The sequence below is a fragment of the Brassica napus genome, chromosome C3 (genome assembly GCF_020379485.1).
Source record: "Brassica napus cultivar Da-Ae chromosome C3, Da-Ae, whole genome shotgun sequence".
Classification (NCBI taxonomy): Eukaryota; Viridiplantae; Streptophyta; class Magnoliopsida; order Brassicales; family Brassicaceae; genus Brassica; species Brassica napus.
Genome location: NC_063446.1, coordinates 29,950,721 through 30,020,401, shown reverse-complemented (window position 1 = coordinate 30,020,401; position 69,681 = coordinate 29,950,721). Strand labels below are relative to the sequence as shown.

Here is a 69,681-nt window from a genome sequence, read left to right as displayed (position 1 = left end):
TTCGTTTCACCTCCCTCTCTATCTCCTTATTTTATAAACTACTTCGTCTTCCAGTCAAAACCGAAGAGCTCCTCTTTTTTTTTTTGTGATCAACTTTCCAGGGTACGACCGAAGAACTCCTCTCAATAAGCTGAATCCATGGCGGTGAACCCAACAGGAAAACATGTCTCCATCTCACCAGGGCTATACGGTTCCGAGCTACGCCTCCGACTGTTACATTTCTTGAAGTGAGGAACAAAATACGAGAACTAAAGGTTGCAAACAGAAAGGAAATTCGAAGCAAACATCAAATAATTAGCAAGAAGAGAGGAACAAATGTATCGACAGCACTGGCGGTGAGTATTCATGGAGGGATTAGTCGTACCAGAGAGATGTGGAACGATATACTAAAAATAGGTCCAAGTCCAACCAAAAATCAAGGTAAACCTGTGTGGAATCAAACGAAAGGGTCAATAAACTGCGATATTTATATTAACAGTCGTTGGCTTGGATTACAGGTATATCCAGTGATGTGTTGTTAAGCTTCCAAAACATTACAAAACTCTTATATTTAGGATGTAATCCGACGTTTGTAATTCAAGAATATTGATATCACTTTGTATGTCGAAACTGATAAAGACCATGTGCTAAATCCGTTGCTTTCTGTTCATTTACATTTTTAGTTCATAATCTCAATGCCTTTGATTATTGCGTATTTTGGATCAATATATAGAAATTCATATTCGATATCTAGATTCACATTTTAAGTTCCATTTTGGTCAATGTGCTTTCTGAGTTTCTTATAATTGTAAAACAAATCATCGAGTATTGATTTAAGGAGACTATTGAGTTTATATACCATTTGTGTTAGTTATTTTTGTGTATAAGGAGTTTTTAATATATCATCTCTTCTGTTACTTGAAACTTAAAGGTGGTCTTCTTCGTCTTGAAGTTCAGACACTAAGCCAACAGAGTAAAGAAAGGACTGAAGCAAGGTACCAGAAGAGCAAGGATTGCAAAAAAAAAAAGTTAACGCCTTGCTTCAGTTAAGAGTTTCATACAAATAATAGTTTATGATCTTTTCTGATTCCATTTTATTCTCTAAAAGGCCACTGCACATGCACATGTTAAGAGTTTATATACCATTTGTGTTAGTTATTTTTGTGTATAATGAGTTTTTAATATATCATCTCTTCTGTTACTTGAAACTTAAAGGTGGTCTTCTTCGTCTTGAAGTTCAGACACTAAGCCAACAGAGTAAATAAAGGACTTAAGCAAGGTACCAGAAGAGCAAGGATTGCAAAAAAAAAAAAAGTCAACGCCTTACTTCAATTAAGAGTTTCATACAAATAATAGTTTAGGATCTTTTCTGATTCCATTTTATTTTCTAAAAAGCCACTGCACATGTACATGTAGAAAAGGTAACTCCACAAAATGGTTACTTTAGCTAATCAAACATTGTAATCCATTTGCAGGCTTTCCTCCCAACAATTGACTGTCGTATACAAGCTGTAATCTCACATTATTTATTTTCCTTCGTCAAGCAATCTCGCATTGTTTATGACAAAAAAATTGTGAAGATTTTTTGGCATCACTGTTGAAGACAAGGAGGGAATAAAGCAATTGCATGGCATAACTCATGGGGTCTCAATACCAGATTGGTAATTGTTTAATCTTAGTGTGATTTATTTTGTTTTGACGTTTTTGGTAATGTTATTTTCTCTAATATCAAAATTGGGTTCATGTAACATAGATTAGAGTTATGTTTATGAATCATGGAGATGACAAAGACTTAGCATTTCCTCCAAAAGTTGCAAATCAAGTAGTTGATCCCAAGGTAAAGCTGTGTGGAATCAAACGAAAGGGTCAATAAGCTGCGATATTTATATTAACAGTCGTTGGCTTGGATTACAGGTATATCCAGTGATGTGTTGTTAAGCTTCCAAAACATTACAAAACTCTTATATTTAGGATGTAATCCGACGTTTGTAATTCAAGAATATTGATATCACTTTGTATGTCGAAACTGATAAAGACCATGTGCTAAATCCGCTGCTTTCTGTTCATTTGCATTTTTAGTTCATCCCAATGCCTTTGATTATTGCGTATTTTGGATCAATATATAGAAATTCATATTCGATATCTAATTCACATTTTAAGTTCCATTTTGGTCAATGTGCTTTCTGAGTTTCTTATAATTGTAAAACAAATCATCGAGCTTTGATTTAAGGAGACTATTGAGTTTATATACCATTTGTGTTAGTTATTTTTGTGTATAATGAGTTTTTAATATATCATCTCTTCTGTTACTTGAAACTTAAAGGTGGTCTTCTTCGTCTTGAAGTTCAGACACTAAGCCAACAGAGTAAAGAAAGGACTGAAGCAAGGTACCAGAAGAGCAAGGATTGCAAAAAAAAAAAGTTAACACCTTGCTTCAGTTAAGAGTTTCATACAAATAATAGTTTGGGATCTTTTCTGATTCCATTTTATTCCCTAAAAAGCCACTGCACATGCACATGTTAAGAGTTTATATACCATTTGTGTTAGTTATTTTTGTGTATAATGAGTTTTTAATATATCATCTCTTATGTTACTTAAAACTTAAAGGTGGTCTTCCTCGTCTTGAAGTTCAGGCACTAAGCCAACAGAGTAAATAAAGGACTGAAGCAAGGTACCAGAAGAGCAAGGATTGCCAAAAAAAAAGTCAACGTCTTGCTTCAGTTAAGAGTTTCATACAAATAATAGTTTAGGATCTTTTCTGATTCCATTTTATTCTCGAAAAAGCCACTGCACATGTACATGTAGAAAAGGTAACTCCACAAAATGGTTACTTTAGCTAATCAAACATTGTAATCCATTTGCAGGCTTTCCTCCCAACAATTGGCTGTCGTATACAAGCTGTAATCTCACATTATTTATTTTTCTTCGTCAAGCAATCTCGCATTGTTTATGACAAAAAAATTGTGAAGATTTTTTGGCATCACCGTTGAAGACAAGGAGGGCATAAAGCAATTGCATGGCATAACTCATGGGGTCTCAATACCAGATTGGTAATTGTTTAATCTTAGTGTGATTTATTTTGTTTTGACGTTTTTGGTAATGTTATTTTCTCTAATATCAACATTGGGTTCATGTAACATAGATTAGAGTTACGTTTATGAATCATGGAGATGACAAAAACTTAGCATTTCCTCCAAAAGTTGCAAATCAAGTAGTTGATCCCAAGGTAAAGCTGTGTGGAATCAAACGAAAGGGTCAATAAACTGCGATATTTATACTAACAGTCGTTGGCTTGGATTACAGGTATATCCAGTGATGTGTTGTTAAGCTTCCAAAACATTACAAAACTCTTATATTTAGGATGTAATCCGACGTTTGTAATTCAAGAATATTGATATCACTTTGTATGTCGAAACTGATAAAGACCATGTGCTAAATCCGCTGCTTTCTGTTCATTTGCATTTTTAGTTCATCCCAATGCCTTTGATTATTGCGTATTTTGGATCAATATATAGAAATTCATATTCGATATCTAGATTCACATTTTAAATTCCATTTTGGTCAATGTGCTTTCTGAGTTTCTTATAATTGTAAAACAAATCATCGAGCTTTGATTTAAGGAGACTATTAAGTTTATATACCATTTGTGTTAGTTATTTTTGTGTATAAGGAGTTTTTAATATATCATCTCTTCTGTTACTTGAAACTTAAAGGTGGTCTTCTTCGTCTTGAAGTTCAGAGACTAAGCCAACAGAGTAAAGAAAGGACTGAAGCAAGGTACCAGAAGAGCAAGGATTGCAAAAAAAAAAAGTTAACGCCTTGCTTCAGTTAAGAGTTTCATACAAATAATAGTTTAGGATCTTTTCTGATTCCATTTTATTCTCTAAAAAGCCACTGCACATGCACATGTTAAGAGTTTATATACCATTTGTGTTAGTTATTTTTGTGTATAATGAGTTTTTAATATATCATCACTTATGTTACTTAAAACTTAAAGGTGGTCTTCTTCGTCTTGAAGTTCAGGCACTAAGCCAACAGAGTAAATAAAGGACTGAAGCAAGGTACTAGAAGAGCAAGGATTGCAAAAAAAAAAGTCAACGTCTTGCTTCAGTTAAGAGTTTCATACAAATAATAGTTTAGGATCTTTTCTGATTCCATTTTATTCTCGAAAAAGCCACTGCACATGTACATGTAGAAAAGGTAACTCCACAAAATGGTTACTTTAGCTAATCAAACATTGTAATCCATTTGCAGGCTTTCCTCCCAACAATTGGCTGTCGTATACAAGTTGTAATCTCACATTATTTCTTTTTCTTCGTCAAGCAATCTCGCATTGTTTATGACAAAAAAATTGTGAAGATTTTTTGGCATCACCGTTGAAGACAAGGAGGGCATAAAGCAATTGCATGGCATAACTCATGGGGTCTCAATACCAGATTGGTAATTGTTTAATCTTAGTGTGATTTATTTTGCTTTGACGTTTTTGGTAATGTTATTTTCTCTAATATCAAAATTGGGTTCATGTAACATAGATTAGAGTTATGTTTATGAATCATGGAGATGACAAAGACTTAGCATTTCCTCCAAAAGTTGCAAATCAAGTAGTTGATCCCAATTTCCTTTAAAGATATTGTCTCGGAAGCATTTTTGATGTGTGTGAAACTATTGAATCCACCTTGCTTGGGACTTGAAACCATGCTAAAATAGGGTTTTACGACAACTTTTATTGCCATTGGAAGTATTCAGATCGGGGAACTAGAAGGTGTTCCAATGGGAGTTGAAAATGGTCCAAGAGATTTGGCTAAAAATTAGGCCAGCCGTATCTCATAGTATGTGTGTAGGCTAACAGTTTCTTAGATTCTTGGGAACAGCTGAGATGGATTTCATGAGAGAAGACTTCACTACAAAATCAAGGACTTTCTGGAAAAAGAGAAAGATCGAAGAAACCACTCAAAGGTAAAACTAGGTGGATTTTGTCGAAGCTTTGAGCTAAAGAGAAATTATTTTTTTCTGACTTGAGCCAAAAAATCACATTGGAAGAGCTTCTTGACGAGGAAGAAATTATTCAAGAATGCTAAGGAAGAGCCGACTCATACATTTATATTTGTTCTGATTTTTTTTTCGATACATCATTCACATTTCTTAGAAAAAGTTTCTGACTAGACTTTGGAGTATTGATGTTTTCAGTCTTATGTGATAAATCTCGAGTGTAGAAACTATTGTGGTATGTTGTTGAAGAACCTCGGGATGATGTTGATACCAAACGTACTTCAATTAATATATAGTATTCTAAATTCAGTGCCCATTATATTTATTTGTTGAATGTTTATGGAAATACTTTAACGGTTGTTCTTTTAGGATTACATTCACCTCTTCTGAGATATTCACATATGGATTTGATGTTATTTTAAAGACTTTGGTGGAGGATGATAATTGATAAGGTCCTTTTTCTCATTTTTTTATTTGGATCTGATATATTATATTTATCATTATTTTTCTCCTTTCTTAGGTTTAATTTCACATTAGAGCTGATGGATTTGGCCATTAACTTTTTCCGAAACTGAGTCGTCCTCATAGTGTGTTTCTGGCAGGCTAATTTGTCAAGGTCTCTACCATACGTGAAAACGGAGGATCTAGACTACATACTCCTCTTTCTACAACCTGAACTAAGAAAAAATTTTCTTTTTGTCTGATATATTAATAGTCTACTAGGTGATTTTGCATCATGTGTAGAAATAGAAGTTTCAATATTTAAAAATAAAATTTTATTAATTTTAAGGTTTATTATTTAATTACAATTTAATTTTAAATCTTAATTTAAATATATGCAAAAATTAAGTTAAGATAAATACTTTTTATTCAAATTTATATGTAATAATACATATGTTTTGTTCAAATAATAATAGATATGAATATATTTTAAATTATAATCTTGAAAAGGTTTTTATTTATTTCTTTTGGTTAAAATATATTAAATCAAATTCTATAAAATTAAAAGAAAGTGTTGTTAGATATATAATTATTCAAATAAAAAACTAAATAATATTTTAAAATTTGTAGATATTAAAAAGAAACTAATGGTATTGAGATTATAAAATTACAATTTTAAAAAACTTGCATAAAATTTTGAATAATTTGTAGTAAAAATTACATAATATATAAAAAAATTAAAAAAAATTAAAATTATAATAATATTTTTGTTCCTACTATTGTATTATTTATTGTTATATTAATGATGATTTATGAGTTATTAACATATTTTAAAAAACTTACCAAAAATATTAAACAACATTAAATATAAATATACATGCCACAACTAAATTTAAAGCATGTCATCATAGTTAAAATAATGTGTCAGCATTTTTTTTTTCCGAAATCAATATAGTAATGACACATAGCAAATCACTTCTCAAATAATGTTTTGGAGATTTAATCCGTAAAATGTGCTATTTAAAGGCTACCGGTTTTCTCAGTAAATCATCCCAAGACTCTCTTCATTTCATCTGGATATTAGAGAAGAAACATACCAAATACTGAAATCGATGTTGCAAAATACTAATATTATTTAGGATATTTTGTTCTAAATTTCTTTCTCGCATGGCAAAGAAAATAATGACATGATTCTTACAACTCACCTCATGACCATTGTATCTTCAATCATTGGATTTCAATTGTTCCTAATTCCAACACTTTCGGAAGAAAGATAAAAACAAATCGATATAGATACTAATTATATAAAATGAAAATCCAAGGATCAATGCAAAAGAGAACCTAATTTTCAATAGCGTAAGTAAAAATTTATTGTTAGTAAAAAAATGAAAATTCAATTTTTCCAAAGTTTAAATTAGTTGCCAATTTAACAGTTGTTTTCATATGAACCTCAATCAAAAATATAAGAATAATAATAAATTTTGAGTTCTAATTCTCTTAAATTTGATTGACAGAAATAGTTTAAATTTTTAATATTTATCTGAGGATTTTTATTTTTATAATCAGTACCTTCATATATGTATACACTCAAATAAAAATGCCAAAAACATAAATTAAATTAAAAATTGTAAAACAACTCGGGCGTAGTCCGGGAAAAGCCCTAGTCAATATAAAGATGGTTTGTAAATGAGATTTTATAGTATGAAGAAGTTGAAATAACTACAAAAGAAAATGAAATAACTTTCTTGGTTTCTTTCATTCAGCTATAATTACTCAGCAAAATTACTCAGTTAGCCAACAACGTAACAAGATTGCAACGTGCGGGTTCATCGTCGGATGAGCTTTTAATCATATAATAAATGCCATTCGGTTTCTGGTAACCATTCGTTATCTTCAACTAAAACCTTAAGAAAGTCCCATGAGAATTGCAGGTCATATAACAAAATGTCAAAAGCCAAAGAGAACTCTTGATGAGATCAAACCCGATAATTTGAACAGAATATAACCAATATGTAACACCCGGGCATTCACCTAGTGACAAATAACATGGGAAACGGGCATAGACGACTTCTTTTCTGGCAACATTTATCCAATATCTTATAGATCTAACAATTTATTCTTCCACCTGAAAACCGCAGCTTCCCACGTGTCATCTCTAACAAATTTTCTTTACTGTCAGTCACACACACAGAAAAGCTATACGGGGTCCACAAATATCTTTCTTCGAGGTTATATAACAACACGCACGCATAACAGATTTGTAGAGTAGACTAGAGTGAGACTAGAGTGAGAGAGAAGAAACTTACAAAAATGGATCTAGAGAATAGCCAGATAGCAGAGAACAACCGGATGAGCGGGATAAGGAATCTTCAGACGAACCACCGTAAGTATCTTCTCCCCTTATATGTTACACTGATTAGATCAAAGTTTTATCTACGCCGTGAACCGTTGAGTCATTGCATATAATTTCTACGTTTGATTCTTCTCTCTCCCCATCTCCTCCTCTGTTTTTCATCGGACTTTTGTTCTCCTCCTCTGTTTCGTTCACTGGTTTTCTTCCCATATCGATCTTACTCGTTAGACGTGCTTTTACTTTCCTCCTCTTCTCTTTCAACGTGACGCTACACGTATCTGACGCGACGGTGTGAAGATTAGTCAGAGGAAGATGGTGGTTACTTACTCAGCTCGATCTTAGTGTGTGCTTTTCTCTTTCCTCTTTTTGTGTGACGCGATCGTCTTAAGATTCAGAATGGTGGTTTAGACGGATCGAGGAAGATGGAAGCTAGTAACGGGAGGGAGAATAATCTGGAGAGATAAGAGTCCATATGGAGGCACCACCATTTAAATTCAGTGCATTTCATCATCTTCATCAACGCGTGCGTCGTCGGAGAATAGCGATATTCAAACTATTATTCTGACTCGTTAACATAATATTCACATGACGAATCTTATGAAACTATTATTGTATATCGTAATTTGTTTTTGTTGCAGCGCACGTTGGGAATATCATCCGGCGCTCTGAGGACAACTGGCTCAGTGGTAGCGATGTTTACAGGATTCTCAGTCAGAGGCATCGTTTGATCATAAAGCAAAGATGAGTAATCTTAATAATGTAAATTGTAGTAAATGTCAAATGAGATTGTTTGGTGACTGGAGTATTATGTGGGCACTATCATTTCTTTATTTAGCTAGTGTATGGGAGCCTCTCTTTAGTGCAAGGGAGCCTCATTTAGTGCATGAGAGCCTCTTTGTTTTTGGCTCCCCATTTGATGTATATATAGGCACTCTTGATACATGAAACAATCAAGCAATTCAATTCCTCCTTTCTCATTATCTTTCAAGAAAGTCTCTCATTATTTTCTATGTTCTTCATTTAATTTCTCTTATCTTTCTTAATTCTCATAAACTCTCATGGTATCAGAGCAACAAGCTCTTGAACCCTAAGTCTTCCGCAATCTTTCAATCTTCCACTCTGTTTCTATTTACTTAAGAAAAAAAAAATTGTTCTTCTCATTGTGCTTGAACTGTTCTTAATGGATTCTAGAGGAAATTCAAAGATGGTTGTGATTCCAGTTACTCTCAAGGGAGCTAACTACTTACTTTGGGCAAGGTTAACTAAGATAGCTCTTGGAGGCAGAGGTCTCTGGAAAATTGTTAAAGAAGGCAGAGGCCTTAAGAAGAAGACTATCCTAGGAGAGGATGGTAAGGAGATAGTGGTGGCTGAAGCTGGTGATAAGACAAGAGTTCAAGAAGATCTCATGGTGTTATCTATCATCCACAACAGTCTTGAACCCTCAATCTTGGAAGCTTACTCCTACTGTGAAACTTCTAAAGATTTGTGGGATACACTTCAAAAGGTGTTTGGAAATGTCTCCAACATCAGTAGAGTGTTTGAAGTCAAGAGGGCTATCAACAACTTGTGTCAAGAGGATACTGAGTTTGATAGACACTTTGGAAAGTTTAGGTCTTTGTGGGCTGAACTAGAGATGTTGAGGCCAAGTACTTTGGATCCTGAAGTACTGAACCAGAGAAGAGAGCAAGATAAGGTCTTTGCGCTTCTCTTCACTCTCAACCCTGGGTATAATGACTTGATCAAACACATCCTACGAGGACAGGAGCTCCCATCTCTAGATGAAGTGTGCTCTCAGATCCAAAAGGAGCAAGGATCAGTTGGGCTCTTTGGGAGAAAGGGAGAGCTCATCATGGTAAATCAAGCTGAAGGGGTAGAGACTAAACCAGAAGGCGTAGCTAACAAGGGGTACTACAAACCAGAAGATAAGAAGATTTGGGTGTGTGATCACTGTAAGAAGAAGGGTCATGGCAAAGACAAATGTTGGATCCTCCATCCACACCTTAAACCTCAGAAATTCCGGACTCCATATGCAGATGCAAGGGCAAACTTCTCTGGTGAAGTAGGAGAGTCATCTACTCCTAAGCGCACTAATGGTGCTAGTGAAGGAAAGACAATGTCTTTCAGCGGCTGCTCAGCTGTGAGAACTACACAAGATGAATCTATCAAGAAGTCAGACCTAGAGGCTCTCATCAAAGCTCTAAAAGAGTCTGGTAACACACTTGGTATTTCCCTTAGTGCATCATATAAACCGCCTAGAGTTCTGGTTACTTCTCTACATGCATCTCATTCATCTAGTGGTATTAAGCCTTTAGTCATAGACTCAGGAGCTTCTCACCACATGATTAGTGATGCTAGGTTGATTAGTAATGTAGAACCGGTATTAGGTAATGTAATGATTGCAAATGGAGACAAAATACCAATTAAAGGTGTAGGAACTCTTAAGCTATTTGAAAAACATACAAAAGCATTTTACATGCCATCTTTTGCATCAAATTTATTATCTGTCAAAAGAGCTACCACTGATTTAAATTGTAATGTGATTTTCAGTCCTAATGAGGTTGTTTTTCAGGATATTGGGACTCTTAAGTTGATTGGAAAAGGTGTTACAAAGGATGACTTGTACCTACTTGAAGACACCAAGACTGTTTCAAATTTATCTTCAGCTTTCAGTTCAATTCCTGCTTTAGATAAAAGTGTTTTATGGCATGCTAGGCTAGGTCATCTCCATTCTCGTGCACTAAACCTACTACTTCCTGATATTTCCTTTAAAAATGATGACTGTGAAGCATGTATCCTAGGCAAACATTGCAAGAATGTGTTTCCTAAGTCATCTACTTTCTATGAAAACTGCTTTGATCTTATACACTCTGATGTTTGGACTGCACCATGCATATCTAGGGAGAATCATAGATATTTTGTCACTTTTATTGATCAAAAATCAAAATATACTTGGCTAACTATGATTCAAACTAAAGATAGAGTGCTAGATGCTTTTATTAATTTCCAGAACCACATAACTAACCAATTTAATGTTAAGATCAAAGTATTCAGGTCAGATAATGGGGGGGGGGGGGGGGGGGGGGGAGGCAAGCCAAGAATGGGATCATACACCAAACCAGTTGTCCATACACACCACAACAAAATGGTGTAGCGGAGAGGAAGAACAGACACCTCATGGAAGTGGCAAGATCTATGATGTTCCAGACTAATGTACCTAAGCAGTTCTGGAGTGATGCAGTCATGACAGCATCTGCCTCATCAACAGAACACCAACAAGGGTGTTAGATGATCTCACGCCATATGAGGTACTAAACAATAGAAAACCATCTATTGATCACTTTCGTGTGTTTGGTTGCTTGTGTTATGTTTTGCAGCCAATGGAGCAAAGAAATAAGCTTGACGCTAGAAGTACTAAGGCTGTGTTCCTTGGTTACTCTTCAACCCAAAAAGGCTACAAGTGCTATGACCCAGACATGAGAAGGGTATTGGTCTCGAGAGATGTAAAGTTTGTGGAATCAAGGGGATATTATGAAGAGAAAAGTTGGGATAAGCTCAAGGACATCTCTCAATCATCTTCTGATAGGGCAAACAATCTGAGGCGTATAATGGAGAGTCTTGGCATCAATATGGCTCAACCATTAGAGACTGGAACTGATCAAGAGGATACACAGGTTCCAAGGACTGTGATTGAAGTGGTTGATCACACTGGAGACAATCCCCATCCTGATCCTGATGGGGGGAGACAAGATGATACACATACTGGTCAGGATCATGATCAGGATGAGAGACAACAAGAAGAGATAGTGGAGGAGCCGCACACCGAGGTCACTGAGGTACATTCAGGTGGAGATGAACATGAGCAGCATGTTACTGAAGAAGTCCAGTAACTTAGGAGAAGTACAAGGGAGAGAAAGCCTGCCTCAAACTGGATCAACAAAAAATTTTACTTCAACAGCCAAGCAGTAGCTCATCCTATACAAGCAGTATGTTCTCTTGCTCATTATCCCACAGAGCATCAAGCTTTCATCGCCAACATAGATCAAGAGTACATTCCAAGGTCTTATGAAGAAGCAATTGTAGATGATGAATGGAGAGCATCCGTCGAAGATGAGGTCAATGCCATGATCAGAAATGACACTTGGTATGAAACTGAACTCCCCAAAGGCAAGAGAGCAGTGACAAGCCGCATGATACACACTATCAAGTACTTAGCAAATGGAAAACCAGAAAGAAAGAAGACAAGGCTAGTAGCAAGGGGATATACTCAGGTGTATGGAGAGGATTATTTGGATAATTTTGCACCAGTAGCCAAGCTTCACACCATAAGGATCATTCTCTCATTGGCTGTCAACCTAGAGTGGGACTTATGGCAGATGGATGTGAAGAATGCCTTTCTTCAAGGAGAATTGGAGGATGAAGTCTACATGAGACCACCACCAGGGCTTGAAAACCTTGTCAAACCAGGGAATGTGCTGAGGCTAAAGAAAGCAATCTATGGGTTAAAACAATCACCAAGAGCATGGTACCACAAGCTGAGTACAACTCTTAATGGAAGAGGATTCATCAAGTCTGAAGCTGATCACACTCTATTCACCCTCACATCTCAGCGTGGGATTGTAGTCATATTGATCTATGTGGATGACATTATCATTACCGGAAGTGATAAGGAAGGTATCATCTTAACTAAAGCTTTTCTTAAATCCTCTTTTGATATTAAATATTTGGGTGAGCTAAAGTACTTTCTAGGGATTGAGATATGCCGATCTAAAGAGGGGTTATTCCTATCTCAAAGAAAGTACACACTTGATTTGTTGAGTGAGGCAGATGATCTTGGAGAAAAGAAAGCAAAGACCCCACCGGAAGATGGTTACAAAGTGTTGCGACAGGGGGAGTTTGAAAATAAGCCCTTTGGAGATGAGAAGCAGTACAGAAGAATGGTGGGAAAGCTCATCTACCTCACAATTACAAGACCTGATATTTGCTTTGCTGTGAACCAAGTAAGCCAATAGATGCAGGCGCCAAAGATTCACCATTGGAACATGGTGGAAAGCATATTAAGGTACCTAAGAGAGGCACCAGGCCAAGGAGTTTGGATGGGATGCAACAAGAGTACTAAAATAGTGGGATATTGTGATGCTGATTGGGCAGGAGATAGAGTTGATAGGAGATCAACCACTGGATATTGCACATTTATTGGTGGCAACCTTGTGACTTGGAAGAGCAAGAAGCAAAAAGTAGTGTCATGTTCAAGTGCTGAAGCAGAATGAGCTATGAGAAATCTCACAAGTGAACTGATATGGATCAAGGGGCTGCTTAAAGATCTGGGGATTGAGACTACAACACCAATCACTATGCACTGTGATAATCAGGCTGCCATACACATCGCTAGTAACTCAGTCTTTCATGAGAGGACTAAACACATTGAAGTAGATTGTCACAAGGTGAGGCAAGCTGTGGAACAGAAAATCATCCTCCCTTGTTACACAAGAAGTGAAGATCAGCTGGCTGACATCTTTACCAAGGCTGCAAGCACTAAGGTTTGTGAATTCATACATTCTAAGTTGGGACTTGTGGATCTCCCATCACAATGATCCTTAGCCATGAAGTGGTCTACTCTTTTTCCTTAGCTTGGTTTTTATCTCATGTGGTTTTTCCAAGTTAAAGGTTTTAATGAGGGAATGCTTCATGGTTTCCAAGTTTGATACCTACCTGTGTCAAACTTGAGGGGGAGTGTTGATCATAAAGCAAAGATGAGTAAACTTAATAATGTAAATTGTAGTAAATGTAAAATGAGGTTGTTTGGTGAGTGGAGTATTATGCCCACATATCATGCACTATCATTTCTTTATTTAGTTAGTGTATGGGAGTCTCTCCTTAGTGCAAGGGAGCTTCATTTAGTGCATGAGAGCCTTTTTGTTTTTGGCTCTCCATTTGATGTATATATATATGTATTCTTGATACATGAAACAATCAAGCAATTCAATTCCTCCTTTCTCATTATCTTTCAAGAAAGTCTCTCATTATTTTCTATGTTCTTCGTTTAATTTCTCTTATCCTTCTTAATTCTCATAAACTCTCACCACCAACCAAAATCCCCGACGTGGGGTCGAAGGGCTTTATCTCTTCTACTGCCACCGATTCTTAAACTACAGGTACGGCTTCGTAGGGACGCGCCGATTTACTCGCAGACATGGCGAGCACACTATCAGAATTACCCAGTCTCGACCCCTTCGTCCTGTTGCTCCCACTTATCGCCGCAGGTTACACCGGTGCTTTCCTAGGTAATCAATTTTTTTGAAATTTAAAATTAATTCTAAAATCAGTTTCAATGTATTAATACTATCTTTTATACTATATAGTTTCGGCCGGTTTGTCCTCGTGCACAACCGCATTGGGTAGGTCTTCTTGATCTCACCTCATCTTCCTCCTCGTCTATCCTACTATATTTGAGTTACTATATCGAACTTATGATAAACCTAGATCAATGTTATTCTGTCTTAAAAAAAAAATGTTATTGTATCTTTGGGTTATTATTATGGAGACTTATCACAAACATTCTCGTTACGTTATTATTATTATTATCATATATTAAACTTATATCTTAATTATATTTTTTTTGGCTAATGTAAAGAATGCAAATTTCCTCCAAAAACACTTTAATCCCCAAAATGATCACAATAATAACTAAGAAATATAGTTGAGACTAGGTCAGGGCATTTGGTTGGATCAAATTTGAATTGGTTCCTATCAGGTTTGGGTTTTTTCGAGTCATGCAAATTTGAACTCGGTTAGGTATTTAAAAGTTTTTGATTCCGGTTTGAATTGTATTTAAAATACCTATTATTTTCAAATATGTAGCGAATTTGGATCGATTCAGATATTTATGACTCAAAAAGAATTCAAAGCACCTGAAATAGATTTGAAGATCCGAAAAATATGAAACTAAAAAAAAAAATATCCGAAAATAATTAAATATTTGAAAATATTACCTGAAGTCCGAAACAAAAACTCGAAAATAATCGAACTTTTACCCCAATACCCAATCAATATTTCTGAAAAACTGAAAATCTACGGGAAATCCGAAAAATATATCTAAAATATTTAAATATACCTAAAATATTATAGGTGTCCGATCGGGCTTGGGATTATGAATAGGTTTTCGTTTTCGAACCAAATAAAATGCCCACGCCTAGTCGAGAAATCACGTGGAACGTTCGATCTTGATCTAAAACCAAAGCCAGCAAGCTTCTGTGTACATCTAATTATCGTAGAAGCAAGATAATCTCCCATCAATAAATAGTACAGTCTTCCTATTCCCCCACCCAAATCTATCTCTAGAATCAAAATCTTCAACCCATGTCATCTGATTCTCCGAGAAAACCAGAAGCTCAGTATCTGCCTCTAGGATCTCAACATGGGCCAAAAGCTCAGTATCTGCCATTTGCTTTAGGGATTCGTTTGTCTCCTCATCGAGCAGATGAGACCACGGAAGGAACTTCTTCACAATTGGGACCATTACGAAAGGTTTGGTGGATTCATCGAAGAATGCTGTCAAGGCTCGACATGCTGTTTCCCAGAACAAAAGAAGATACCAGGTCCAGTTAACTTATACAATTGATTGCATATGCTATACCAAGCTGCTTAGGAAGGAGGGTTTGATTTGGATTTGACTTACATAACCCAGAACATTATTGCAATGGGGTTTCCTGCTGGTCTGGTGATATGAGCTCTGGCTTTTTTGGATATGTTGAGGTGTGAGTCAATTAGTATGCTTTGTAATCCTTGTCCCTGGATCTGCCAAATTCTTTATAAGTTAATCTTCTGGCCAATGAATGTTGTAAATATCAACGCAGGGTTTCTACCGCAACCAGATGGAACAAGTTATTACCTTTCTTGAAACTCGACACAAGGTAGTAGTTTCTTTAGTCGGCATTTTGATGTCCATATCTCAAAAAAAGAAAAAAAGCTAGTGTGTCTCTTAAGAATTTGTATGTGTGTAGTTACGTTGCCTTCTTATGATTTTGTTTCTTTTGTTGTAGGGAAAATACAAAGTTTACAATCTTTGTTCAGAGAGGTTGTATGATGTATCGCTATTTGAGGCAAAGGTATGTTATAATACACTTTTCTTTTTTCCTGCCATTTGACCAACATATTATTTCCTCAGAGTAACAATGCGTTAGTTAGAATATAGGAAACTTGCTCCATAGATCACCCACTGCACTATTTCAAGTTACTTTAGTTCCGAGGTTACTTATGAAACACTTAGATGATAAAAACTTGTGTACAAGATTGAGATTATTTTGGTCATTTCTTACCTGGACCGTTGGACGATATCATCTTAAAATACCTGCTGCATGAAGTGGCTCTATTTTTTTTTTTTTTGTTTCAAATGATTTATGTTTCTAGGTTGATAGATATGTTCAGATTATGCAGGCACAATTGCAAAGTAGTTTCCCTTCTTCTTTTTGTCAGTTTAATGTCTTTAAACATCTTTTCTTTTTTTTTCTTGCACTAATAATTTTGCCTCCAGGTGGCCAGTTTCCCATTTGATGACCATAATTGCCCACCAATCCATTTGATTACATCATTTTGCCAAAGTGCATATTCTTGGTTAAAGGAGGACATAGAGAATGTTGTGGCTGTTCAATGTAAGGCTGGAATGGCAAGGACCGGGCTCATGATATGTAGTCTTCTGCTATATCTGAAGGTAAAGCATGTATCATAACATTGCATTAAACCCCTAGTCAGACACACAGGGAACTGACGTTGTTTCTTTTTCTTGTTTAGTTTTTTCCGACTGCTGAAGAGTGCATGGACTTGTACAATCAGAAACGATGTGTGGATGGAAAAGGGCTTGTGCTACTGCTACCTAGCCAAATTGTAAGTCTAGTTAAGCCCCTCATAAAAACGTCCTTTGCGTTCCTTCTGACTAGTTAGTCTGTTTAAATCATTATTTTGTAGAGATATGTGAAATACTTTGAACGAATATTAACCTACTTCAACGGTGGAATTCTACCAGGCCACAAGTAAGCTGCTTTATCATATACATCAATGCTGCATAGTGCATACAGTTGGGTATTGACATCGTACAATTCCTTTTATTTAGGTGTATGCTTAGAGAATTCCGGTTCCATACCTATTGGATCAGGCCATCCATCACCATCTCAGACCACAATGGTGAGTTGGAGGATCATTGTTTCGTGACAACTTATAAAGCTAATATCATGTTAAGCTTATATATCTTCTTGTCACTTATATGTAGGGGTTCTCTTTGCAACGAAAAAGCATCACAGCTGGTGCACGGAAGCAAGGCTGAAGCAAGAGAGAACTCTGCTGGGTCTGGGATCAACGCGTCAAGCTCAGAGAGTAGTGAGTTCAAGGTTATGGCGGCTGATGCATCTGTGTTCTCGTTTGGAGATGAAGACGACTACGAAAGCGACTAAAGAATGATAGAACAAAGAGAAGCCAAGGCGTGTTTACATAAAAACAGGAGAATGTTATATCAATTAGATGATGGAACCCATTCGTTATGTTGTGGCGTTTTTAGTATTGCTGCACAAAACTATAAGTTGGTTGTTTGCTTCTTTGTATTTTGATTTTGTTTTTTCTTGGAATCATTAAACAATTCATCTTAATACCAATTATTTCACTGGCTGTGTAATAACGATGGTAAAAATTTTACTTGGTTCATAACGATGTTTGTTTCTCAGTGAGTTGTTTCGCATATGGATTTGTTCTCTCCTTCTAGGCATCTCTCTATTCCATTTGGATGGTTCCGTTTTGGTAGTTGGCTTGAAAATAAAAGAAAGTAGCAGCTCTATTCTACTGAAGTCAAAGGCTCCCATTGGCGTGTGTATGCTGTTGAGACTTTACAACATCTTACAGTCCTTAAAGAGTTATTCTAAAGCCAATCAGACTTTCTTTTTTTTGTCTAAGGTTTTTACAGCCTTTAACTGTTGGCTGTCATATTTTTTGTTTTTACTCTTTAAATATTCACTTTTTCTTTAGCCACGTAGACCAGACTTTTAGATGGCTTTAGAATTTTTTTTTTCTTTCTTACCATGTAATTCTTAACTTACATATTGATGCATGAATATACAACAAATATTATTTAATTTAAAGTATCTAAAATTTTTTGAAAACCCAACCAATAATATGCCATTTGAGATATTATTGGTTGAGTTTCCAAAAATATTTAGATACTGATCTATTTATTTATTTATAACATTTGTATTTTTTAATATTTTGAGAATTTTTGGTTAAATTCTGTCAATATGTGCAAAAACTGTTTATTTTTTGGGATGAAAGTATATAAAAGCTCTAAAACTATAATCTCCGTGGAACAGAGCAAATATTATTCAAGAAATTTTGGTAAAACCGTAAAACAGAGCAAGTATAATTTGTTAATTAAAAAAAAAGAGGCAAGTATAATTAAAAAATATAATATAAATATTTTACTTTGATGGTTAAAAAAAACTTTTGTCGCCGAAGCGAAAAGGAAAAAGCTTTGATCTTTGGTGTAGAAAGAGCACGATTGATCCGTTGATCTTTCGAATCAAAGAGAGATATCGATTCGTTGAATCATTTATGCGGAAGAACCCTAGCTGATAAGTCGCTATGGGAGATTCCGCTTCTTCTTCTTCTTCTTCTTCTGTTCACAGATCTCTTGGTGGTGGCTCAGGCTAGTCTCTTTCCCTGTCATATATTTGTATTGACTGCTGTATTTCTGGTTTGATCGATCATTGTTCTAATGTTTTTGTTCGATTGATTTAGCCCATTTGAGCAAGTTTCTTTACTGTTGTGTGTCCTTAGAGAACAATTTTGGAATATTGAATCTTCTTGTTTGGGACAGTTGCTGATCTGCTGCTGTGGAGAAACAGGACAGGTGCAGTCATTTTGCTAGTTTCTTCTACTGCGTTTTGGTTCCTGTTCGAGAGAGCTGGTTACAATCTCTTGTCTTTCGTCTCCAATGTTCTGCTTCTCCTTGTTGCCATCCTCTTCTTATGGGCCAAGTCTGCTACTCTACTCAACCGGTAACATCTCTGCTCTTTCTCTCTTTCTTTTTGCAGCTTTCGTTACCCAAAAAGATGAAACCTTTATGCGGCATTGTTGGATTTTTTTGGTGGGGTTGATAGTAGAGACTAGACAGCATGCGTTAGCTTCTTGTTTGGTTAATATTATCTGCTTTTGCTGTTTTGTGATAAGTTTCTGGTGAATATTGGAACTATATGCTATGAGAAAACTGACTCATATGTATATCACTGATGATTCTTTTTGTTTCAGACCTCTGCCTCCATTTCCCAATATGGAAATCCCTGAGGAGTTTGCAATCAAGTCTGCTGATGAGATTCGGATTTTGATCAATCATGTGCTCTCAATTCCAAGTGATATCACCATTGCTAGAAATCCAATTCGTCTCCTTCAGGTTATTGTCTAGTCTCTTTTACATAACTTGGCCAAACTATTTGCTTTTGAATCTGGATTAGTCTAAATCATTCTCGTATGTGAAATAGGTTTCATTTGTCTTGTGGGCTATATCCTATGTCGGGACTTTGATCAACTCCCTCACTCTTGTCTACATTGGTGAGCGTCTAGTCTAACCTTTTCCTGATGTATATCGTATAATCTCTGAGTTATCCGTTTTCAATCATGCATCTCTGTTTCTGTCTGTCTCGAAGTGGTTCTTCTCAGTCTTTCTGTTCCTGTTGTGTACGAGAACTACCAAGAACACATCGATGATAAGCTGAGTTCAACTTCAGAAGTCATTCGAAATATCTCAAGGAAGATTCCAATGCCCGTAAGCAAAGAGAAGAAGTATCAGTAGGTAGTGTAAGTAAGTAAAGCCTTTTCATCGGAAAAATAAGTGTCATGACTTGTCCAAGATCTTTTGACTGCTGTTTTACTGAACCGCTGCATATTTTCAGTAGGTGGAAAAAAAACTGCCGGTTTGTTTCATCAGACTAATTACAGCAGCTTTTAACACACATGAATGGCACTGGATTTGCTTGCTATAATAGGATGATCAAGCAGCAGAAAAAAAAAGTGAATCGCAGTACAGATTTTTGTTCATATCTTTCTGCTTTGGTCTATCTTTCTGTGTTTGCTCTGTTCTACTAGATTCATGGTGGGTTTTTTGTGTCTTTTGACAGAACGTCTGGTCTTTTGGTTTACACACAAATGATTTGTAGCATTCTTGTTGCAGTAAGATAAATCTAATGCAATTTGAGTGGTTATTCAAACATAATTGCTGATTTTAAAGATTATAGTTCACTTTTTAGAAAAAATGACAATTTAAAATAATAACCAATAAAATCACTAATTTTGTAATTTATCATAAATAATACAAAGGGCAATTTTCTCAAATAGCTTAAGTTTTTGTCATAAAATAACCTTTAAGAAAGAAAATGCCCAAAATAACTTTTTTTTTATTTAAAAAAAATTAATATTTATTTTTTATTTTTGAAAATTTGAAACTCTATCCACAAAATTTCATCCCTTAATTCTAAACCCTAAGTTTAGATTAGATTAATAAAATTTATTTTGATCATTTTCTTCGTTGAGAACTATTTTTGTGATAAAAACTTTAAAAAAAACTATCGAATTTCTCTAATACAAATGTTTTCTTTGTAACAAATTATATTTATGTTCGGCTATCACTGTATTTTAGCAGCTTAACCTTATATATAAATATGTCATGTTCTCCATAATTTTAGGCAATTTTGCTTATTTTCATGTTTTTATAGGTTTTAGTTAAGTCGTTGATTTATTATTAGTTTTTACCTAAATCACTAATTTATTAATTTAAAAAATACACATAATGAATTTTATATATAATTAAAAATGAATTTTAATTTAATAATATTAAATTTATATGTTATATTAAATATGTAGTTAATTTTCTCATTTGTCATATTATATTAGGTTTTAAACTTTTATATAGGTCATTGATTTATTATTAGTTTTTAACTGAGTATTTATTAATTTACACAAAACTCGTAATGAATTTTATATATAATGAAACAAGAATTTTATTTTAATAATATTAAATTTATATGTTATGTTAAATAATTAATTATAAACTAATATAATAAAATTGTGAAAATATATTTAAAAATTTAAGAGAATTCTTATATATATTGTGTTGCTATCTGAAAACAATATTTTTTTTATTATAAAGTTAAAAATTAAGAAATAAAATAATTTATAATTAAATATTAGTCAAACAAAAACATTTATATAAAGATATTTTCTAAACTATTTCTAATATATGAGTGTTTTAAAACCTTTAACACAATAATAATATATATTTTGATGAAATTTGTTTGACATATATAAATAATTTGATGTTTAATTTAACTATTTGAAATCATAAATAATAATTATTATGCTGATTTTTGGATTAATAAGATATAAACTAATAAATATTTTTAAGATGATTAATTGATTATGCCGGCTTTGTCACCTAGTTAAATGTTAAGTTGAAAGTTGTCAAAAAAAAAAAAAATATTAAATTTAAAATTTTTGTTTATAAAGTGCTTCAAAATCAACCACGCAGTGAGGATATGGGGCAAAGTGGACAAAGAATCTGGCGCAATCTAACCACAACATATTAAAACCCCACAAAACCCAAAAAAAATCCATATCTTTCTGTTGCCGACGATACATACACCTCTGCTTACACCCTTCCAAGATTCCCGCCACAGTCGATGGCGACGCCTCTTGGTCTATCATCCCTCTTCTCCTCGAGGATACACACTACTACTCCCTCTCTCTTCCCCATCCACCGTAAGGAATTCAACCGGCGTCGGATCATCCTCGTTAACGCCGGAGGAGGAGGAAAACCGACGATCCTCGTGGCGGAGAAGCTCGGCCAAGCGGGGATAGACCTGCTCAAAAAGCACGCCAACGTGGATTGCTCGTACGATCTGAGCGTCGAGGAGCTCTGCACGAAGATCTCCCTGTGCGATGCGCTGATCGTGAGGAGCGGCACGAAGGTCGGGAGAGACGTGTTCGAGTCCTCTCGAGGGAGGCTTAAGGTTGTTGGACGCGCTGGCGTTGGGATCGATAACGTTGATTTGGCGGCGGCCACGGAGTACGGGTGTTTGGTTGTTAATGCTCCGACTGCTAACACGGTGGCTGCTGCCGAACATGGGATCGCGCTTTTAACGGCCATGGCTAGGAATGTTGCTCAAGCTGATGCTTCTATCAAAGCTGGTGAGTGTTCATAAGTTCGCTATTAGAGAGCTTATCTGAGAAATTGCGATAAGAAATGTAGAAATGCCTATTTTTTTGAATGCCTAAACCAATAAAAAATTGGTTTGAAATAATAGTTTCGCTCAAACCCAACCCGATTTGTCGAGTAAGTCATCGTCTAGACCGAATTTTAGACACTTTAGAAATGTATATGTTTTACCGGAGGTAGTTAGCTCAACTAAAATGTATGTATTTTGGCTATCAAGTCATATAAATTTTCATATCTGAGGAACTGAAAAATAAAAAAATAGAGATTTTTGTTCATTTTTTTCTTTGTCAGACTTGCAAAAGATCCACCTATCAATAAATTTACCAAAAATTCAACTTAACTGGTATAAATTTTGAAAAATATAGAATTCACCATAATTTTTTTTCACCAATTGGAGCCTACCGTGTGGTTTCAGTTATGTAATAATTTTTTGATATTTTTTTACAAATATATTAAAATAAAATAAAATGCATGTGATTAATGGTTGCTGCAGGGAAGTGGATGAGAAGCAAGTATGTTGGTGTTTCACTTGTAGGGAAGACTCTAGCTGTTCTTGGATTTGGTAAAGTTGGTTCAGAGGTTGCTAGGCGAGCCAGAGGGCTCGGGATGCATGTCATCACACACGATCCCTACGCACCGGCGGATCGTGCACGAGCCATAGGTGTGGAGCTAGTTAGCTTTGAAGTAGCTATTTCAACTGCAGACTTCATCTCTCTGCACCTCCCTCTCACCGCTGCTACATCCAAGATGCTGAATGACGAGACCTTTGCGAGGATGAAGAGAGGAGTGCGTATTGTCAACGTTGCTCGGGGTGGAGTTATCGACGAGGATGCTCTCTTGAGGGCGCTTGACTCTGGTATTGTCGCTCAGGCGGCTCTTGATGTTTTCACAGTGGAGCCGCCGGTTAAAGACAACAAACTGGTGTTGCATGAGAGTGTGACCGCCACGCCTCACCTTGGTGCCAGTACTATGGAGGCTCAGGAAGGAGTGGCGGTAGAAATCGCTGAAGCTGTTGTTGGAGCTTTGAGAGGAGAACTTGCTGCTACTGCGGTCAATGCACCAATGGTTCCACCAGAGGTAACTTCTAAGTAATGTTTATTGACTTGTCCTGCAAATTCTCTGACATTGTTATGTGATCATCTGTTTTAGGTGTTGAGAGAGCTGAAACCGTATGTTGTGCTAGCTGAGAAGCTTGGGAGATTGGCTGTACAACTGGTAACAGGTGGAAGCGGTGTGGACGCTGTGAAAGTGACTTACGCTTCTTCAAGATCTCCTGATGATCTCGACACAAGACTTCTCCGTGCTATGGTCATAAAGGGACTCATTGAACCCATCTCCAGCGTGTTCATAAACCTGGTTAACTCAGACTACGTTGCTAAGCAACGAGGAGTCCAAATCTCTGAAGAACGTATGGTTCTAGACGGCTCACCGGAGGATCCAATAGAATACATAACTGTTAGGATCGCAAACGTTGAATCAAGATTTGCCAGCGCCTTATCAGAGTCGGGAGAGATCAAAGTAGAAGGAAGAGTGAAACAAGGAGTTCCAAGTTTAACCAAAGTGGGGTTGTTTGGAGTGGATGTGAGTTTAGAAGGGAGTGTGATTCTGTGCAGGCAAGTTGATCAGCCTGGGATGATTGGTAAAGTTGGTAGCATCTTGGGAGATGAAAACGTGAATGTGAGCTTCATGAGCGTTGGAAGAATAGCTCCTGGAAAGCAAGCGGTGATGGCTATTGGTGTAGATGAGCAACCTAGCAAAGAAACTTTGAAGAAGATTGGAGACATTTCTGCCATTGAAGAGTTTGTTTTTCTCAAACTATAGGCTCAATACTTTACATTGATGCACATAAGAAAACTCCAAATGGATATAATCTTATTGATGATTCATTCTGTACTAATCATACATTCGAGTGTGTATATGAAACAATTTACATATTTTGGTTTACTGATGTGTTATTATGCAGCCAGACAGAGATTTTGCCTTTATCCTGTTTTCTTTTTGTATATAGAAGATAAGCATAGAGATTGATGCAGCTTACGAGCCAGTGAGAAATGGGATCTGAGCCACCGTTGTTGGGATCGAAAAATGAAGACTTTGAAGTGCTAGATAAGCGGCGATACCAGCAGCATAACCAGCAAAAGCATAACCACTGACCTGCAAGGAGCCTCAAGAGTAAGTTTAATGCTATGTTCTGTTGTTGAGTGAGCTTCAGACAAGAGAAAAGATTATGCCATTACCTTTCGGAAGTACCAAAAGAAATCGACTTTCTCCATGCCCATGAAGGCTACACCAGCAGCAGAACCGATGATTAGCATTGAACCACCAGTGCCAGCGCAGAATGCAACGAGCTGCCAAAATTCAGAATCTTGAGGGAACGATGTGAGATCATACATCCCCATACTCGCTGCAACCAGTGGAACATTGTCTATGATTGCTGACACAATACCGATTGCACTTGCTATTAGTTCAACATTGTGTATATTAGCATCAAGGTAGGTTGCAATCTCCCGCAGGATCCCAGCTGCTTCAAGGCTGAAAAAAGAAGAGGAAAGATCATCACAAAAGATTTCAAAAACATCAAGTGTGGAGATGATCAGTTGATTTAGTACCTGCTAACGGATAATAGAATGCCGAGGAAGAACAGAGCGCCTTGTGTGTCGATTCGTGATAAGGCCTGAGGTACTTTGAGCTTTTGTCTTTCGGATTCGCCGTAATGGATGGCGTCCGTCAAGATCCATAGAACTCCAAGACCCAACAATATACCCATGTAAGGAGGTAGTCCAGTTAGGGACTTAAAGACCGGAACAAAAACCAACGCTCCAAGGCCAACTCCAAAAACTAGCTGCCCTCTTGGAGCCATCTTTTCAGAAGCAGTTACATCCGATGAATCCTGTCCCTTTCCATTTACATCACTGAGGAAGAAAGCAAAAACTTACATCAATCAGGCTCTGCGGTGAAAAACAATTTAAGAGACAATAGAAGCCAATGACGTGAGTTTTTCACCTGGACAAGGACATGAGGGCTAGTGGAACAGCGAGAGAAATGGCCGAAGGTATAAAAAGGCCCTGAAAAGAAATCAAGTGAACCTCCATTAGGAATATCTATATACAGACAGCTCCATAAGGTTCCAATATCCGAATCTAGCCTCTAGCAGAATCAAGCTCTTTATCCATCTAACAAAACCATGAACCAGGCTTACAATTTGACTTCAGGGCTTACGCATGTAACCTACTTCTAAACATTTGCTGTTCTTTAATAAACTGTGAGCCTGTAAACCTAGACTAATGAAACCGGTTTAGGAACTCTGATAAACTTTATGTGATTATCTCAGAAGAGAAGGACAACCTGAATAGTCGGCAAAGTGGATATCTGACCATGAATCCATAGCATGGTCGTAGTAACATCACCTATTGGACTCCATGCTCCCCCTGCATTTGCTGCTATTACCACAACAGCTCCTAGAAGTCTGCCATTTGTTATTAAGCGTGAACATTAACGTTAATGTGATCACAATACTGAACACCAGAACAGAGTAATATTACAGGACAAATATGGATCCTTGAGAATCTTAAGGTCTATATATCTATCATGAGCAACTTAACCAAGAAACTAAGTAACAGGAGCACAAAGAAAAAAGTGTTCATACTTGCGGTACTCTGATTGAGGAACCAGTTTCCTGAGTAAAGAAACCATGACAATGGTAGAGGTCAGGTTGTCGAGAATCGAACTGAGGAAAAAAGTCACAAAGCCGACCTGCAACACCATAAGCAAACTAAGTAAGACTAAACCCTTGAAGAAGGAGAGACTGAAGCTGATATATTTCAAGGTAGAGAGATTAAACCACTAACCACCCATAAAAGCGTCTTTGGCTTACGAGTGGTGATATTGTCTGTAACAAGCTTAAATCCTTGGTGAGCATCAACTATCTCCACAATAGTCATTGCGCCGAGTAGGAAAAACACAATCTCACTTACCTCGGCTGTTGCATGTTGAAGCTCTGAAACAACTACTTCAGCTGAAGGAGCCTGTTACAAGGAATATATAATTAAATAATATCCAACAAACATTAACTAGTAAGTTAACTCTCTTACTTACCCCTATGCTCCGCACAACCCAGAGACTCACAGCCATCACAAGTCCAATTCCACTTTTATTAAAAGCTAAAGACTCTTCGAAGATGATCCCTGCGTATCCTATTCCAAACAACAATGCCATAGCAACATCCTGTATCATGACACTGTCCAGTTATAAGCATTTTGAGTTTGAAAACCAAAAGGAGGGGTCGTGGGAAAGAACCTGATTAGCAGCGACCCAGGAATGATTAATAGCAGCTGTTCCTGTAAGAGCTGCCGCAAGAACAGCAATAGCTTTGACTACATCTGTCTTTGGCTGGTAGTTAGCTTCAAAGTAGGTCGAACTAGGTTCATCACCCGAACAAATAGGGTCACATGAGTCCATCAAATCCTGCTGATCATACATATAAATACTTTAACCAAACATAAACGTAAAGTTTCATCCTTTGAAGCCAATTCAGTCATATAGCATCAAACGAGGAGATGGGTACTTGTCAAAATTGAATTTGACGGTATCGAAGAAACTCGAACCTCAAGCTTTGACTCATCTATTGGTTGCGACTGTTCTTCGAGAGAAGGTGAAGAAGAGTTCCTTGTCTTGTCCTCAGCTCTAACGAGAACACTGTTTCTGCACAATCTCGAGCTTGCAACTCCAGATAGTTTCGAAAGGGAGACACTTTGCGGCAATCGGGTCGAGAGACAGAGACGAGATGAAGTCGCGACGGCGTGTCTCTTCGTCAATTTGTGCGGCGGCGCGAAGTGAGAGCCGATAGGAAACACCGCCATCGGCGATCACCGGAGAGAAAGCAAGAAAAATCTCCGGCAGACCGGCGAAGTACTGAGATGATCGGTGGCAATTCAAGTCTTTGATTTGCAATAATATGCTCAGAATCTGGTCTTTTTACAATTTTAATCCAAACAAAATAAGTGATTTAAAAATGTTTTTAGCATAAAAGAATATAAACAGTTTAATCCCATTTTCAATTGTTTTTGTTTTTAATAGTCTCTTTCTCAAGTGACATGCTTGCGCTGTGCATTCATAGTAATTTAAATAAACCTGATTCGTTGAGACGGTGACGTTTTCGACTTGTTTGGGCCTCATATGATTAGTGGCCCTGCTAACATCCATGTCGTCGTAGCTCTTCTGGAGGATAGATAGATTTTCGGAATCATATAGGATCTGTAGTCCATGTGATGCAACGCATGTAGACCACTTTCTTGTTTTCTCGGATTTTTTTGCATCTTAAATCGTTTTATTTAAATGAGATTACATTGGATCAGAACAAAATATAATAGGCACTATACTATTTTCTCGGATTTCACATTAAAAATATAACCAATGTAAGGCTTCAATATTCAGTTCTGATATTTTTGATTTTTTTTTTTGGCTAAAAAGGTAAATATCATTAGGTAACGAAGGTTTGATTACAAGGAATTGCAATCTCATGTGCAACTAAGCCATTCAGATGAAAAGGGCCGCAAAAATATAAAAACCCTAAACATCTAATTTAGACCACAAGATTGATCAACAGAACAACACTTTGATCTATCAGTAAAACAACAAGCATCAACAAAGGTTTCTTACAAGCGTTTCCAGGTACCATGAATGGTGACGAGGAGAAGGCTGCATAGAGTCGGTTCACCTTAGACGAAATACATAGAGTCACTCGGCCGCGACGACGGAGGGCCAACAACACACCACTCCGGTGCAGGCTTTGCTGAACTCCGAGGATTCTCTCTGCCGCGACGACAGAGGGCCAGGAAATCCACTCCGGTGCAGGCTGAGATAGACTTCGTTGAAACCAAAACCAGAAGCCTCTCAGGGAGAGCTCACACACGCAGGAGGAGCAGCCCGGAGCTTGTAGACGGAGGTGAAGACCGGGAGAAGCCATACGACTTCTCAAAACCAAGTGAAAATCCATCAGTAGCAAGTCTCTCCCAGCGTGGTTTTTAGAGACACAGTGGGTCTGTCCTCAAGGACCCTGAGCATCAATCCTCAAACCACAACAAAGAGAAACAGAGCAACAACAGAAATTACCATGGAAGCTGACACTTGAAGCTAAGAAAAGAGACTCTCAGCGGAGAACCACGGCTCTGCCGCTCTCAGAGGAAACAAACCCCGAGGAGAGGCTCTACGCACCTTGGATCTACACGACAGAGAGACCACCGGGAGGCAAGTCGGATGTGATGAGAAGAGAAGCAGCGACGCTTCTTACAAATCACGATGGCTTGAGCTCAGATCTGACCCAGATCTGACGCCGACGGTTTAGAGAGGCAGAGAAGCAAGGCCACCAGGATTCACGAAACTATCACGACCTCGACTGGGTTACAGAGAAGAGAGGTAATCACCAGACTTCCGATTAGGTTTGCAGAGACAAAATTCCAGAATCCCAGAAACAAGAAGGAGGGGACGACGTTTCTGAATCGCGGTTATGTATGGTTGAAGCATAATACGACTAACAGGGGGAGGAGGCTGACAGCCAAAGCTGCCGCCGGCCTCTTTGAACAAGATGAAGTTGAAGAAACTAGGGTTTAGTCGGCGGTGGGGGTGGAGAGACCAAAGAGAGAAACTGAGAGAACCCTGACTTTCCAGTTGATGCAAAACCAGCTGATACTCTTAACTAGAGCCTTCTATTTATCATATTTGGCCACTGACATTTACACGATAAATGCTTATTTTACCCTAGAAAACTCAAACTATATAAATTGAGGGGTATATGTACATGTCATGACGCTAGCGCATATGGCTTGTTATGAAGCTAAGTGTCGTGTTATTGAAGCGGTAGGAGGAAATACTTTGAGAAGAGACATCATCGAGCTTACACTACAAGAAAACGTGCCCATAACAACGAACATTTACGACGAAAATATTTCGTCGTAAATTTACATGGTGTTTACAACGCAGTTACGAGGAATCCATCTTTCGTCGTAAACGCCATGTAAATTTACGACGAATAGTTTTCGTCGTAAAATCCATGTAAGTTTACGACGAATGTACGTGGAATGAGAAATACGTCGTAATCATTACATCGACATTACAACGAAACATGTTACCGTTATATTTAGGTGAAAACGTGTATTCAATGTGCTTTAGCTTACCTAATTTCGTCGTAAAGTCGTTGTAAATATTATGTTAAAACCATGTAAAATATTCCTTGTAAAATCGATGTTATATTTCAACTACCCAACTCGAAAATTTCTCTATATTTTTTTAATTTCCACAACTCTCTTCCTCACAACACACAAACAGGAGAAAAAAAAATCAGAAAAAAAAAAATTTCAAAAAAAAATCTAAGAAAAAAATGGCCGGTGGCGGTAGTATTTACGAGTTACGGAGTTGGATGTATTTGCACAAAGATTCCGACGGGAGGGTGACGAACACATTTCTGAGCGGGCTAGAGACATTCATGCACCAGGCGGGCTGTACACCGATCACACAGGAAAGCGGTAAGATCTTTTGCCCCTGTCGAAAATGCAAGAATTCAAAATTTGCACGTAGTGAAACTGTATGGAAGCATTTAGTAAACAGAGGATTTACACCACAGTACTACATTTGGTATCAACATGGAGAGGGTTATGGGGGAAATGAAGCTAGTAGTAGTAATAATAATTTTGAGGATGGTCATCATAGTGAAGAACCGAATCATTTGCATAATGAATATAATTATCATCAAGATCATGAGCAGATGGTAGATCATGATAGGGTTCAAGATATGATTAGTGATGCGTTTTTGGAAACAACTACAACAATAGCTGATGGAACTGGAAATGTAGAAGAACCTAATTTGGATGCAAAAAGGTTTTATGAAATGCTAGATGCTACCTGGAGAAGATATTTCCTCCTTCATTTTTTGACTTCATGGAGCATCTAGTTGTCCACCTACCGTATGAAGCATTGCTTCGTGGACCTGTTCACAACGGATGGATGTATCCGTATGAGCGACAGATGAAACATTTGAAGGGGAAAGCAAGAAATCTTGCAAAGGTGGAAGGTTCAATAGTTGCGGGGAGTTTGACAGCCGAAACATCTAACTTCACATCATACTACTTTGCTCCAACTGTTCGTACGAGGAAAAGAGTTCCTGGAAGATATGATGATGGTGGAGTACCGACATCATATCCAATTGATGGTGTTCCTGACATTTTCTGCGAAATTGCACGGTTTGGTGGTAAAACGAAAGAAGTATGGTGGTCATGTGAAGAGGATAAACATAGTGCCCACACTTATATTCTGCTCAACTGCGAGGATGCAGTGACCCGTTGATTTGAAAGGTAAATATTTTTGTGAATGTTAATTATATGAATTGAAGTTAATTATGTATGACTTGATTATTTGTTTAATTTGCAGCATGTTTGTATCTCAAGTTGAAGAAGCAATACCAGGAATATCTGCAACTGATGTGGACACACGTAAAGATAAGCACTTTGTCAAGTGGTTAAAATCACAGGTACGTAATATATCTCATACATTGATTAATTAAGTAAGTGTTTTGATACTTCAATATTAATTAAGAATAACTGCTTTTTGCAGGTTGATTATGGCGATCCTTATTATCCCGTATGGTTTCACGAATTGGTTCAAGGTCCAGTTGCAAAGGTCACCACATCACCTATGTATTTCACACGAGGATTTACCTTTCCCACATACGAGTATGGGAGACATCGGGCAACGAGTAACTACGGAATATGTGTGAAAGGTGAAACAGACTTTTACGGGATCTTGCAGGAGATTGTTGAAGTGGAATTTCTGGGGTTATTGAAGCTAAAATGCGTCCTCTTCAAATGTGAATGGTTCGATCCTGTTGTGAACCGAGGGATTCGGTATAACAAATTTGGTATTGTAGATGTCAATTTTGGAAGAAGATACAACAAATTTGAGCCTTTCATTTTAGCTTCACAAGCCGAGCAAGTTAGCTTCCTTCCTTATCCTCGGCTTCGAACTTCCGGGATAAACTGGTTAGCTGCTATCAAAATTACACCTCGTGGACGCATTGTCGCTGGAGAAGAACCGCCCTTGCAAGAAGAAGACGCTATCAATGAAGTTGAGGTACCAGAACAACCAACTGATGAAATCCTTTTGATCGACCCGCAAAACTTTCAATATGAAGATATTACCGAAGATGCGACTGATGAAGCACGTGAAGACGAGTTCGAGAGAAGCGACGATGATGATTGTAATGATAGTGATGAGAACGAAAACGATTTAGAGTGATGTAATATTGATGAGAACGAAAACGATTTAGAGTGATGTAATATATGTAACAAATGTTGTATTTCTCTATTGTAACGTATGTTTAAAGAAATATTGTTTTTTTACCATCCTAATGTATGTGTAACAAATGTTGTTTTATATAATATGTATTTCTTTAGTTTTTAAAAAATTATTTGGAGTTTTAGGGTTTTAGAGTTTAAGTTGGAGAAAGAGCACAAAGTAGTTGAGAAGAGATATGATGTTAGATGATATTTGACTTTGGGGTTTATGGATTTCATTCTCGGTGTTTAGGGTTAAGCGTTGTAAAATCGTCGTAAATGGTTATCTATTCCACGTAATTTCGTCGTAAATGAAAAAACGCGGGTCTGGTAACTTCGTCGTAAACGTGGGCCTGGTAAATTCGTCGTAAACCGACGTTTCGACGTAATTTCGTCGTAAATCGAAAAACGCGGGCCTGGTAAATTCGTCGTAAATGAAAAAACGCGGGCCTGGTAACTTCGTCGTAATATTACGTCGCGTTTATGACGAATCATTTTCTATATATTGAGACGCCGAGACGAGGCTGCCTCGTTCATTCCTCCCAAACTCCTCTCCTCTCCCTCTAAGGTACATTCTCTTTCCTCCTTTTTTTTTTAAGTTAGTTTAGGTTATTAATTAGTTAGGTAATTAGTTTAGGTGATTAGTTAGATGACGGAATACTATAGTTTAGGTGATTAGTTAGGTAACGGAATAATTTTTTAATTATGTCATCATAGTTGATTAAATTTATTTAAATTTTTTTTAGATGGCTCCTAGAAGGAAACCAGCAGCACCTACTTATGCCCAGTTGTTTGGCGATGGTTCCGGTACATCTTCTTCCTGTCCATCGTCTTCCGATGCAGTTCCAGACTCTCAGACTTCTTAGAGAGTTTTTTCGAGTCCTCCTCTTCCACCGCAGATGCCTCCACCTCCTCCTCCAGCGGCTGCACCTGAGCCTGTCCCAGAAGGTGCAGTTCATCCGGATTTGCGTGTGCCTTCATATGCTCCCATCGCGAGATATACGGTGGAGGATGTGCTTGCCCAGCCTGGACGGGAGGGTTTGGATGTTTTAGACCCCGATAGACCCCGAGGAACTTATTGGTAAGTTATTAATTTTTATTACATTAAAATTAAATTAATTTTTATATTTTCTAACGGTTAAAGTGTATTTTTTTCAGGTTTGGGGCTAACAACCGTGTTAGCCGGAGCGTTTCAGCGACGATTAAGGGTTACTACGACGGGGCATACCCGAACTGGAGCAAGACACCAAATCACGTTAAGATCACGTGGTTTAAATGTTTTGCGGTAAGATTTTTAAATTTAATTAAATTTTCACTTTTAAATATATATATATATTTTTAATATTTATTATCAATTGTAATTTTTTTTAAAAAATTTATGTTTCAGCAAAAGTGGTATTGGTCTTTGGGAATCACCAAGAGGGTGAAGGCGGAGTTCGTTGCAAAGGCAAAGATACGCCTCTGTAACACAGTCTCTGATTGGAAGGACAAGTGGGAGATCTACGGGTATGAGGGAAAGCCTACTAAGCTCACGACGGATGTGTGGGATGGCCTCATCGCCTATTGGGAGCACCCCTCTTCGATCAAAAAGGTCAATTCGTGCTCGGCTTCTCGAAGGACGAAGGATAAAGATGGTCATTTGCCCATGCTTCACAGAACCGGACAAAAACCTCATGCATGAGTCCGTCTAGAAGCTGTAAGTTTTGTTTTAATTATATATTTTAAAATATTCAATTAATATAATTTATAATATTTAATTTAAAATTTTTTTTGTAGTTCGAGAAGACGGGAAGTCTTACCTTCTCTGTCTGACCTATTCAAGATGACTCACGCCACATCCGATGGAGTTTTTGTGGATCCTGCATCTGAGAAACTCTTCCAAACAATGGCTGGTCGGATTGAAGAACGGGAGACGCAACTAACCCAGGAGTCTCCCGATGGATTACCAGTCACATTGTCCACCGAAGAGGTCGACAGAATCTTCGAAGAGGTACAATTTAAAATTTTTGTTTACATTATTTTAAATATTTTAACATAATTAACTATATTAATATATGTTTTGATTTTATAGGTGGCTCCTAAAAAGAAGGGACAGATAGTCGGTATAGGCTCTGTTAACGAAGTTGCAAGGGCAACTTCGTCATACACTTCGAGACGGGATGAAGAGACTGCTCAGATGAAGGCTCGAATGGATAGCCAGCAGGTTCGTTTAGACTCTCTTGAGGATTTGCTAGACGTGATGGCCGTGGAAAACCCGGTTATGCAGAGAATGTTGAGTGAGAGACGAGCCGCTCTTGGAATGCCACCACGAGATCCCCAAGAGTCCGATCCAACCCGTCAACAGCCGAGCAACCCCACCAACTACTTCGAAAATATGTAGTTTTTTTTTTCTTTCTGTTTGTATTATGAATTTAAATATTATTGTATGACTTTTTAAAATATGTTTTCCAATTTCATATTTCGTTTTAAAATTTAAATTATTTTAAATTCTGAATATTAAATATAAATTAAAATTTATTATATACTAATTAATAATAATATAATAAGAAACGATGTAAACTCCTCGTAAACTTTACATGGAGTTTACATCGAATGTTTACGAGTGATTAACATCGAAATATTTACGAGGGTTTTACATCGAAATGTTTACGAGTGATTTACAACGAAAGTATTTACGTGTGCTTTACATCGAAATAATTACGTGGGCTTTACGACGAATACTTACGTGTCGTTTACGACGAATCCTTTCCCTGCGCTTTACGAGAAATATATTTTGTCGTAAACGTAACGAGTCGTTTACGACGAAACCTCTGTTACGATGGACGTTTAACAACGAAACGTCTTTCGACATTAATTCGTCGTAACATCCCGTTTATGACGAATTTACAACGTTTATGACGAATTTACAACGAATACTGCCCTAATAAAAAATATGTTTTCTCCGACGTATGAAGATTGCAGCCATTTCAAGAATCGCAGTGACCGAACAATTTGATTACCACGCGTCTAGACCAGATAATATAATCAATGTAATATATATACATTTATTTCGGCAGAGAAAATTAGGCGGTGGTAGCTTTGAAGTTACCATAAATGAATCTCACCACTTCTCCGTTCTTAAAAGGTACCACCAAGACTAAGAGAATTACACTCTTATTCAACTTAACAAATTACACTTAGGGCATTAGAATCTTTAATGCAGATAAAAGCAACGATGAATTGTAAGGAATCTGTTACATTCTTCTTCTTCCTCGCTCTTCTCATCCTTCCCTTCGTGCTTCTCCCTGCCACAGGTGCTCCTGGTATGTACGCATGCATCTCTCGATCTCTCCCTGTGTATATATAGACATGCATGCATGCATATGTTTTAAAGTATCTTGAACTATAATTTTTTCAGAGTATATCAATATATAGTTTTTTTTTTGTTTAACCTGGGGGTATCCCAGGCCTATGGAAGGGCCCAGACTAATCTCCAAGGGGAGGTGCAGCCCACGGATAGACCCTCTCTCCGGGTATGCAAATGGGTCCTAAAGCATGGACTCATATCCGTGTGAGGTGTCGAGAGACATCATGAGGTAGTTCCTTCCGGCAGGGTTCGAACTCGCAACCTGGGTGCAGGAAGGAGTCCGTACTTACCATTGGGCCATGATGTTCCGGACATATCAATATATAGTTCTCCAAGACTTAATTACAACAAGAAGAACCGCTTTAATAAATTAAAAGAATGGTTAGATTAGCTGTATATATAACATACATTCCCTCTTAAAATAGCGCAAGTCATGTTAAATTATAGTAAATTGGAGACATAATAAACACATGTAATCAACGTAAATAGTCATATCATCTCGTCTTATGGATTGAAATTATATCAATTTTGTAAGAAATACTTCATGTTAAGTAAGAAGATAATGGACCAACAGTATAGTATACAAGCGGACGTTCTGATGCATTAGTTTTGAACTATAAACATATATATGATCTCTCACACCACTTGGTACTAGACTCCAATAAACCCAAGCGTGATCTTTGATCATTTTAAAAGATCTCTATGCAATTAAAGGTTGTCTTAATTTAAATATAATATGTGTTGAAATGGAAAAAATAATCAGGAAGAGTAGGAGGCATGGGGGTATACTGTGTGAGTAGATGTAGAGGAAGGTGTTCAAAGGCAGGGTTTCGAGACAGATGTATCAAGTATTGTGGCATTTGTTGCAGACAATGTAAGTGTGTTCCTTCTGGCACCTTTGGCAACAAGCATCAGTGCCCTTGCTATCGAGACATGCTTAGCTCCAAGGGCAAACCCAAGTGCCCTTAATTAAGAACTTGTACGAAAAAAAAAGAAAAGAACTTGTACGAATAATGCGTTTTACATGCATGCGCTTGTCTTAAAGTTGGTTAGGTCTATGAGCGCTTCTTATAGTTTCCTTTCTCATACTCCTTCTGTTTTTATTTGTAAGTAGTTTTAGTTAAAAGTGTGAAAACTAAAAAAAAATTTAATTTTGAAAAATAACATTTAATACATAAATTCAACCAATAATAAAAATGTATCAATTATTTGATTGGTCACACAACATGTAATAAATGTAAAAAATGTTTTGGATTATGTAAACATCTTACATTGTGAAACAAACATTTTTTGCTAAAACTATTTACATATCAAAATAGAGGGAGTATATATATATATATATACTATGAGTGTTTGTTGTCCCCAAATGAGTTATACTGTGGATTTTGAAAGATGTATATATTAGATTCGGAAAATGAAAGGAAATTAGGAAAATATTTTTCTTGGGTAGGAAGATGGTTTGTTCACCTAGCTGGTTACAAAAAAAAAAGTTTTGGTTTAGCTGGATCTTTGGTTCGTGTAGTTCAAATAGTATGCTTTGAACCAAATACTTTATATATCTTGTGAAAGTTACATATTATTTAAAGATCGAGTCTAGACTCTTTTTTTTTTGAATGAATGTTAAATTATATTCACCAAAAAATCTGTTTTACATCAAGTGCTTCTTTGCTAATGAAAAAAAACTATCTCCTACCTTCTAACCCCTCTCTTGACTGCCAAACCAATTTGCTACCATACCCACAAACTTCCCTCCAAAGGTCTTTACCAAACACAACTTGTTTCGTATACTCTTGTCTATAAACTTCTCTAGGACTTTCGGCAGTGTTAGCTCCTCCTCATGTCTCCTCTTGTTCCGTTCTCTCCATATAACATGTATGGCACATTGAAATGCATATCTGATACAATAGAGCTTTTTTGCCTCCAGCCTCTGATCAGAAACAATCGCCTGAATAGTGTTCCAGTCAGTCGTGAAGGAACCTTGCAGGATTCCATGAGTAATGTCCTTCCAAATCTGTGAAGAGAAGGGACATTCAAAGAACAAATGATTTCGATTCTCGGGTGCAGCATTGCAGAGCACACAGGTCACATTCACTCCGGCACTCCACTTTGAGACTCTGTCCATAGTTGACAATCTATCTAACATCACTATCCAAGTAACAAACAAGTATTTTGGAGTAGCTTTCTTAAACCAGACCCCTTTGGTCCACACACACTGCAGCTTTTCCTCTCTTAGTAGGTACCATGTTTCTTTAGTTGAGAATTGAATTTTAAAACCAGTTCTGCATCTCCAGAGATCAAGGTCCTCACCACAATCATCTCTACGCAGTTTCTCTCTTAGTGTGTCCATTTCTTTTTCAATATCAGTAAGAATGGTGGTCCTGTGTCTTCTCCTTCTTCTCTGATTTAGCAAAGCCTCCTCAACCGTGGCTTCTCAGAGTCTAGACTCTTTACTCATGAATAGCTTAGTTGATGCCAACTTGAATTAGTTGCTGTTTATTGGGTTCCTTATCATGTAAGTCCAATATATGTATATGTGTGTGTGTTTGTGTTTGGTTAGCAATATGGTTTGAGTTCGTACTCTTAATTTAACTTTTATTTTTAGTTTGGAGGCTAACAAAATTTGATTACTAAAATCAGAAGTGGAAAAAATATCTGTAAAATTTGATTCAATCCAAAATGTTGGGATATTTGTAAGAAAAATTTATTTTCTCGGTTATTTTCTTCACTTTCGAATTACGCTGCAAACCACATTCAACTTGAGCAATATATTATAGTGTGTCAAAGACATCAATCCCCTCTAACTAAAGGAGAACCAACTTTTTTTTTTGTTAATTTATGGTTTTATTAAAACCATGCCCAATGAGCCATACAAGAAGTTCAAGAATTTTAGATTATACAATCAGCTCAAAGTAAGCTCAAGATTAAAAGATAAAGATGAACATAAACCTAACACTGTAAACACATGTATCTACGTGTTTGCTTCTTGGACGTCACCGCTTCCTTTGGACAGAGAATGAGAAATGTCGCTGGAACTTTGCCGATCAACCCGTAATCATCTCTGACTCCACTCGAACTGCTTATTTGCTCCGGTCTAAAGGAGAACCAACTTAACTTCTTTATTTCCTCGTATCTCTTTAGTTTCGAATTTTTTTGTTGAGTAACCAAAACAACACGTGGTCCCTCTCTCCTCTGTCTTCTTACTTTACCAATTCAAACCTAATCCATCAAATTCATTTTTCCAAAGGCGATAGAGACTTCAAACCCAACCCTCCCAGAAAACCACCTCCTTTCTCGTTCCTCACGGTCCACCGTATTTATTTTTTCTACTAACATTTCCATCAACCTTCTCATATCTCCTATTCCTTAAAGCTGTACAGTCGTTTTCTCTTTGAAAGTCACCAACTTGAAGCATTAAAGACATGCGAGGTAGGATTCTTGCTTATCTCTATGAAAGTCTCACCTTTGAAGATGCAATTTCTTGTTAGATCTTTGAGGTTCAGTTCCTGATTACGATCTCTGAACCCTAATTTTTTATTTTGGGATTTTGTATGGTTTTTACTTTTTAGCATTAGATTGTTTAGATCTTCATTATGTCCTTTATTTCGAGTTTTATAAATTAGATTGTTCGATTACGGTCTCTGAGTTTCATATTACCGTTTCGATTCCATGACAGGACAACACTGAGTGTCACGTATTCAAACACCCATAAAGAAAGATAACACTCTATCACACTCCCCTATGGTCAGCCAATACGGCGCACTACATTACGTCCACAACTCCCCCGTACATATCTCCCCAGTCAACAACTCACCGTCCACACCACACCCGTGTCCACAACTCACCTGTCCATATCTCACCCATCCATGACTCGCCGGTCCACATCTCACCCATCTATAACTCTCATGTTCACGTCTCACCCGTCCACAACTCCTCCTACCAAAATTATGTCGTCCTAAAGTGGAGTCTGGAGCTTCCTCACATAAGCAATAAATTTACGTCTACGTTGTACTATCCAATTTTAATTTAACATCAACCGTCGGATTAACAGCCCTTTTTCTCATCTTGTGGCTGTAAATGTAGCACAACAGTCAAGACACCAAACCTAATAAATGAAAAAGAAGCTAATTTGATTAGAAAAAAAAAGTTAACTAAACTAAGGCAAAGCCACAAACTACATCATAACAATTCACCAACCAAAACCACACTTCTGTTTCTCTTCGCTAAAGGTAATTTCGTCAACAAATGGTCTCGGTCTCCGTGAATGTATGGGGAAAGCGGAAAGTGTCAGTGTCTCTGAGTGCGATGTAAACTCAAAAGGTGGCCCATTATGTAAACAACTCTATTCGAAACAGAATTCTTAACCTTTTGCATTGAGCTTCAAGCTCAGCAATCTTTTTCACATTCCTAAGTTGTTGTTTATGGGTTAGCAAACCATAGACTTGCGAGTACCCTCTGTTTTGACCTCAAGCTCCTTCTCAAGAACAGTATACTCATATCTCAAGAAGGCGTTTTCTTTCTCCACTTAATCTAATCTTGTCATTAACGCTTCAAATTCTGACTCCACCTGAAATTTACGCTCTAGTAGGCTTACCACGAGCTTTTCTTTGGCCACAAGCGACTTCTTCAGCTGAGTGTTCTCAGCTTCTAGAGTTTGAACCCCTTCTCTTCATCTCAGTTAGATCATCGTATGCAGATTCTTCTTGTCTCTCCTTCTCAGTGTCTCTTCTGATACACTCCATTCCTTAACCTAGTTTTAAGACTCATTTCTTCATCTTTCAAGAAAATCTCATCCACTACACATCTTTCTTAGGAGAATTTAACACTACGGTTTCAAGCTTATCGTTTAGGCTTTTTCGGGCTATCTCATGTCTAATTCCATTTCCTGGAGAAACCATTAAGCGCCACAATAACAAAAGCAAATCGCAAACTCATCACTTAGAAGTTGAAAAGTAATACATGGACAGAACATGAGCTGATAACGATCAAGTTTTTCTCAAGAAGGCATACAACATTTAAAGCAAGTTATGGCAACTTCGGACAAAAGTTTCTTTACATGTCCATATATTATATATTTGTTCTGCATTACGATTTTTTTTGTTCATCATCTATAGTCTACTCGTTAGAAACCATATATTATTTGTCAAAATGGTTTCATAAGACCGAAGAAATAAACATGAAATCGAAGGCTCACACCAAGAAACTAACTAAGCAACATTTTTCCTCGACTTGCCACCAACCAATAGCTCCCCAAGACTGAATGGTCCACCCACAAAGGTTGTCACTTGTGGCTCTCCTTGAGTTGTCTTGGGTTTAAAACTAAGAATCTCTACTTTTATTTTGGGTTGGAGAGAGCTGTATAATCGAATACAGAGATTCTTCATATATGGTATCATCTTCTTGACTCTGCTAAACAATGCCAAAAACCAAGATATGAAGAGTATATATACTTACAAATGTAAGAGTACAAGTAGAAGTTTCGTAAATAGTAACACATATGCAACTAATCCACACTCTCACAACGACCAAAATGAAAAATACCAAAATTTTCCTCGACTAATCAGCTTCACATTTGGTTCCAATAATATGATCAATGGACCAATGGTCTATTGGGTAAGGCACTGCCTTTAATATACTAATTTATTTTTTAAAAACAGTAAACAAATGAAGATGAAGCTGATAGTGATTCCAAACCACTTTATGTAATCAAATATTAAGGGAACAGGGAAATGCTAAGCTATGTATATGTTCTTCATCAAGAACATAGCGAATCAAAGAATTGCTTGTGTAACCACATAAGAACAGATTATTACTACTCAAAATTTTCGACCAAAGCTTTTATTCACCTTTGATCATCAAAGACTCGAACCAAGTGGAAACCAAAACTAGAAGACTCTTTAACTCTCTACTGGTTTTGTCGACTTCTGACCAACCGGTAAATCATCGATCCAGTCCCCATAGATTCGATTAATCTTCTTGGAGTCACTCCACTTGAGCAAACACTTCTTTCGCCGCCCTTCGTCGTTAAGACCAGAAGAATCTGCTGTTACTTGTGCAGTTGGTTTCATTGCAAATGCTTCATTTGCTGGCACCACCATTGGTTTACTCACAGACGCTGCTACTGCGTTCATAGCTTCTCCTTCAACTCTTCCAACAGAGTGTTGCAGCAGCTCTGCAATCAGAAACACAAGATCATCATCCACACACAGGACTAGCAAATCTATACAAAGATTATAGTAACACACCTGCTTGGCCATGAGCAAAGTGACAGTTATCACCAAAAGGACACTGACCCTTCTCAAACTTCCCACACAGCCTCGTCTTCCAGAACACAGTCTTGACACCACCACCACCATTGTTCAACGGTGCAGGTGCAGGTACAGGTGCAGGTACAGGTGCAGGTACAGGTGCAGGGACGCCTCCTTGTCTATTCACTTCAACTTGATGAGAAGCAACAACACCATTCTCAACAGACAGTGGATCAACAACACTTATAGCCAAACTCTCCCTCAGCTTCCCATTCTCCTCGCGGAACTTAGAAAGATCCTCGTGAATGAAATTGCACCTGTCACCATAAGGACACTCCTCGCCGAAACAAAACTTCCTGCAAAGCTTCATCCTCAATATAATCTTCTGATCATCTTCCCAATTACCACCATTATTACTATTATTCCCAACCGAAGAAAGCCTCTCTCTTTCCCTCTCCTTCTCCCTGTCTTGCACAGGAGGTCCAACAATCTCCTGCCAGTTCGACGGAGGCTGTCTCAAATCCTCCATTCCATGAGCAAAGTTGCAAAGCTCTCCGTTCCTACAAGCCCCTGACTTGAACTTCACGCACATCCTTGTCTTGTAGAAGATATTAGCCGTCCCTTTGTTCACAGGAGGAGCGTTTGAAGATGGAAAATTCCAAGAAGTGTTGTTGTCATCAACAAGTCTCGGCCTTTTTAACTGTGGCATTGTCTGTGAATCAGACTGGTCGTTGTTCATTGAATCAACCATCTGGGTTTGCTTCCAAACACCATAAGGACGAGAATCAGAGTAACTCGAATCCATTACTGTCAAACACAAAATCGAATTCTATGGTTACATAATAAAGTCTTCAACTTTCGATTACGAAACTATAAATGCTTGAAGCTATGATATAAAAGAACACGAATTGAGCAGAGATAATGGATCAGTGGAAGGGAGAGAGAGCAATACCAGGATCGACGATGGCGGCGGCGGCAGATTTGGGAGACGAAAGGCGATTTAGGGTTTTTGAACCTATGATATATATACCTTTACTTGATTTAGTAATTTACTTGGTAGTAATTTTGTAAAAACAAATCCGACATGTCAAAGGCATTTGTCATCATAAATAAAATATTGTAAAAACAATTCGATATTTGAAAAGACATTTTATGGTTGGTTACTTGGTTTAGCCTTGCATTTGTTTTTATGGTTGGTCTTGTGTTTGTGTTTATGGTTGGTTTGTCATAGATGATAATCACATATTTTTAGTTCTGGACAAAACAAAACTAAATATATGTTTTACAAAACTAAATATATGTTTTAACAAATTTTCATTAGAACATTGAGTACTTTAACAATAACTAGATCTTGAGATTTTTGTTTTCATTTATTTTTATATAAATATTTTGTTTTCAATTCTAAATTGGTATATATTATAATATATATGTGTCCATCAATTTTTAAAACATAATAAGTTTACGGTATATTTTTTTCATTGAATAGATTGTTTCAAACTTTCACATGTAGTTGTATCTTCTTCTATATATATATTTTCGGATTATTATTTCATTATTAAAATCGTAACTATATATATATAAAGATTAGTAAGATATTGTTTTATTGTCATAGATTTATATTATCGAGTAAATAATTAAACATTTAGTTTTTGTTTAAGTTTTAAAATAAACTATATAGTTTAAAATTTTTTTTCATTGGTTTAATGTAGTAAAGATTAATCATTGTTAGATAATATGATTTTTGTTATTTAAAATTTTTTTTTTATAATTTTAAAAGTTAACATCGACAAATATTTAAATATTTAACATATGGAGGTATAATATTACAATATTAAATTATATCTATTTAATTTATACTATATATAAATCCAATGAATCATCTATTGTTTAAATCCAATTATTGATAGTCCAATAAAATTTCTGGTAGGCCCAAAATTTAAAAGATAAGATTAAATGTAATATGACTTTCTAGAAATATGTCATTTTTAAAAAAATAACATATGAATCAAGGTTGTGATTTCTGTTTTAATATATAAGATGATATAATCTTTAAGTTTTTTATTTGGAACAGATACGAGGAATCAAAATGCAACATCAAACATAATTAATTAAACCACTCAAAATCACATCAAAGCTTAGAAAAGATCATGACTGCTCGGAACTTCTTAGCTTCTTGCTCGTCTAGCTTCATCTGTTGTGGATACCAGTCCACTAAAACATCACTTGCCTCGTTAACCTTCTGTCTGAGGTATCCAGGTGATTCTATGCACCGAAAGATTTGGGTTCCGGGTAGTTCAAGAAGCATTCCTCTGATTTTTGGTGCAAACAATGGCTCGAGTAATTCCACCAAAGGGTAGAGCGTCTCACCAATCAACTACAAAAAGAAAGATAAAAGTAAAAGAAAACAATAAGTAAACTTTTTTTTCAAAAAAACCATCATATAAAAAGAAAATCAATTTTACAGTTCGTTGTTCACTGGGAGTTCGGTTTTCAAGTGATTCAGTCAAAGCAGCTAAACGTAAAAAGCAGCACATGCTAAGAAATCATCCATACTGTAAACAGAAACATGAGGAGGAGGCATGCCTAAGCAGTGAAGATGGTAGAATATTGAGAAGATGAAATGCGATTTAGGGTAGTCAGATATTTAGTAAAAACAGTCTGCCTATTTGAGTAACTAAGAACATTTTTTTTCATAATTAGAATTGAATATATATTTTGGACCGCGTAGAAAACACGCGCTAAACAAAAATGGCGAATAACATTTTCTACCACATATGTTTTGTTGAATATGACTTAGTTTGAATAATATAATTTATTAAATAGTTAAGAAATATTTTTATTTTTGGTATATAATTATATTAAAGATTTTAAAATATCTAGCGATGTTTCTAAACTTTTTTCTCAGTTTTATTATATTAAACTATAAATTTCATATATGTCAAGTTTGTGCGTGATTACTGTATAAAAACAAATTTTGAGATATAAAATATAATTGAAAAGAAGAAGAAAATAAAGCATACCACATTTGATTGCAATCGAGAGAATTGTATAGAAACACAAATATTTGCATACCTTTGTAAGTGTGATTCTCGTTGAATAAATGAACTTTGTGTGTGCAGGGTCATTACAAGTAAAATAGGTTTTCCCAGTGTTTTTAAATTCGAAACAAACTGGCGGTCGACCCAGGTTAGACTGTGAAACGAGAATGTATCCGAGTCAGGTGGATAAAAACTGGGTTTGTTAGCATATAAAATAAAGTTTTTATTTCTTTCAGTCATAACTTACAATGATAAATACTAAAGTCAAAATACTAATTTTGTTTGTACTTTAAAAAAATCATAGTTATTGTTTAATAAATAACTTTCTCCGGGAATTGAAACTTGGACCTAATTTGGGATTCGAACCTCATACTTGGGTATAGAAAGCTTTGAAAACTTAAACACTAGGATACAATGCTTCCACAACCTTGTACGAGTTAAACTGGGGATAGTTCTTTGCGAACCAACTGGAAGAGGATATAATAACTGTCGGAGTCAAAAAGTGAGACAAATGTTACGACAAACACAGAAAGCCCAAGTTGGGTCGGTTTGGTAGATGGATAACCTGACCATAACCTTCACTTAGGCTGTAAGTTTCGCATTCTCATGAGTTTCGAATCCTGTTTTGGCCTCTTCACGTTTCTCACACGTCCCATACGGAATGTTTCCTGCGCGCACACACACATTCATATCATTTAAAACTATCTTTTATAACATGCTTAAATCCATATAGTGGTATAAAATTTCGTTTTGTACAAATAAAAATTTTAAAGACAAATTTGATATTTGAAAAGACACTATCGAGTATCGACATTATCAAACATAAATGTAATATGTATATGTATGTTAAATTATCTAAATATTAGACCTTATAGCAAATGTATATTTTATACAACTGATATCTTTGTGCGAGTATTTTATAGCTAATCTTTATTTTTGGTTTTATGATTGGTTTAGCATATGTTTTCTTATAGATCTTGTGTTTGTGTTTATGGTTTGTTTGGCATAGATGATCTCATATTAATATTTTCGGACAAACGAAAACAAAGTTTTTTTTGACAAAATTTCATTAGAACATTGAGTACTTTAACAATAATGATAGAACTAGATCTCGATCCGCGCAACCGCGCGGGTTTTTTGTTTTTATTTATTTTTGTATAAATATTTTGTTTTCAATTCTAAATTGATATATATTATAATATATATGTGTCTATCAATTTTTAAAACATAATAAGTTTCATGTATATTTTTTTTATTAAATAGATTGTTTCAAACTTTCACATGTATTTGTATCTTCTTCTATATATATATTTTCGGATTATTATTTCATTATTAAAATCGTAACTATATATATAAAGATTAGTAAAATATTATTTTATTGTCATATTCAAAGATATTGTAACATTTCACAAATTTAGAAAGTTTTTAAAAAATTAAACTTTTCGCTTCATAGATTTATATTATCGAGTAAATAATTAAACATTAGTTTTTGTTTAATTTTTAGAATAAACTGTATAGTTTAAAATTTGTTTTCATTGGTTTAAGGTAGTAAAGATTAATCATTGTTAGATAATATGATTTTTGTTATTTAAAAAAAAATCTTTATAATTTTAAAAGTTAACATCGACAAATATTTAAATATTTAGCATATAGAGGTATAGTATTACAACATTAAATTATATATATTTAATTTATACTATCTATAAATTCAATGGATCATCTATTGTTTAAATCCAATTATTGATAGCCTAATAAAAAATTTTGGTAGGCCCAAAATTTAAATGATAAATGTAACATAATTTTTTAGGAATAGGTCCATTATGTCCATTTTTAAGAAAATCACACATGAATCAAGGTTGTGACTTCTGTTTTAATATATAAGATATTAAGTTTTTATTTGGAATAAAAGGAGGAATCAAAATGCAAAATGCAACACAAAACATAAATAAAACCACAAAATGACATCAATACTTAGACAAAAGCATGGCTCCTCGGAACTCCTTAGCTTCTTGTTCGTCTAGCTTCATTTGTTGGGGAAACCACTTTCCTAATTAAACAGCAATTGTTTCGTAAACATTCTCTTTGAGGGCTTCTGGTGATTCTATCAACTTAAAGATTTGGGATCGGTCTAGCTCAAGAAGCATCCAGTGATTTTTTGCTATAAAATTTGGCTCAAGTAATTCCTTCCACCAAAGGGTAGAGAGTCTCGCCAATTAACTACAAAAAGAGAAATTAAAGTAAGTAAAAAATATACGCAAACTGTATTTCCAAAATAATCACCATATTAAAAAAAAATAGTTTACAAATCGTTGTTCACTGGGAGTTCGTTTTCAAGTGCTTCACTCAAAACAGCTACTAGAAATCTTCGGACAAAAGCAGCACGGGACAACGGATCATGAATACTGGTATACAGAAATAGGAGGAGGCATGATTTAAACAATGAAGACGGTAGAAAATTAAGAAAACAAAATGTGAGTAGGATTACCGAACAATGGTTAGTCTGCTATATAAAAAAAAACTGTTTGCCTATTTAAGTAATCAAGAACAAAATTTTCACAACTAGAATTGAATATATATTTTCAAAAATAGAATTGAATATGGTTTGTTACTTATTTTAGCCTTTGCATTTGTGTTATATGGTTGGTCTTGTTTGTTGAGATAAGCTTGAATCAAGAGATAGCTTGAGATGCAAGCAAAAGATCTAATCCTATTATGTTTGAGACTTATAATATATTTAGGAGTTATCTAAGATATGTTATCTAATAGGATTAGGAGTTTATAATCTCTAATAAAGGATATGTCAAAGTATGACATAACTTGTGGGATTTAGAGATTGAGAGCTTAAGTTTTTGAGTAAGTTTTCTTAAGCATTAATAAAGAGAGTTAGTCTTTATACAATCTTTGAATTCAATATTTGGTATCAGAGCTAAGAAGAAGAGATGAGTGAAGAAATTGTTGCTGCGACGGCAACACTAAAACTGAAAGAAGGAGGATCCTCCTCCATACGATGTCCAATGCTTACCACGACCAATCATACGGTATGGGCGATCAGAATGAAGATTGCACTTAAAGTACACAAGGTCTGGGAAGCGATCGAAGAAGAAGCAACCGAAGGAGAGAAGAATGATATGGCGATGGTATTGTTGTTTCAATCGATACCGGAAGTCCTAATACTCCAAGTTGGCGAATTAGGCACTGCCAAGAAGGTATGGGAGGCGATCAAGACGAGACATGTAGGAGCTGAGAGAGTTAAGGAGGATAGGTTACAAACATTGATGGCTGATTTTGATCGCTTAAAGATGAAAGAAACATAGTCAATCGATGATTTTGGAGGAAAATTGTCCGAGATTGCATCAAAATCCGCAGCCCTAGGAGTCAGCATAGAAGAACCAAAATTAGTCAAGAAACTTTTAACCAGTCTACCACGGAAGAAGTATATTCATATTGTGGCTTCTCTAAAGCAAGTTCTAGACCTTAATAATACAAGCTTTGAAGACATCATGGGCCGTATGAAAGCTTATGAGGAACGTGTAAGTGAAGAAGATGAGCCGCAAGAAGAGCAAAACAAACTGATGTATGCGAACTCTGAGCCACAAACTACGCAGTCTAATCAAGACTACAACAGAGACAATCGATACCATCGTGGCAGAGGCAGAGGAAGGTCATACTACAGAGGCTGTGGACGAGGACGTTATTATGGAGACAGAGACGCGTCTAAAGTTGTATGCTATCGCTGTGATAAACTAGGACCCTACGTTACTGATTGTCCTGATCGTATCCTGAAGCTGCAGGAAGCTCAAGAGACCAACAATAGCGACACTCAAGACGCAGACGAGTTGATGATGCATGAGGTTGTCTACCTCAACGAGAAGAACTGTGTACCTGAGAAATATGAAACATGTATGGATGCAGAAGACATATGGTATTTAGACAATGGCGCCAGCAATCATATGCCAGGAGATCAAATATATTTCTCAGAGATAGACAAACATATTACGGGAAAAGTAAGGTTTGGTGACGATTCTAGGATTGACATCAAAGGAAAGGAGACTGTATCTTTCATAGATATGAATGGGGAAGCAAGGAAGATGAATGATGTGTATTTCATACCTGATTTGAGGAGCAATATAATCAGTCTCGGTCAAGCAACGGAGTCGGGATGCGATATAAGACTGAGAGGAAACCACCTCACGATGCACGACCAACACGGAAAGCTCCTTGTCACAGCCAACAGATCGAAGAATCGACTCTACAAGGTACGTATGGGAATCAAAGAATCAATGCAGCTCTGTTTAAGCGAGATCAGTGAGTTAAATAGATGGCATGCGAGACTCGACCACGATAACACCGCTACGATGAAAAGAATGATACAAAAGGAACTCGTTGGAGGTATCAATGGTGTCAATGTCGAAAAGGAGTTGTGTTCTTCGCGTCTACTTGGGAAACAAGCAAGAAAGGTGTTTCCACAAGCAACAATGTATAGAGCAACGAAACCACTCGAGCTCTTACACGGAGATCTTTGTGGCTCTATTACGCCAAGTACAATGGCTGGAAACAAATATATATTTGTGATCATTGACGATCATACGAGGTACATGTGGACTATTCTCCTCAAACAGAAAAGTAAAGCTTTTGTGAAGTTTAAAAAGCTAAAGAGTCTGATAGAACAAGAGCTTAGAGAGAAGATATCGACCTTCAGAAGCGATCGAGGTGGAGAATTCGTTTCACAATAGTTCAATTCTTACTGTGAGGATGAAGGCATCATGAGACATCTCACTGCTCTGTACACTCCACAACAGAACGGAGTGGTTGAGAGACGCAACAGAACGTTGATGGAGATGGCCAGGAGCATCCTGAAGCATATGCATATGCCGAATTATCTGTGGGGTGAGGCAGTCCGACACGCAACTTACTTAATCAATAGGATAGCTACAAGGTCATTGCAAGATCAGACGCCTTATGAAGCTTTGAGGAAAAGAAAGCCGAATTTGGGTCATCTGCGTATCTTTGGTTGTCTTGGCTATGCAAAGGTTGAGAAGGCTCAGCTAAGGAAGCTAGATGATAGATCGAGAATGCTTGTTCACCTTGGAACCGAGCCTGGCTCAAAGGCCTACAGGCTATTTGATCCCGAGACTAAGAGAATTGTGGTCAGTCGAGATGTAGTGTTTGATGAGACTAAAGGTTGGAACTGGAAGAGAATTGATTCAGAGCAAAAGAGTTACAAAGATTTCGTTGTTGAGCTCGGGGTGTTTGGGAATCACGGAATATCAGAGCCTGCAACTGAAAACAAACCGTGTGATCAGGCGGAAGGGTTAGAACCAGTGGGAAACAACCGTGTGAATGAAGAAACAGGTGAAACAGAAAAGCCTTTAGTAAAATTAGAAGAAGATGAAAGCGAAGGTGGTGAAGAAAGCGAGGATGGTGGTGAAAACAGAGTGTTGAGAAGAAGCGAGAGACAAACTTCGCGACCAAAATATCTTGATGACTATGTCTTATTGGCAGAAGAAGAAGGAGAGATGTTGTTGTTGTGTCTGAATGGTGAACCAAGAATGTTCATGGAGATGAAAGACCTGATCGGAATGCAAGAGGTGGTGAGAAATGATTTCAAGCTTAAGCTTAAGGGGGAGAATGTTGAGATAAGCTTGAATCAAGAGATAGCTTGAGATGCAAGCAAAAGATCTAATCCTATTATGTTTGATACTTATAATATATTTAGGAGTTATCTAAGATATGTTATCTAATAGGATTAGGAGTTTATAATATCTATATAAAGGATATGTCTGACATAACTTGTGAGATTTAGAGATTGAGAGCTTAAGTTTTTGAGTGGGTTTTCTTAAGCATTAATAAAGAGAGTTAGTCTTTATACAATCTTTGAATTCAATATTGTTTTGTGTTTATGGTTGGTTTGGCGTAGATAATCAATCCCATATTATTATTTTTGGACAAATAAAAACAAAATAGATGTTTTTAACAGTTTTTCATTAGAACATTGAGTACATTACCAATAATGATAGAATCTTAAGCTTTTTATTCAGAATCAAAATGCAACATCAAACATAATTAAACCAAGCACAATCACATCAAAGCTTAGATAAGAGCATGGCTGCTCGAAACTCCTTAGCTTCTTGCTCGTTTAGCTTCATCTGTTGGGGATACCAGTCCACTAAAACATCAATTGCCTCATTAACCTTCTCTTTGAGGACTTCTGGTGATTCTATGCACCGAAAGATTTGGGTTCGGGGTAGTTCAAGAAGCATTCCTGTGATTTTTGGTGCAAACAATGGCTGGAGTAATTCCACCAAAGGGTAGAGCGTCTCACCAATCAACTACGAAAGAACAATTAAAGTATGAGAAAAAGATAAGTAAACTTGTATTTTTGAAAGATAACCATCATATAAAAATAAAATCAATTTTACAGTTCGTTGTTCACTGGGAGTTCAGTTTTCAAGTGCTTCAGTCAAAGCAGCTACAGGAAATCTCAGGAAAAAAGCAGTACGGGCTAAGAAATCATCCGATCTGTAAACAGCAACAGGAGGAGGAGGCATGCTTAAGCAGTGAAGACGGTAGAATATTGAGAAGATGATATGTGATTTATGGTTACCAACCAAGGGTTTAGTGTGATATATAGTAAAATCAGTCTGCCTATTTGAGTAACTAAGAACAAATTTTTCATAATTGGAATTGTATATATATTTTGGACCGCGTAGAAAACACGCGCTAAACAAATATGGAGAATAACATTTTCTACCACATATGTTTTGTTGAATATGACTTAGTTTGAATAATACAATCCGTTAAATAGTTAATAAATATTTTCAATTTTGGTATATAACTATATTCAAGACTTTAAAATATCTAGCGATGTTTCTAAAATTTTTACTCAGCTTATTATATTAAACTATAAATTTTGTATGTGTCAAGTTTGTGTGTGATTACTGTATAAAAAACAAAATTTTGAGATATAAAATATAATAAAAATTAAACGTGATATAATATTTGTCAGAAAAGAAGAAGATAATAAAAGTATACCACATTTGATTGCAATCGAGAGAATTGTATAGAACACAAATATTTGCATAACTTTCTAAGTGTGATTCTCATTGAATAAATGAACTCTGTGTGTGCAGGGTCATTACAAGTAAAATAGGTTTTCCCAGTGTTTTTAAATTCGAATGGAACTGGCGGTCGAACCCGGTTAAACTGTGAATCGAGAATGTATCTGAGTCCGGTGGATAAAAATGGGTTTGTTAGCATATAAAATAAAGTTTTTATTTCTTTCAATCATAACTTACAATGATAAATATTAAAGTCAAAATATTAATTTTATATTTGGTTTGTAGTTTTAAAAAATTTCGTAGTTATTTTTATTGAAAATTTAATAACTAAACTTAATTATCTTTGTAAAATTTATCGAAAATAACAAATAAAGCATTTAAATTTAATTCTATTTTTATTTTTTGATTGAAATTATATGAATTTGGTTGAACTCGGCTGAACCATGTCAAACCATATTAATCTAATCCAAACCTTTTTGATTCAGTTACCGGTCCGATTTTTTAAATATTGGTTTTGCATCGTACGAAGTTTTTTAACGCTGATTTATTATGATATTAAAATTATGAGAAAGATTACATAGACGATTCAACAACCGACAATACTACCTGCCTTATAAGGATCTACGCCTAACTGCATCACCTGAGCCGTCTTATGAAGATCCACGCCTGACATGATTTACTTGCACCATCCCTTGTAAGCCTTTCTTCCAGAGTCTGCATAATTGTTTAATAAATCGTTTTCCCCTTGAATTGAAACCTGAACCTCATTTAATGTGCAATCATCAAGAACTTACATAGCTGTTGGGGTCAAAATCGGTTACGGCGAAATCAAAGTCAGAAACTTTCCGTGAAATGTCTTCTTTGTAAAAGAAAGATAAAATTCAAAAGAATAGAGAAGTGTGAAAACCTAAAATCAAGTTCGTAACAATTCCGAAAAGGATTCACACGATAAGTCTTCGAGAAAGGTTACTCAAGGCCTCAGACAACGGATCCCGGACAGTGAAACACTCATCGTCCATCTCGCCGAAGGAGCAAGTTGGACCGGATGCACCGACCGATCGGCGAGTTGGATCAATCAGCCTGCCTTCGTCCCGTCCTCGTAGCTCCCCCCTTCGGCATCAGATCGAACCTGCTCTTGTTTCATCTCGATCGGAGTCATCGCTGGAACTTTACGATTTAAAAACCGCAAGAACTCATTTTCTCGAATAACATTCGGATTGATCGTATAAAACGGCAACGGTTAGCCGAACACCTCGAATTGTGATATACCATGGATTTGACCCATTTTTACCTATGGTATATAAGTATTTTACTATCTATATACTATATATTCTATCATATTAGGTATGTTTTCAGGTTCAGAAGTATCTTGGAGTAAAGTGATGATTATGGAGCATTTAGGAGCTTAAAAGAGATTTTATCTGAGCTGACCATCAGAGGTCGATACGAAGAAGAAACAATCGATCGATGCACATCCAGTGACGTCGATCGATACAGAAGAGAAGCCTCGACGATTGAAGATTATGATCGATCGATGGTACAGGAGACGCAAAAGCACGACTTGGTTTCAGCCGACTTTAAACCCAAGACTTCACCAAATTACAAGATTACCCCTGACGAGTTTTTAACCTAATAGTTATATACTTGCCTAAGTGTTAGGAGGCAAGAGAGCTTTTGGCCATGTTTATATTCTTATTTTCAGCAGAGAGTTTTAGGAGAGAAGATCATAGAGATATTTGTGATTGGAACTCCATTGATTCATCTATTCTATTCTATGCAGTTTTTATTTATATTTTGTGTCGTTAATTGCTTAGCTATGTCTGAGTAGTTTACCTGTTAGATTCAAGGTTCAAATAGGTTAGAGGGATTATCCCCAACTATAGATTGCTAAGTGTTGCTATTCATTGATTGATTTTTCTTAATGCTTGTTCTAGATTAGCTAACTAGAATATTGAACCTAGGAATCTGCATGAGTCAAGCATCCTTGACCATCCAGTCCTGAATCTAATCTGTCATACTTGGACTGCTAGAAAAAGGCTACCGCTGAACTAGACAGCTAGTGAGCATTATCAACCTGCGCCTAGGGCTTAACTAGAAGCATCGATCGATATTGTCTTCTGACAATCGATCGATATCTGTGAAAGGTATATCGATCGATATCCCTATAGGACCATCGATCGACACTTTATTATGATCAACAGACGACAGTTGAGACCCAAGATCTAGTTAGTTAACCAATGAAACATTGCCATCGCTGATCACTGTGTTCAAGGGGTTAAGCTCTAATATATCATGCATGCAACTGGTAGGCATCTATAGGATTATAATCTCCAACACCTGAATAGAAACCCTGCATCTAATACCTTTCCAATAAGTTACAGCCCCAATCATCTTGTTAGTCGAGCAATAGACTTGCTCAATTAGGATTGCTATTTACATTTAAACCATAAAACAACAAACACTTAGAATTAATAATTTACTAGATTTAATAGGTTCTCTAGCTCCTTATGGATTCGATCCCTAAGTACTACAACTGAACCTCTTATTTGAGAGAGTAATACACTCCTTAGGGTAATTTGAGTGGTATCAAATTGCCTACGCTATGCGAGGAATTGAATGTTCTTCGGAATCGACGTCGTTTCGAAAGTGCTCTTTTTCTAAAATCGTAAAAGCGCCTAAGTCGGAAAATGACCCGAAAGGACCCAGAACGCGGCTAAGAGCCCACTTACGATTTTATACGAAATCAAGCCCAGTCGTTATGACGGTTTATCTTTTGTTATGCAGGAGAAGATAAATGTCAAGTTCAGATGATAAATGTAAAGTTTCTGAAGATAAATACAAAGATCGAAGAAAAATAGAATATTTCCGCGAAGTGATAAACTCGACCGAGGGCAGAAAGGGAAAGAGTAAACCGCCTCTAGAGGAGTATATAAGGATTTTGAGGTCGAAGATGCAGGAGGAGGCAATTTTTCTACTCAGGGCAAAACTTAGCACTTAGAGCAATTTAGGCAATTTTCCGTTTTTATTATCGAGCTGCGACTCAACTAGGTTTTCAGGTCTTAGGTGGTTAGAACTAGGGTCTCTCCGACAGCTCTTACGGCCGAGGCCTTACCTGTTGTAAATGCTTATACGCAAATTCGGAATAAGATCTTCTTTGCGTTCTTTTCGTTTTATCAATTTCATACTTAGTCTGTTTTTCGTGTTCTGATTGCTTGGGGTGTGGTTTAGCAGATATCCGAGACTTCTGGGAAATTTAGGGTTTCCTATCTTTCTTAAATCAACGGAAATATTCATATCTTTCGAGATCCACCCTACAATATGGGATCGACAGTGCGAATTTCGGTTCCCACAATAGCCTGGAATTTGAACCCCAAATCTGGGAGAAGAAGCCTTTAAACCTTAACCACTAGTAAACGGTGCTTCCACGACATCGTACCAGTTAAACTGGGGCTAGTTCTTTGCGAACCAATCAGAAGAGGATATATTAACTGTCGGAGACAAAAAGTGAGACACATGTTACGACATACACAGAAACCCCAAGTTGGGTCGGTTTGGTAGATGGATGACCTGACCGTAACCTTGGGTCGCTTAGGCTGTAAGTTTCGCAATCATCATGAGTTTCGAATCCTGTTTTGGCCTCTTCGCATTTCTCACACGTCCCATACTGAATGTTCTCCTTCGCACACACATACATTCATATCATTTAAAACTATCTTTTATAACCATATAGTGGTATAAAATTTCGTTTTGTACAAATAAAAATTGTAAAGACAAAGTTGATATTTGAAAAGACACTATCGAGTATCGGCTTTATGAACCGTAAAGGTAATATGCATATGTATGTTAAATTATCTAAATATCAGACCTTATGTATATTTCATACACAATTGATATCTTTGTGGCGAGTATTTTATAGGTAATCTTTATTTTTGGTTTTATGGTTGGTTTAGCATATTTTTTCTTATAGATAATCTCTTGTGTTTGTGTTTATGGTTTGTTTGGCATAGATGATCCCATATTATTATTTTCGGAAAAACCAAAACGAAGTTTTCTTTTTGACAAAATTTCATTAGAACATTGAGTACTTTTAACAATGATGATAGAATCTTAAGTTTTTGTTTGGAATAAAATGAGGAATCAAAATGCAAAATGCAACACAAAACATAAATAAAACCACAAAATGAAATCAATAATTAGACACGAGCATGGCTTCTCGGAACTCCTTAGAGCATCTCCAAAAGATACTCTATAACTTCAAATATGAAGTTTTTTGCTCTCTAAAAAAGAGCTTTGAAGTTTTGAGGAGTGAAACTCTATATTTGAAGTTTCATTACTCAAAACTTCAAATTTGAAGTTTCATATTTTTATTTGTATTTTGGTCCCTACAATTACATATCACATTTATAATTCATAATTATTTTTTTGTTTACTATTTTAATCCTTATAAAAATTATATCTCATAAATATTTTAAGTTTTGTTTACAAAATTTAAGTTTACACATAAAATTAAATAAAACTTTAAAAGAAGATTTAAAATATTTAAAACTAGATTTAGATAACAAAACTATACAAAAAAAACTTAACAGAAAAACTTTTAAAAAATTTCATGAAGACATAACTATTACACAGATTTAAATATTACAACAACACTAATAGCCATGTAGGTTTGATCCGAAACCTTTAAAATTTTCAAATATTGTCCATTTTTTTGTGTAATTGAAGATGGTTGTTGTTGTTGATGATGTCTTTTCGTACAATTATTTCTTGTTTTTATATTCACGAGTATTAATATCATCGATAAAAGTTAGTTTTTAGCAATATTTTATGTTTCTGTTTTACTTTCTTGTTCTGATCTAATGCATTTACAAATATCAATATCTCCTGATTTCAAAATTTTTTTATCTCTAATCTACAAATTAAAAATGAGGAGAGCTATTTTTACTTTGAAATGCACTAGTATATCATATATGCATTACGAAAATCGCTTTATGGAATAATATGGTATTTTGGTTGAAGCTTAATATTAATTAAGTTATTTTGTTTAAAATTTTATATTTTAATATAATATTTTATTAATTAATATTGTTGTAATATGTTTATATATGTGTTAGTTATTTACAAAAGTTTTATGAATTCAAATTAGTTATGACAAATATAAGGACCATATTATAAAATACAAATAGTTTTGAAGTTAAGTTTGAAGTTTTGATTTTGGAGAAGAACACTTTTAAACTTCAAATATATAATTTTGGAAACTTCAAAATAGAGTTCCTTTTTGGAGATGCTCTTAGCTTCTTCGTCTAGCTTCATTTGTCGGGGAAACCACTTTCCTAATTAAAACAAAAATTGCTTCGTAAACCTTCTCTTTGAGGGCTTCTGGTGATTCTACCAACTTAAAGATTTGGGTTCGGTCTAGCTCAAGAAGCATTCCTGTGATTTTTTCTGTAAAATTTGGCTCAAGTAATTCTACCAAAGGGTAGAGAGTCTCACCAATTAACTACAAAAAGGGAAATTAAAGTAAATAAAAAATATAAGTAAACTATATTTCCAAAATAGTCATCATATAAAAAAAATCAGTTTACAATTCGTTGTTCACTGGGAGTTCGGTTTTCAAGTGCTTCATTCAAAACAGCTACGGAAAATCTTCGGGTAAAAGCAGCACGGGACAACGGATCATGAATACTGTATATATAGGAGGAGACCTTAACATTTAGACCAAAAAAAAAAAAAATTGGAGGAGGCATGATTTAAACAATGAAGACGGTAGAAAATTAAGAAAACAAAATGTGAGTAGGATTACCGAACAATGGTTCTGCTATATAAAAAAACTGTTTGCCTATTTAAGTAATCAAGAACAAGATTTTTCACAACTAGAATTGAATATATATATTTTCACAAATAGAATTGAATATGGTTGGTTACTTATTTTAAGCCTTTGCATTTGTTTATAAGGTTGGTCTTGTTTTGTGTTTATGGTTGGTTTGGGGTAGATAATCAATCCCATATAATTATTGGGGATTTTTTGCAAATATGACTCAAAACTTTGACTTGCCTCTTTCACCTTCAAAGTTTAGATTATTCACGAAAAATGCCATCATTTTTTTTTTTTTAAAAATACATATTTTACTCTATCATCCTCGTCTTCCTCAAGTATTCACAATATTCTCATTGCCATCAATACACCAACCACCATGAACAACCAATTGGAAGCTCTTAGTACACCTAAAAATCGATTTACACTCTTTCTTTCTCAATTCTTATGAACCAAAAACAACATCTCTTTACTTTCTCTCCATATTTATCCAAAAAAAAACCAAGATTTTGATTCTAAAATTTTTATGGTTCATAGAGCCATTGAAGCTTACGATTCTTGGTAAGTCACTTTTGTTTGAGATTCTGGGTGCTTGGAGAAGACTTTTGTGTGCTAAACAAGTTATCTCACTCGTTGAAACTATGAAATTAGTTTTTTTTTCAGATTTGTTCGTCCAGACGACTTCCGGGTACGTCGTCTGGCTGTGGACGACTTACAAGGAAGTATTCTGGTCAATGCAGAGGTTAATTTTGCAATTGATTTTTAAATATGTTTTTCTAGACGACTTACATGGAAGTCGTCCATCTTTGTTTGTTAAAAAAAATCGAGACGACTTCTATGTAAGTCGTCTAAGGTAAACGGGTTAGTTTTGCATTTGATTTGACTTTTCTTAGACGACTTACATGTAAGTCGTCCAGTAGAAAATTAAAAACATAAATATTTTTTTATACCTAGACGACTTCCATGTAAGTCGTCTCAGGTTAGTTTTGCAATTAAAAAATAAAACAAAAAAAATTATTTTTGTCCAGACGACTTACACTTACACGAAAGTCATCCATGATTTTATTCCGAGATTCTGGTCAAACCATGCTTATCTGGGACGACTTCCATGTAAGTCGTTGGACGGACGACTTCCGTGTAAGTCATCTAGAAAAAAATAATTTTTTTATTTTAATTTTTAATTGCAAAACTAACCTGAGACGACTTACATGGACGTCGTCTAGGTATAACAAAATATTGATTTTTTAATTTTCTACTGGACGACTTACATCTAAGTCGTCCAGGAAAAATCAAATTTCTGACACTATCCGGTCAAATGCAAAACTAACCTGTTTTCTCTAGATGACTTACATGAAAGTCATCTCGATTTTTTTTTTAACAAACAAAGATGGACGACTTCCATGTAAGTCGTCTAGGTTAAAAATCAATTGCAAAACTAGCCTAAATGGACGACTTCCTAGAAGTCTACCAGACGACCTCCGTGGAAGTCGTCTGCGTCAATGTTTAATAAACTTTCATTTTCTCTAAAACTATAAAGACTTTTGAATTTTTTTTTTGTTAATTCATGTATATTAGTCAATATTGGGGCTAGTGAATGAAATTTATAACTTAATTGGTGATATTTATGAGGTTAACAACATTCATGCTTAGTAAAGTTTCTAGCTAATTGAGAAGACTTCCGTGGAAGTCTTCTACTTTAGTTTTTGTAAATTTGTTAAGTAACTTTAAGATATGTTTATTTAATTTTCAAAAGTGTTAAGTAACTTCAAGAATATCAAGTAACATGGTTTAATGTGTCTTCTCAGATCATAAGATATACTTTTTACTTATGTGCCTAATGAAAGTGTTCTAGCTTTGACCTTATGTAATGTTTTATCTTTTATGAATTTGACTAAGTTTTCTTGAGAATTCTTCTCCCTTAGTTGTATTAAATTTTATTAATTTTTTGTGTTTTGCTATTGAAGTTGTATCAATAACTTCAGTTATGTCAAGTAATTTTGGTAAGATAATGTTGTGGAAAATGAACATATTTACCAAACGTTTTCGTTAATATCTCTTCAAATTTACAAAAAAAAGTCACAACTAAAGGAGTACATATGCAAATCACAAAACATACTACAAACAACACTATTATAGATCATTCCTCTATAAAGACAAGCTTAGACTCCACTTGATATGGAAAAAGTCTTCTAGATGACTTCCTGGAAGTCTTCTAGCGCATTATATTTTAGAAAACTTGCGAGAAGACTTCCCATAGGTCTTCCAAAGTCTGATCCAGATCTGAAAAACATGTATATCAAACTCAGATCTGAAAAACATGCATATCATATCAAAAAACGTTCAAATGGCTTAAAAACAGAGAAAATAAGTGAAAAATTAGATAGACATACTTTTATAGAAGACACAAAGTACATATCCAAGTGGAAGATGAGAACCATCTGATTAAAACCTGCAACAAAAAGATAGATTAGTGAGAAAGACATGAGACAAAAATGAAAAAATCATATAAAGTTTAATGTTTTCAAGTCAAAGAGATTAGAGCGGGTTTGAAGAGTTTTAGTTTGGAAAAAAAGTAAGAATTTTATGCAACGGGAGGTTACCAAATGAAGAAAAATCAGACATAAGAACTTACCAGACATGGGAGAAGACTCTGTTAGAAGACTTCCTGGAAGTCGTCTGAAAGTCTTCTAGCCCAGAAATCTTCCAGATCTGAAAAATCTGCATATCCAAATCCAGATCTGAAAAACCTGCATCTCCAAAAACGTTCAAATGGCTTAAAAATAGAGAAAATGAGTGGAATATTAGATAGATCTACCTTTATAGAACACACAAAAATACATATCTAAATTTAATAAATCTACCTTTAAATGAGTGGAAGATGAGAACCATGTGATGAAAAACCTGCAAAACAAGATAAACTAGTGAGAAAGACATGAGACAAAAATAATAAATTGATATAAAATTTGGTGTTTATAAGTTCAAAGAGATTAGAGAGAGGTTGGAGAGTATTAGAATGAGGAATATACAATTTTTGTTGCAGCCATTTGAGAGGAGAAGAGAGAATGTGTAAAATTTCTTGGGAAAATTGCGAAAATTGCCAAAAGAGAACAAGAAAACAGCATAGTTGTCCCTATGGTATAAATCCATTTTTTTTCATTTTTTTCTCTCTTTTACCCTTTCCATATGTTAAAATTAATGAAATAAATAGTTATAAGAATCAAAAAAATTATTAAAAATATAAACAATTAATAAAATACCCATTTACACAAACACATATATTTTTTTGGGTTGAAAAACATAATAAATCATGTTTTTAAATTACGTTCTACTAAAAGTAGAATTTTGTTTCTACCCAAAACGGGTGAGTAGAAAGTGAATTCTAGAATGAAAACATCCATCTACTTGTTTTAGAAAGTACAAACTACTTTTTACTATAATTCTAAATATGGGGAATACGAATTCTACTATTTGTAATGATCGCTACTTTTATTCAGAAAGATGTTTCTACTTTTATTGAGTATTCTAAGTTATCAGGAATGCAAAATCTAAAATATACACGAACGTCCACTTAGTGTAGAAATTACATTCTGGAATTTTGTTATGTTCTACACAGTGTAGAAGGTGCCTTCTACGGATAAAAAAAACTGTATTTTCGAAAATTAAGGAAGTTGCCATTTTAAAAATATTCTAACTTCCTAAAACGTGTTTTCATTGATTTGCTTCGTGAAAAATAAAATAAAAAACGATTTTTAATGTTCTTCTTCACCAATCTATGATTTCCCTATGATTTCTCTATAGTTTGTCTTGTGATTTTCCCAAACTCTTGTTCTATGATGCATATCTATACAACATGTGGTGTTTGGGAGTTTGGAGCAACCACGGGATGGGTTTTTTCGGCTGATGAGAAAGGGGCTAGGCTACTGTTATTGGAATCAAGTTCAACCTTAGAGGTTTTTAAAAGAATGGTTTTGGAGGATTTTGATATGGAAGAAGATAGCTTACCCGATTTGGAGTCGAGTTATCTACCTACTGAGTTGATCAATACATCAACTTGTCCACCTGTTATCATTGCAAATGATCGACAGCTTCAAAATTTTGTTGGTTTTGTTCAAAAGTGTGTTTCTACTCGATTGTGTGTAACATCTAAAGCCAAAGTTGAGAATCTGAATGAACCAGACTTTGATCTTAACAAGTCGCCAGCTGATTCAAGTACTACTCAAGAGGAGGGAAACTCGGTTGATAGGGGGAACGAACCAGCTCCTATGTTTGTTGAGAGGCAGTGCGAGAAAAAGAAAGAAAAGATTAGCAGAGTCGAAGTTGATGAGGATGCCTATCATGCTGATACCATGATCTCGGCCAAAGAGGACATACATAAGATGTCAAAATTTTATGTGCTCAATGTTGTTAAGAAGGGACAATTGTTTGAGAACAAAACTTTGTTGAAGGCGACTTTCGAGATATGTGCAATGAAGCATAACTTTCACTACGAGATTATCAAAATGGATAGACAGCTTTGGTATGTTAGATGTGAGGATAATGCATGCAATTGGTGTGTTCGAGCAGAGTGTTTGAAGGATTCTGCATATTTCATTATCAAAAAGTATGTCGGTGAACATACATGCGCACCTTCAAGCAAAACCAAACCGGGTAGGACTGGTTCGGCCAAAACTATAGGTAGTCTAATTATGCATAGGTATGAAGGGGTTAAGGAAGGGCCGAAATGCAATGATATAATACAGATTATGCTTATGGATCATGGCTGTGAGATCACGAAATCTTTAGCATGGGATGCTCGTGAATATGCGGTTAATGATGTTAAAGGTATACCAGAGAGAAGTTATGGAAAAATACCGAAATACTTGCACATGCTGAGAGAGGCTAATCTGGGTACACATTCATCGTATGAGATTGACAGCAAAGGGAGATTTCGGTACATGTTTATTGCATTTGGGCAATCGATACGAGGATTTAACAGAGTCATAAGGAGGGTTATTGTGGTTGATGGCACTTTTCTGAAGAACAAATACAAAGAAGTTCTATTGGTTGCAACTGCCGTAGACAGAAATTATAATTTGTATCCTCTTGAATTCGGAGTAGTCGACTCAGAGAATGAAAATTTTTGGGAATGGTTTATGAGACAACTAAATATTGTCATTGCTGATGATCATCATTTGGCTTTCATTTCAGAAAGACATGCGGCCATTGCTAAGGCGCTTGAGACTGTGTATCCAACAGCTAAACATGGTATTTGCATTCATCATTTGTTGAATAATGTGGTAACATATTACCATGGGAAAGGACTTGTTGGGTTGGTTGCAAAGGCGTCCAAGGTTTATAGAGTTGCTGAATTTGAAAAGATATTTGCTAATGTGTGTAATATCAGTCCGGCAATTGAAAAATACCTAAGGGATGCTGAAGTCCAAAAGTGCGCAAGATGTCAATTCTCTGGATATAGATATGACATAAGGACAACAATCCCTGCCGAATCCATCAACTCTGCTTTGCGTTCGCCGAGAGAGTATCCAATCATTCCCTTGTTGGACAGTATCAGGGAAATGCTGACTCGGTGGTTTTATAACCGTAAAAAAAAAATTTCAAAGCATAATCATCCTCTTACCATAGATGTGGAGAAAAAGATTGAAAGGAGAACCGAGAAAGGCAAAAGATTTGCAGTTTACCCTGTCAGCGATGGTCGATTGCTTGTTAGAGGTGATAAAATCGACTGCTTAGTTGATTTGGATAGACGTACTTGCTCATGTGGGAATTACAACCTGATGAAGATACCTTGTCGGCACGCAATTAAAGCTGGTTTTCATGTTGGCAAACAGCCACACACATTGACTGATTTATTTTACACTACAGAAGCTTGGCGAGAAGCTTATCATGAAAGCATCAATCCTATTGCTGTTCCTGAGGATGCTTGGTCCATGCCAGAAGATGTTGTCGTGGTCAATGTGCTACCACCAGAGTCAAGAAAATCAGTTGGAAAGAATAGAAAACACAGATATAAAACTGTTAAAGATAAAATTCAGTCATCGCAAACATCACAAAAGAGGCAGCCTCGCAATTGTAGTAGATGTGGTATTAGTGGGCACAACAGAGCAACTTGTAAAATACCAATATAGCCAGTCACATATGGTAAGGGTCAGATTATATAGCCAGTTCGTTTATATGTTTTTCAATCTCGATTTAATTGTGTTCATGTATGGATGTTTCTGTTACAGGTTGGTTTGTTCAAGTATGCAAGTTGTGGTGTTTGAAAGTGCAGTATTGCCTTGTCTCGTATGGTTTTTTCTTCTAAAAACAATCAAATTTGTTTTCATTTTGATTGTTATACTTTGGATAATTCTCGTATGGTTATTTTCTCAGTTTCATTGTTATATATTGACATTATTTTCTCATCACTTCTCTATCTCTCTGTTTGTTTACTTATGTTATGTTCAACTATGCTTTTGAGTTTGAGTTTGAATTTGAGTTTGAGTTTGTTTGACAATAGCTGCTGCCCGATTTTTCAACAAGGAAGGTGGATTGTAAGAACAGAACACTGAGCACAAAAAATAAAGAACCACTAGACTGGTTAAGTCGACACAAACAATGTAACAACAAAACACAAATTGAAGCCAATACTAAGAACTAGTTGACTGGTAAAGACGACAAGAAAACACTAAGAAGAAGATACTTAGAACCAGTAGACTGATTTCACTCATTCTTGGCTTCTTAATCTTCCAAAAAGCCATAGAATGCTTCCTAAGCAACCTAATTCGAGTGAATTTTTCTGCTTCCTAACTTCTTCTTCTATTGTCTGTGTGATACTACTTTTCAGATCTTCAATCTCTTCGACAATTCTCCCTTGCTCAGCCTCTACCCTTCGGATCTCATCAAGCAGGGCGTCATCAACCCACTTAAATAAATGATTTTCCTTCTTTCGCTACATAGAAACGAAAATCAAGTTAGGAGAAACAAAATGGAATGAAAAATCAGCATGTTTGTCCTACACAATCAAATATCGAATCAGACAAAAAAAGAACATAACAAATCGAAAATCGAATCAGACTATGAACCTGTGCCCCTATTTCACATCTATAAAACCGTCGGTAAGGATTGTCATCAGTTCTCGAATAGAATATCACAACCCCTTTCTCGCACCAGCACCTAGATGGCACCCCGTACGAATGTCGCCTTGAAGTATTCATGGGTGTGAGAAACTGACTCAGGGAGAAAAAGGAGATTGAAGGAAAATAAGATCTGAAAAAATGTGAAAAGTCGGGTTTCATTGCTGAGTTAATCTTAAATATGTCGGGTTTTAGGTTTATTGTGGATCTAGTTCTGGTCGGGTTTGATTGTTGAGTTGGATCAAAAGTCTGGTTTACAAGAAGCCAAGTTAAGTGTATTACATTGTTGAGTTGGATCAAAAGTCTGGAGAGAAGCGACGAGGCGGCGAGAGGAGGAGAGACGCGGAGAGAGGCGGAGAGAAGAGGAGAGGTGGCGAGAAACGGAGAGAGGTGGAGAGAAGCGGAGAGGCGGAGAGACGGAGAGGATGATAGAGAAGCTTCGGTGGTTTCCGTCGTTGATTTCACCGGAGGGAACACAACGAAGCAGACACAATCGCCATGTTCTTCGCCGTTGAAGAGAGAGGCGGAGAGACCAAGAAGTTTTTAGGGTTAGGGAAATCAAATGTTTCTACACTTTTTGTTCTGATTTTTTTTTTCCCGGCAACTTTATTAAACCAACATTATTGTATTTTTTTTAAATACAATTAATTATGTTTAATAAATTAATTAAAGGTTACTTTTGGTATTATGGAAAATATTATACTATAGGGACAACTTGAAATTGGATTTATACTAAAGGGACAACTATGCTGTTTTCTTGTTCTCTTTAAGCAATTTTCCCAATTTTCTTTATATATGGAGACAAAAATTCCAAGAAGGTTAAATATTTTCGATCAGAAGACTTACTAGACAACTTACTTGTAAGTCGCCCAGAAGACTTCAATATTTTAAGCGGAAAACTAAAATATTTTTAGCGGGAAACTAAAATATTTTTAGCGGGAGTTAGAAGACTTCCCAGACGACTTACATGTTAGTCGTCTAGACCCTAAACATAACTCCTAAGCTAAATTAACTAACTAAACACTTCATAAAATCAAATTAAACTTAAAAAGTGTTTACTATACACAAAAATAATCACATGTAGATAAAAATTTAATTTTTCAAAAAAACATTTAAGCTTTCCAAATCTAACCATAAGAATACATACAATACTATAACATATGTTGCCAAACCCTAGACCAAAGAATATCTTGATTCACTACTTTCACTCATCTATGTTGAAAACAATTCAATTTTATTATATCTTAATTTATATCAATTAAAACTGTTTATAATTACATAATTTTAATTTTTCGCTTATGAAAATATTTTTTACAAAATTTATAAATTATTTTTAAGATCAACTATACCAGACGACTTCCGTGGACGTCGTTCAGAAGACTTAAGAGAATCTCAGAAGACTCAGAAGACTTAGCGGAGATATATTCGTAAAAATGAGTTCTGTTTTTTTTTTGTCACAATGGGCTGGCTGTAATTTCACAAGAGTTTTTTGTTACTTTTGCATTTGATTCAAATTTGGGTATACTTTTGCAATCAAAATCAAGTTTTGAGTCATATTTGGTAAATCCCTTTATTATTTTTGGACAAATAAAAACAAAATAGATGTTTTTAACAGTTTTTCATTAGAACATTGAGTACATTACCAATAATGATATAATCTTAAGCTTTTTATTCAGAATCAAAATGCAACATCAAACATAATTAAACCAAGCAAAATCACATCAAAGCTTAGATAAGAGCATGGCTGCTCGAAACTCCTTAGCTTCTTGCTCGTTTAGCTTCATCTGTTGGGGATACCAGTCCACTAAAACATCAATTGCCTCATTAACCTTCTCTTTGAGGACTTCTGGTGATTCTATGCACCGAAAGATTTGGGTTCGGGGTAGTTCAAGAAGCATTCCTGTGATTTTTGGTGCAAACAATGGCTGGAGTAATTCCACCAAAGGGTAGAGCGTCTCACCAATCAACTACGAAAGAACAATTAAAGTATGAGAAAAAGATAAGTAAACTTGTATTTTTGAAAGATAACCATCATATAAAAATAAAATCAATTTTACAGTTCGTTGTTCACTGGGAGTTCGGTTTTCAAGTGCTTCGGTCAAAGCAGCTACAGGAAATCTCAGGAAAAAAGCAGTACGGGCTAAGAAATCATCCGATCTGTAAACAGCAACAGGAGGAGGAGGCATGCTTAAGCAGTGAAGATAGTAGAATATTGAGAAGATGATATGTGATTTATGGTTACCAACCAAGGGTTTAGTGTGATATATAGTAAAATCAGTCTGCCTATTTGAGTAACTAAGAACAAATTTTTCATAATTGGAATTGAATATATATTTTGGACCGCGTAGAAAACACGCGCTAAACAAATATGGAGAATAACATTTTCTACCACATATGTTTTGTTGAATATGACTTAGTGTGAATAATACAATCCGTTAAATAGTTAATAAATATTTTCAAATTTGGTTTATAATTATATGGAAAAAATATTTAATTTAAAATATATATAGATATATTGAATATATTGTATATTTCAAAATCTTGTTATTGAATATGATAACCATCAAATTATAGATACCGATATTTATATATATATCGGTATCTATAATTTGATGGTTAACATATTTTGAGACAAGATTTTGAAATATACAATCACTACAAGAAAACATAATATTAACGAGGATGGTTTTCTTCGTGACTTCGTCGTAAAAGAGGCTTTATGACGAATTAGCGAGGAAACACGTTTGCTCGTTACTCATCCGTCGTAACAGATATTTTCTCGCCAGTTCGTCGTAACTTAGCGAGGACAATATTTCGTCGTAAAGACGAAGCACATCATTTCGTTGTAAAAACCACGTAAATATTCCACGTAAGGAGGTCGCTATATTTCCTCGTAAATACCTCGTACGATTCCTCGTAAACTACACGTAAATACCTTGAAAGTGTTTCCTCGCAAAATACACGTAACTACCACGAAAGTATTTCCTCGTAAAATACTCGTTAATCTTTCCTCGTTATTTCCTCGTAAATGTTTTCTCGTAAAATACTCGTTTATTATTTCTCGTCATTTCCTCGTAAGGTTTTCACGTAAATAGGTCGTACATTAGCTACGAATTTACTTCGTTTTTATTATTTTACAGAATTTAAAAATATAATAAAAAATAATTAAAATTATTTAATTTATTAATAAAATTATAATTTAAAATAAAAAAATCAATACGAAAATATTTTATATATAAATAAGTTTTGAATTTATAATACAACAAGCGGAAAAAAAAAACTAAGGGTCGTTCATCGCCTGGTAGAATTCATCACTCCTCCTCGTAACATCCGCCTCGTTATGTACGTCGGATGACTCGCCTCGAATGGGATGTTGTTGTCTCATGTTCCTCAACATGGACTCCCATTCCGGATTTGTGGTCGCTATAACGTCCAAGAAGCCCTCGACTCCACCCATACGAGATTTTGTCGCGGCCAACTCGTTACGCAGCTCATTGACTTCATCATCCCGTTGCTGACCATAAGATGATGTCGCTCTCGGAACATCGTTGACGGAACCAATCCCCAACGTCCGTCCCTTTTTTTTAGGAACAACCTTAAAAACAAAAAATAAATATTGTTAGTAAAAATTTAAAATTATATTAAATGAATAATAAAAAATAAATTTTTTTGAAAATTTACCTCCTCGTAAATTTTATCCACTTCAAGTGTGGATATGGTGACGGGTAATCCGTCGGTAGACTGCTGGGTCAGCTGGGTCTGGCGGTCTTCAACCCGAGCAACCACGTCGTTGTAGATTTGCTCGGACTTGCCACCTACAAATACGTCCGCCTTGTTCTTGTGGGTCCTCTCGTAAAGTTCCATAAGAGACGGGAGATGTCCCGTCTCTTTGGCATAAAAAACATTTAAGAAAGTTAGAATAAAAATATATATATTAAAAAATTTATTTAATAAAATATTTAATTACCATTTCCAAACGGACACCGGCGTGGGGTTTTTGGCCCGTAATGTGAAGCATCGGCCCGTTTCCGTGCTCATCGACCGTGTTACGGGAGTCAGAGCAAGACTGGACGATTCTAATGGAATCAGGAAGACGCCAATAACGGATGAGGTCATCTCACACATCCGTGGTGAGCTCAGCGGGTTTGCCACGCTCATACCCCTTCACGATCCAGTCACCCTTCCAGTTGGAGACCGTGTCCAACAAGCGAGCTTTCGCCTTCGCATTAAACTTCTTCCTCACCCTCTCAGTGATCCCCAAGGCCCAATTATATTTTTGCTGTTGGAAAAAATAAATTAACAATTAGTATTTTAGAAAGTATATATATAAATCATGAAAAAATTAAAGTATATATAATTAATTAATAGAAACTTACAGCGTAAATTTTGAACCACGTCTTTCTGACGTAGTGAGGCGTCTTACTCCAGTTCGGATGTGCCATGGAGGAGTAACCTTTGATCGTGTCGGTTACGTCCGATGCAAGACAGTTGTCAACCCCCCCACCTGGAAAATACAAATTTAAAATATAAATTATTTTTTAATGTTATAAAAAAATTTTAAACGAATTAAAAAAAAATTTAGTGCAACATACCACAAAGTTCCGTCCGGTCGATGACTGGTAAACCTTCTCTGCCTGGCAGACGGATAATGTCCTCTACAGTGTACTGCGAGTAAGGAGCACTCGGAGGCACCATCAAATCGGGATGAATATCGGCGGCCATCGGAGGTGCCATCGGAGGAGGCACAGGAGCAGGCATCGTCGGATGAGCCATCGGGGAAGGCACATGAGGAGCCGATGGTGCTCTAGAAGAAGTAGACCCAGAGACTCTCTGAGTGTACTGAGTCTCGGGGACAGTCTCCTGACCCGAAGAACCGGGAGCTGAAGAAGAGGCCGGGTCTAAACGACTACCCGACTCACCGAACATCTCTCTGTAATGGGCAGTAAGTCTTCCTTTTCGAACCTGGAAAAAAAATTTTAATTTTTAAAATTAACATCAACAGTATATTTCCCAACATTATCCACCTAATCAACACTAAATAACATAAAATCCGTAAACCTATCTAAATTCCTATACTAACCACCTAATCTATCCTAAACTAACCAAATTAGAGAGAAATTAAAGAGGCTTACCATTGCTACGAAATGGAGAGGAAGTGGAGAGGAAGTAGAGAGGAAACAAAGAGTGAGCGCTCGGGAGTATATATAAGATTACATATCGTCGCAAATTCTTCGTAAGGTTACGACGAAATAGCGAGCAGTTACAAAGGTCCGTGTTTTTTTGTACGAGGAAATTGCGAGGAATTACAAAGGCCCGTGTTTTTATATAGGAGGTATTAACGACGATTTTGCTTACGTGGAATTAACGAGCTTTGTTTTCCTATAAATATACCCACAACTCTCATTCTCAAACCACACAAACAAACTCCCAAATCACACCCTATCTCAAATCAAATTCCTCAGCAAAATCTTATTAAAATTATAAATATTTGAAAAAAAAAAGAAAAGGAGAAGATACTAGAATTCATGTGGGCGAGACTTACGTATTATAATTGCTGGAAGTCTTGCCACATGTTAATCTGGTATTTTTCTCCTTTTTTTTTTCTAGTTTTTACAATACGAGGTATTTACGACGATTTTTGCATACGTGGTGTTTATGACGATTTCTGCTTACGTGGAATTAACGAGTGTTTTGTTTAAATCCTTTTACGTGGTGTTTACGACGATTTCTGCTTACGTGGAAT

The 69,681-nt window shown here is 36.0% G+C and overlaps 7 protein-coding genes and 1 long non-coding RNA gene across 16 annotated transcripts in view; 5 read left to right on the top strand and 3 right to left on the bottom strand.

Moving 5' to 3' along the window:
• Positions 1–5,141, top strand: part of LOC106389272 — a 5,512-nt gene extending 371 nt beyond the window's left edge. The window contains exons 1-12 of one of the 3 annotated variants that reach the window (XR_007321449.1): positions 1–420; positions 911–1,024; positions 1,195–1,258; positions 1,455–1,640; positions 1,733–2,416; positions 2,587–2,699; positions 2,844–3,029; positions 3,122–3,282; positions 3,693–3,806; positions 4,003–4,089; positions 4,234–4,419; positions 4,851–5,141. The exon at positions 1–420 is cut by the window's left edge and continues 371 nt beyond it. This is a non-coding gene — a long non-coding RNA (uncharacterized LOC106389272). Of the gene's footprint in view, positions 421–910; positions 1,025–1,194; positions 1,259–1,454; positions 1,641–1,732; positions 2,417–2,586; positions 2,700–2,843; positions 3,030–3,121; positions 3,283–3,692; positions 3,807–4,002; positions 4,090–4,233 lie in introns of all 3 variants that reach the window. The other 2 variants (XR_007321448.1, XR_007321447.1) reach the window with 2 other exon arrangements.
• An 8,644-nt stretch (positions 5,142–13,785) lies between these two features.
• On the top strand, positions 13,786–17,475 carry LOC111204548 (phosphatidylinositol 3,4,5-trisphosphate 3-phosphatase and protein-tyrosine-phosphatase PTEN2A). 2 transcript variants are annotated; one of them, XM_048753188.1, is made up of 11 exons: positions 13,786–14,043; positions 14,122–14,157; positions 15,213–15,357; positions 15,447–15,514; positions 15,616–15,672; positions 15,802–15,867; positions 16,293–16,469; positions 16,550–16,642; positions 16,724–16,788; positions 16,869–16,939; positions 17,025–17,475. In XM_048753188.1, exons 3-11 carry the CDS (start codon positions 15,240–15,242, stop codon positions 17,210–17,212), a joined length of 903 nt encoding a protein of 300 aa, XP_048609145.1. In that variant the 5' UTR covers positions 13,786–14,043; positions 14,122–14,157; positions 15,213–15,239; the 3' UTR covers positions 17,213–17,475. The 2 variants fall into 2 exon arrangements, with proteins under 2 accessions (XP_048609145.1, XP_022555308.2); XM_022699587.2 differs by having other exon boundaries at positions 14,122–15,357.
• A 720-nt stretch (positions 17,476–18,195) lies between these two features.
• LOC106424371 (reticulon-like protein B11) lies at positions 18,196–19,995 on the top strand. 3 transcript variants are annotated; one of them, XM_048753189.1, is made up of 6 exons: positions 18,196–18,443; positions 18,615–18,795; positions 19,046–19,187; positions 19,276–19,345; positions 19,441–19,591; positions 19,687–19,995. In XM_048753189.1, exons 1-5 carry the CDS (start codon positions 18,380–18,382, stop codon positions 19,584–19,586), a joined length of 603 nt encoding a protein of 200 aa, XP_048609146.1. In that variant the 5' UTR covers positions 18,196–18,379; the 3' UTR covers positions 19,587–19,591; positions 19,687–19,995. The 3 variants fall into 3 exon arrangements, with proteins under 3 accessions (XP_048609146.1, XP_048609147.1, XP_022555307.1); XM_048753190.1 differs by having other exon boundaries at positions 19,441–19,595; positions 19,690–19,995; XM_022699586.2 differs by having other exon boundaries at positions 18,209–18,443; positions 19,441–19,595.
• A 1,328-nt stretch (positions 19,996–21,323) lies between these two features.
• Positions 21,324–23,948, top strand: LOC111204546 (D-3-phosphoglycerate dehydrogenase 3, chloroplastic). The gene is made up of 3 exons (XM_022699583.2): positions 21,324–21,976; positions 22,498–23,081; positions 23,154–23,948. Exons 1-3 carry the CDS (start codon positions 21,469–21,471, stop codon positions 23,823–23,825), a joined length of 1,764 nt encoding a protein of 587 aa, XP_022555304.1. The 5' UTR covers positions 21,324–21,468; the 3' UTR covers positions 23,826–23,948.
• Positions 23,851–27,096, bottom strand: LOC111204547 (sodium/proton antiporter 1). Of its 2 annotated transcripts, none has more exons than XM_022699584.2 (10): positions 26,609–27,096; positions 26,301–26,471; positions 26,100–26,228; positions 25,853–26,029; positions 25,651–25,757; positions 25,350–25,470; positions 25,008–25,069; positions 24,614–24,916; positions 24,242–24,536; positions 23,851–24,158 (listed from the first exon to the last, which is right to left on the bottom strand). In XM_022699584.2, the coding sequence occupies exons 1-10, from the start codon at positions 26,861–26,863 to the stop codon at positions 24,039–24,041; spliced, it is 1,740 nt and encodes a 579-aa protein (XP_022555305.1). In that variant the 5' UTR covers positions 26,864–27,096; the 3' UTR covers positions 23,851–24,038. The 2 variants fall into 2 exon arrangements, with proteins under 2 accessions (XP_022555305.1, XP_022555306.1); XM_022699585.2 differs by having other exon boundaries at positions 26,301–26,468; positions 26,609–27,095.
• An 11,269-nt stretch (positions 27,097–38,365) lies between these two features.
• LOC111204545 (zinc finger CCCH domain-containing protein 39) lies at positions 38,366–42,080 on the bottom strand. Of its 3 annotated transcripts, XR_007321446.1 has the most exons (4): positions 41,871–42,080; positions 40,916–41,725; positions 40,517–40,842; positions 38,366–40,076 (listed from the first exon to the last, which is right to left on the bottom strand). XR_007321446.1 is itself a non-coding variant. In XM_048753186.1 (3 exons), exons 2-3 carry the CDS (start codon positions 41,721–41,723, stop codon positions 40,568–40,570), a joined length of 1,083 nt encoding a protein of 360 aa, XP_048609143.1. In that variant the 5' UTR covers positions 41,724–41,725; positions 41,871–42,080; the 3' UTR covers positions 40,348–40,567. The 3 variants fall into 3 exon arrangements, 2 of the variants coding, with proteins under 2 accessions (XP_048609143.1, XP_048609144.1); XM_048753186.1 differs by lacking the exon at positions 38,366–40,076 and having other exon boundaries at positions 40,348–40,842; XM_048753187.1 differs by lacking the exon at positions 38,366–40,076 and having other exon boundaries at positions 40,348–40,842; positions 40,916–41,747; positions 41,871–41,909.
• Positions 42,081–60,788: 18,708 nt separating this feature from the next.
• Positions 60,789–63,086, top strand: LOC111203693. Its single transcript, XM_022697673.1, has 2 exons — positions 60,789–62,807; positions 63,051–63,086. Exons 1-2 carry the CDS (start codon positions 60,789–60,791, stop codon positions 63,084–63,086), a joined length of 2,055 nt encoding a protein of 684 aa, XP_022553394.1.
• A 2,455-nt stretch (positions 63,087–65,541) lies between these two features.
• Positions 65,542–66,182, bottom strand: LOC111204325 (maternally expressed PAB C-terminal protein-like). The gene is made up of 2 exons (XM_022698711.2): positions 65,996–66,182; positions 65,542–65,905 (listed from the first exon to the last, which is right to left on the bottom strand). The coding sequence occupies exons 1-2, from the start codon at positions 66,122–66,124 to the stop codon at positions 65,660–65,662; spliced, it is 375 nt and encodes a 124-aa protein (XP_022554432.1). The 5' UTR covers positions 66,125–66,182; the 3' UTR covers positions 65,542–65,659.
• Between the last annotated feature and the right edge of the window lie 3,499 nt (positions 66,183–69,681).

Coding starts and splice junctions, on each gene's coding strand:
- LOC111204545 (XM_048753186.1), bottom strand. CDS start 41,723: ATGGATTCGAGTTACTCTGATTCTCGTCCTTATGGTGTTTGGAAGCAA. Junction 40,843..40,915: donor CTTTGCTCATGGCCAAGCAG/GTGTGTTACTAT, acceptor TTCTGATTGCAG/AGCTGCTGCAACACTCTGTT.
- LOC111204325 (XM_022698711.2), bottom strand. CDS start 66,124: ATGCCTCCTCCTCCTGTTGCTGTTTACAGATCGGATGATTTCTTAGCC. Junction 65,906..65,995: donor CTCCCAGTGAACAACGAACT/GTAAAATTGATT, acceptor GTTCTTTCGTAG/TTGATTGGTGAGACGCTCTA.
- LOC106424371 (XM_048753189.1), top strand. CDS start 18,380: ATGGGAGATTCCGCTTCTTCTTCTTCTTCTTCTTCTGTTCACAGATCT. Junction 18,796..19,045: donor TCTGCTACTCTACTCAACCG/GTAACATCTCTG, acceptor TTTTTGTTTCAG/ACCTCTGCCTCCATTTCCCA. Junction 19,188..19,275: donor ATCCAATTCGTCTCCTTCAG/GTTATTGTCTAG, acceptor TATGTGAAATAG/GTTTCATTTGTCTTGTGGGC.
- LOC111203693 (XM_022697673.1), top strand. CDS start 60,789: ATGGTTTTGGAGGATTTTGATATGGAAGAAGATAGCTTACCCGATTTG. Junction 62,808..63,050: donor CACCAGAGTCAAGAAAATCA/GTTGGAAAGAAT, acceptor TTTCTGTTACAG/GTTGGTTTGTTCAAGTATGC.
- LOC111204547 (XM_022699584.2), bottom strand. CDS start 26,863: ATGGCGGTGTTTCCTATCGGCTCTCACTTCGCGCCGCCGCACAAATTG. Junction 26,030..26,099: donor GGGTTGTGCGGAGCATAGGG/GTAAGTAAGAGA, acceptor TCCTTGTAACAG/GCTCCTTCAGCTGAAGTAGT. Junction 25,471..25,650: donor CCTCAATCAGAGTACCGCAA/GTATGAACACTT, acceptor AACAAATGGCAG/ACTTCTAGGAGCTGTTGTGG.
- LOC111204548 (XM_048753188.1), top strand. CDS start 15,240: ATGAGACCACGGAAGGAACTTCTTCACAATTGGGACCATTACGAAAGG. Junction 15,673..15,801: donor TTCTTGAAACTCGACACAAG/GTAGTAGTTTCT, acceptor CTTTTGTTGTAG/GGAAAATACAAAGTTTACAA. Junction 16,470..16,549: donor GTCTTCTGCTATATCTGAAG/GTAAAGCATGTA, acceptor TTTCTTGTTTAG/TTTTTTCCGACTGCTGAAGA.
- LOC111204546 (XM_022699583.2), top strand. CDS start 21,469: ATGGCGACGCCTCTTGGTCTATCATCCCTCTTCTCCTCGAGGATACAC. Junction 21,977..22,497: donor TGATGCTTCTATCAAAGCTG/GTGAGTGTTCAT, acceptor TGGTTGCTGCAG/GGAAGTGGATGAGAAGCAAG. Junction 23,082..23,153: donor CACCAATGGTTCCACCAGAG/GTAACTTCTAAG, acceptor CATCTGTTTTAG/GTGTTGAGAGAGCTGAAACC.